General features: G+C 48.5%; 1 protein-coding gene across 3 annotated transcripts; it reads left to right on the forward strand.

Moving 5' to 3' along the window:
- Window positions 1–30,857: 30,857 nt before the first annotated feature.
- On the forward strand, window positions 30,858–45,589 carry PIPOX (pipecolic acid and sarcosine oxidase). Of its 3 annotated transcripts, XM_058163008.1 has the most exons (8): window positions 30,858–31,015; window positions 31,191–31,339; window positions 33,481–33,694; window positions 36,383–36,565; window positions 40,159–40,311; window positions 42,023–42,184; window positions 44,116–44,191; window positions 45,209–45,426. In XM_058163008.1, exons 1-8 carry the CDS (start codon window positions 30,896–30,898, stop codon window positions 45,337–45,339), a joined length of 1,188 nt encoding a protein of 395 aa, XP_058018991.1. In that variant the 5' UTR covers window positions 30,858–30,895; the 3' UTR covers window positions 45,340–45,426. The 3 variants fall into 3 exon arrangements, with proteins under 3 accessions (XP_058018991.1, XP_058018992.1, XP_058018993.1); XM_058163009.1 differs by lacking the exon at window positions 40,159–40,311 and having other exon boundaries at window positions 45,209–45,589; XM_058163010.1 differs by lacking the exon at window positions 36,383–36,565.
- Window positions 45,590–71,114: the final 25,525 nt, after the last annotated feature.

A 71,114-nucleotide genomic window follows, 5' to 3' on the forward strand; every position in this document is an offset into this window, starting at 1 on the left:
TTATTAGAACACAGCAGCCTGCAATTACTGCAGGTTCAAGCCCGGCCCAAGGTTGACTCAGCCTTCCACCCTTTATAAGGTAGGTAAAATGAGGACCCAGATTGTTGGGGGGGCAATAAGTTGACTTTGTAAAAATATACAAATAGAATGAGACTATTGCCTTATACACTGTAAGCTGCCCTGAGTCTTCGGAGAAAGGCGGGATATAAATGTAAACAAACAAACAAAAAAAGCCAAGCTAGATATTTGCTGTGGGCCCTCCTGCCCTCTCCTCCTTCGGCTGAATTCTCTGGGCTCAAAGGAAGCTGCTTGTTTTGTTTTCCCAGTTCTGTTTGCAGGGCTAAGCTCTGCCAGCCGTGATGCTTTGCCAGTCAAATGGGCATCCAGCCTCACTCTCTCTCTCTCCCACTTCTCTCTCTTCTTTCCCTCTCTTCTCTTTCTCTCCCACTCTCTCGCTTTCTTTCTCTTTCTCTCTCTTTCACTTTCTCTTTCTCTATCTCTCCCTCCCTCCCTTTCTCTCTCACTCTCTCTCTCCCTTCTACCTCCTTCAGAGGAAGACAGTGGGGGGGCTTCTTCCCCCCTGCTGTGAAGCCCCCCCTCCAACCAGGATCTGGGGGGGGTCCTTTTACTCTCAGAAAAAAGAGAGGGATTAAACAGAGGCCAGCATTTGCTGAGGGTCTCCCCCCCACCAAGAAAGATCTGGGGAGAGCCAGGGGGGTCCCTGTGCAAAGGAGGAGGAGGGGTCTCCTTATTTCTTTGGGGGCTGGAGGTCTCTGTCTTACAAGTGGCTGGATCATCCCGTTTGACATGGATGGCCTTCTGGAGGGAGAGTGGGGGGGCTCCCTCCTGCCTCGAAGAGCTCATTATATTTAATATGGATGAAACGGAGACAGGCCTTCTTCCTGGAGGTAGAGTGGTAATGAAATAAAGGAAGGAGACTGGGAAGGAAAGGAGGAGGAGGAGGCAAAGTGGAAAGAAAGGAGGAAGGAGGAAGATGAGGAAAGGAAGGAAGGAGGGAAGGGAGGCAGGAGGAGGGAGAGAGAGGGAGGGAGGGAGGAAGGAAGGAAGGAAGGAAGGAAGGAGGAGGAGGAGGGAGGAAATGAGGAAAGGGAGGAAGATGGGAAGGAAGGAAGGAAAGATGAGGAGGGGAGGGAAGGAGGAAGATGAGGAAAGGAAGGAAGGAGGGAAGGGAGGAAGGAAGGAAGATGGGAAGGAAGGAAAGAAGGAAGCAAGGAAGGAAATGGGAGAGAGGGCAGGAAGGAAAGAAGATCTAGAGGGGAGGAAGAAGGCAGGGAAGAAGGAAGGAAGCCTTTGGAAGCTCTTCCTTGTGTTTGTCAGCCACCCACTTCCTCGAACCCGGCCTGCCCTCCTTCCCCCTGGCAGAGCTTCCGACCCCTTCAGATCCTCCCTCTCCCTTCGGGGTCAGGATGGCGCAGGCTATCCAGACGGGGCCATTTGCCAGCTTTGCCCACTGGAGCTGCAGGAGCTGGCACCCAAAGTCAGCCGGCTTTGCCAAGCTAGTTTGCCCAATCTGGTACCTGAAAGGATGAAAATATATATTGCTAGGATACCAGCACTCGGGGGAAGGGACGGGAAGTGCGAACATATAATGGCACTGTACCAACCCATTAATATTTCATGCAGGTCTCCTTGCGTCCTCGGGAAGGAAAGAACCAGAGAAGGTCCAGGGAAGGACAGATAAATATAGAATAACAAGAGCTGGAAGGGACCTTGAAGGTCATCTAGTCCAACCCCCTACTCAAGCAGGAGACCCTACGCCACTTCTGACAGATGGCAGTCCGGTCTCTTCTTGAAAGCCTCCAGTGATGAAGCTCCCACAACTTCTGAAGGCAACTTCTGTTCCATTGGTTGATTGTTCTCACTGGCAGAAAATTCCTCCTTATTTCCAGGTTCTCTCCTTGTTCAGTTTAGAATAGAATAGGATAGGATAGGATAGGATAGGATAGGATAGGATAGGATAGGATAGGATAGGATAGGATAGGATAGGATAGGATAGGATAGAATAGAATAGAATAGAATTTTATTGGCCAAGTGTGATTGGACACACAAGGAATTTGTCTTGGTGCAGATGCTCTCAGTGTACATAAAAGAAAAGATACCTTCATCAAGGTACAACATTTACAACACAAATGATGGTCAATATATCAATATAAATCATAAGGATTGCCAGCAACAAAGTTACAGTCATACAGTCATAAGTGGAAAGAGATTGGTGATGGGAACTATGAGAAGATTAATAGTAGTGCAGATTCAGTAAATAGTCTGACAGTGTTGAGGGAATTATTTGTTTAGCAGAGTGATGGCCTTCGGGAAAAAACTGTTCTTGTGTCTAGTTGTTCTGGTGTGCAGTGCTCTATAGCGTCGTTTTGAGGGTAGGAGTTGAAACAGTTTATGTCCAGGATGCGAGGGATCTGCAAATATTTTTAGGATACTAATCAAGGATACTAATCAAGAAGAGAAGCAACCTGGAACTAAGGAGAAACTTCCTAAACGTGAGGACAATTAATCAGTGGAACTGCTTGCCACTAGAACTTATGGGTTTTCCATCATTTGAGGTTTTTAAGAAGAGACTGGACAGCCACTTGTCTGAAATGGTCTGGGGTCTCCTGGCTGAACAGAGGGTTGGACTAGAAGACCTCCAGGGTCCCTTCCAACTGTGTTATTCAAATTCTAAGCGGGGAGACATGTCCCAGGGAGCCCCAAACTTTTGTTCAAACCCCCCCCCCGAGAATTGCACTCATCAACTTGGTGATGCCTTTGTGTGCCACTGGATTCACCCTCAACGCCTGGCCTGGCATTGGCGGACATGATTTCAGGACATCCTCCACTTAACTAAGCTAAACCAGCTACAGGTACCTGAACAGGCTTGTAAGTGGATCACAAGCTTCCTAACAAACAGGAAGCAGCAGGTGAAGCTAAGCAAGATCACATCAAATACCTGTACAATTAGCACAGGGGCCCCCCAAGGCTGTGTGCTCTCCCCACTTCTCTTCTCTCTGTATACCAATGACTGCATCTCCAATGATCCATCAGTTAAGCTACTGAAGTTCGCAGATGACACAACAGTGATTGGTCTCATTCGAGACAATGACGAATCTGCATATAGACGAGAGGTCGAACGACTAGCCCTGTGGTGCAACCAAAACAATCTGGAACTGAACACACACAAAACCGTAGAAATGGTGGTAGATTTTAGGAAAAACCCTTCCATACTTCCACCTCTCACAATACTTGACAACACAGTATCAACAGTAGAAACCTTCAAATTTCTGGGCTCTATCATATCGCAAGATCTCAAAAACATCAAAAACATCATTAAAAAAGGACAACAAAGAATGTTCTTTCTGCGCCAACTCAGTAAGCTCAAACTGCCCAAGGAGCTGCTGATCCAATTCTACAGAGGAATTATTGAGTCTGTCATTTGCACCTCTATAACTGTCTGGTTCGGTTCTGCAACCCAACAAGAAAAACACAGACTTCAGAGGATAATTAGAACTGCAGAAAAAATAATGGCTACCAACTTGCCTTCCATTGAGGACCTGTATACTGCACGAATCAAGAAGAGGGCCGTGAAAATATTTGCAGATCCCTCGCATCCTGGACATAAACTGTTTCAACTCCTACCCTCAAAACGACGCTATAGAGCACTGCACACCAGAACAACTAGACACAAGAACAGTTTTTTCCCGAAGGCCATCACTCTGCTAAACAAATAATTCCCTCAACACTGTCAGACTATTTACTGAATCTGCACTACTAATAATCGTTTCATAGTTCCCATCACCAATCTCTTTCCACTTATGACTGTATGACTATAACTTGTTGCTGGCAATCCTTATGATTTATATTGATATATTGATCATCAATTGTGTTGTAAATGTTGTACCTTGATGAAGGTATCTTTTCTTTTATGTACACTGAGAGCATATGCACCAAGACAAATTCCTTGTGTGTCCAATCACACTTGGCCAATAAAAATTCTATTCTATTCTATTCTATTCTATTATAACCATTCGTTTCGTGACTATTCGAAGTTACAACGGCATTGAAAATACAGAGCGGTCCTCAAACTTGCAACGGTTTGCTTAGTAACCAAAATGATCAAAATTCTTAACCCCCTCCCCCCCATCTCCCCCATAGAGGGGGTTTGTGCAGTGAGAATCCTTCAACTCCCAGGACTCCCCAGCTGTTAACCGGTGGTAGAGGTGCCCAGCTTTGGAGAATCTTTAACTTTCTAGTCCTTAAGAAGGGTAGAGAGAGTTGGCCTCTGGAGTAGGCTTGACTCCGGCGGTCTGTTTGAGGACTTCCAGGTGGTTGGGGGGGAAATGACAAGAGCTTTTTCTAGCCTCTGCAAGATGCAAGGAGTCAAAAACACCCTTAAAAAGAATTTCTGGAAAAAAAATATCTCCAAAATTCTTTGCCAGGAGCCTTCCACTCTTGGCAGGAAAAACAGGATAAAAGCAGGATTAATTCTGTTCTTCCTACAACCTTTCTCTCTTTCTCTTTTGGTCTTTCTTTTTCTGTCTTTCTCTGTCTTTTTATTTCTCTCTCTCTTTCAGTCTTTCTCTTTCTCTCTCCATGCCTCTCTCTCATTCTCTCTCTCTGTCTGTCTTTCTTTCCTTTTCTCTCTCTCTCTCTGTCTCTCTATGTCACTATCTTTTTCTCTTTCTCTATTTTCTCTCTCTTTTTCTCTCACTCTTCCTCTTCCTCTCGCTCTTTCTCTCTCTCTCTCTTTATTTTTTCTCTTTGTTTCTCTTTCAGTCCTTCTCTTTCTCACCACATCTCTCTTTCTCATTCTCTCTCTATGCCTCTCTCTGTCTTTCTTCTCTCTCTTTCTGTCACTATCTTTCTCTCTCTCCCTTTCTCTGTTTCTTTCTCTCTCCCTCTCTCTCTCTCTCTCTCTCTGTCTTTCTCTCTCTCCTTTTCTCTGCTTTCTCTCTCTGTTTCTCGTTCTCACTTTCTCTTTGTCTCTCTCTCTCTCTCTCTTTCACACATATTTTTGGTCCTTTCCAATCTTTCTCCAAAACCAATTTGTACTTGGCAGGCAGAGGGAGAAAGGAGCTCCCCCCCCCGGCAAGAATTCTTCCCCAGAACTGGGATGTTTCATCATTTATGGCATCCTTCCCCCCTCCCCCCCCTCCCATCTCCCACTCCCCCATTGGCATTTAAAAAAATTGTACGTGCTGCGCCAACGGAATTGAAAACTTCCCTCTGATGGATCTATCTCCCCCTCACACCTTGGTCTTTTCAAGAAGGGAGAGCCGGCTCTGCGTGTGTGTCTTAGTGGTTTCCTTCCACGTGCCCCTCCCCATCCATTTCCTCCCCCAAACGGTCCCTCCTTCGCTCTTCAATTAGGTTGGGAGCCCATTTGCCCCCCCCCTCGGAGACCCATTAAAACACTGAAGTGTAAACACCGCACCAATTGTTCTTCTGCGCCAGCCTCTTCCTGACAATTAAATTGCAGCATTGGTAGAAAGGCAGAAGAGGCGCAAACAATTAAAACACAAGTCGCACAATTTACTAGCGCTGCCTCTCCCGGCACCCTGAAGTCCTGGCAAAGGAGAGGGAGGGCAAAAAAGTCAAGATGGCGGCCGGGGCAGTCCATTTTGGGTCACGGCTACAGTTTTGACTTCACGGTGGGGCTGAGCTGGGGGCTTCCGAAGTCACATCAGCTGTCTTCTGACTGTGTTGAGTCCTAGGCCTGGAAGGGATGTTGGAGCTCATCTAGTCCAGGGGTCTCCAACCTTGGTCCCTTTAAGACTTGTGGACTTCAACTCCCAGAGTCCCTCAGCCAGCTTTGGGAGCTGAAGTCCACAAGTCTTAAAGGGACCAAGGTTGGAGACCCCAGATCTAGTCCAAAGGACAAGAAGCAACAGATGGAAACTAACCAAGGAGAGAAGCAACCTGGAATTAAGGCGAAACTTCCTAACAGTGAGGACAATTAACCAGGGGAACGTCTTGGACTAGAAGACCTCTAAGGGCCCTTCCAGCTCTACGGGGCACCCACAGCTCTGGGAGGGAAGCAGTCCCATCCATTAATCCTTCTCATGGTCTGTGCTTTGAGTATGTGTGGGATCTGCTCTACAGGGCTGTTGAGGACGGTGGCTGTAAGAAGGCATTTTTCTGCGGGATGTGGAAAGCAGAGATCTAATTTGGGAGAAGTTTCACTTATCTCCTGCTTTAGAAGAGAATAATTGTAGCTGAGGGTGGAACTGTGGGGTCCTTGGTACTCTCTGAGCTTGGTTGCTTTCTTGCAGACATTTCATGACCCAACAAGGTACTATCATCAGTGTAAGAAGGGAGGAGGAGGAGGAGGAGGAGAGGGAGGGAGGGAAGTCCTTAATGCTCTCTGAGCTTGGTTGTTTTCTTGCAGATATTTCATGACCCAACAAGGTACTATCATCAGTGCTGGAAGGAAGTGGGGTTGGAGGAGGAGGACTCCAATATCCTTGGTTATTGTAAACACACATCTCTTAGCACTGATGATGTTACTTAGCTGGGTCATGGGACGTCTGCAAGAAAACAACAAGGCTTAGAGAACATCAAAGAAACCCACATCTCTTCCTCCTCCTCCTCCTCCTCCTCCTCCTCCTCTCTTCTAACACTGATGGTGTTACCTAGTGTGGTTAAGAAACATCTGCAAGAAAACAACTGTTGTGTCTGCGCCCCCCCGAGCCGGGGCCCCCTGCCAGAAAGTGACTCGGAAAGTGAGGGGGAAGGGCCATCAGGACTTACCTCGGGAGCACCGGCTTCCCTGGCTCAGCTCCAGGAGCCAGAGGGAGGCCAGGTGGAGGAGATAACGAGGCCTCCGTCCCCTGTCTCTTTCCCCCCCCAGGCCACACCTCCAGACCCAGCTGATGGCAATCAGGCCTGGCTGGACCCTAGGTTTCGTAGGCAGGAGAGGCGGGAACAAGAGAAGCAGGGGTGGGGCAGGCCTAGGAAGTGCTGAGTCATGGAGCCACGCCCCATAGGATATAAAACCCACGTAGCAGGCAAATCAACTGCTTAACTAAGAGCTGAAGTACTGTTTGTTCCTGGGTGACTCATCGGCATCGAGGGAGATAACAGAGACACTTGGCAGACGCTCGCTAGTTTGTGGCCAGAGCTGATAGTTGCCGGCTAATTAAATCATCGCTCAGGACTGAGGCGAGGGGGACAGAACAAAGGACCCCACAGTCTCTTCCTCATCTTCCTCCTCCTCCTCCTTCCTTCTAGCACTGATAATGTTGCCCAGTTGGTTCATGAAACAGCTACAAGAAAACCAGTAAGCTCAGAGAGCACCCAGGACCCACACAGCTCTCTTAATACTACTTTTCCTCCTCCTCCTCCTCCTGTCCACACACTCCTTCTACCATTGATAACAATGATGGTAATGAAACCTCTGCCAGAAAACCACCAAGCCCAGAGCCCCCCAAGGACCCCTCAGTTCCACCCTGAGCTACAAAGATTCTCCTGTATCGGAACTGGGGCCGTGCCCCCAAGGCAGAGGGGCAGCCTGAGCCTTCCCACCAGGCATTACCAGATCCTGCTGGCAAAGGCCGGCCCCTGATGCCCACCTCTCTCTCTTCTGGCTCCTGCGGCTGTTGGCAGCCTGGGCGAAAGAGAGGAGCTGGAACCGCAGTGAGTCAGAAATGCTTTTAAGAGGATTTTAAAATGCAGGCGGGTGGAACTGCCTCTCCGGAATTGGAATCGGCAGCCCTGCGAAAAGCACAGCCCACGGCAGAAAGGCCGCCCGGCTTTTAGGACGCTCCCTGGGCTTGACGTAGCCAAGATCTCTTCAGCTTTTAGAGGCTTCCCAGGGCAGATGGACCGGGCTGGGGAGGGGGAGTCAGAATTACAGACTAGAATACAGAATCACAGAGGTGGATGGGACCTTGGAGGAGGTCTAATCCAACCCTCTGTTCAGGCAGGAGACCCTCGACCATTCCATACAAGTGGCTGTCCAGTCTCTTCCTAAAAACCTCCAGTAATGGAGCACCCACAGCTTCTGGTGGCAGGCTGTTCCGCTGGTTCATTGTCCTCACTGTCAGGAAGTTTCTCCTTAGTTCCAGGTTGCTTCTCTCCATGATTAGTTTCCATCCGTTGCTTCTTGTCCTGCCTTCAAGGGCTTTGGAGAATAGGCGGACCTCTCTTCTTATAACAGAATAACAGAGTTTGAAGGGACCTCGGAGGTCTTCTAGTCCAACCCCCTGCTCGAGCAGGCAATCCTGCGCACTTCAGACAAATGGCTGTCCATTGTCTTCTTAAAAGCCTCCTGTATTGGAGCACCCACAGTTTCTGAAGGCAAGCCGTTCCAATGGTTGATTGTTCTCACTGTCAGGAAATTCCTCCTTAATTCTAGGTTGCTCAGTTTTTACACCCACACACAACCTTAATTCCTGTACGCAAGGCTTTCTAGAATTTTATCCTAACGCCCTCACATTTCAGACTAACAGAATCACAAGAGTCGGAAAGGACCTTGGAGGTCGTCTAGTCCAACCCCCTCCCCGCCCAAGCAGGAGACCTTACATCATTTCTGACCGGTGGCAGTCCGTTCTGTTCTTGAAAGCCTCCAGTGATGAAGCTCCCACAACTTCCGAAGGCAACTTCTGTTCCATTGGTTGATTGTTCTCACTGTCAGAAAATTCCTCCTCATTTCCAGGTTGAATCTCTCCTTGGTCAGTTTCCATCCATTGTTCCTTGTCTGGCCTTCAGGTGCCTTGGAAAATAGCTTTACCACTTCCTCCTCTCTGTGGCAGCCCCTCAAATATTGGAAGATGCTCTCATGTCTCCCCTGGTCCTTCTCTTCACTAGACTAGCCATGATGCCCAGTTCCTGCAACCGTCCTTCATATGTTTTATAGCCTCCAGTCCCCTCATCATCCTGGTTGCTCTTCTCTGCACTCTTTCCAGAGTCTCAACCTCTTTTTTATAGTGTGGGGACCAAAACTGGATGCAGGACTCTAGGGGTGGCCTTACTAAGATTTTACAGAGTATATCTGGGCCAAGGCCAGGAGATCGAAAGGGAATTTTCACCCCTGACTTTGGAATCACCTCTCAAAAAGGTTGCTTCCTTTACTTCTTTCTCTGGGTTTTTTTTTCCTTTCTCCCCCCCACCCCAAAAAAAGGCAGAATTCAGCAACTTCACAGCAGTTCTGCTTTTGCTGGCGAGGTTCACAAACGAGTCGTAGTGTGTTGTGTTGCCATATATTGATTCATCCTACATTAAACCCTCTCCAGCAACTCACAACATTGTATAAGCTTGAGTTGAGCGCATGACCCAAGGGGACCAAGAAGTTTCCTCTTTCTACCCGCCAGGCTCCAACAGACTCTGCACCCCCCCCTCCTATATCACCCACCACGGGGGAGGAGGGGGCCATGCCTGTCTTCCCCCCTCCCCATGGACTCCACCGTCTCCAGATTGGCAAACAGCAACAGGTTTGTTCAAGTGACAACTTAGAACTTGTGAAAGCAAGCACGGCAGGGAAGGAGCAGGGCTGGTGTGTGGGGGTGTGAGTTGAAGCCCCTTCAACTCACACCCTGCAGCTCTTGCAATTTCCCCCAGCTCTTAAAACCTATGGACTGCCCAGCCACGTCAGGCAGGCCGCTCTCAGGCAGGGCCAGGGCCATGCCACATCTGCCCAGCTGCGGGTACAGCAAATATGTCCTGTCCTGTTCATTTCCTGATGGCGAGAATGGTTAGCCGGTGGAACGGTTTGCCACCAGAAATTGTGGCTGCTGCAACAATACTGGAGGTTTTTAAAAAGAGATTGAACAAGCATTGGTCTGAAATAGCGTGGCACAGAGGTTTCTAACTTTGAGAATTTTAAGACTTGTGAACTCCCAGAATTCCCCAGTCTGCAGAGCTGGGAGTTGAAGTCCAAAAGTCTTAAAGTTCCAAGGTTGGACCCTCATGGTGTAGAGTCTCCTACTCCGGCAGGGGGTTAAACTAGAAGTCCTCCAAGGTCCCCTTACGACTCTGTTATTCTCTTATTCATCAATTGTGTTGTAAATGTTGTACCTTGATGAACGTATCTTTTCTTTTATGTACACTGAGAGCAGATGCACCAAGACAAATTCCTTGTGTGTCCAATCACACTTGGCCAATAAAAATTCTATTCTATTCTATTCTATTATTGTTAACGTTGTAAGCCACCTGTGTGTGAATTGGGCAGCCATATGTGTTTATTTAATAAATATCATCTTTTCCTCTGTAGCTTTTTGCCCCAATATTTCTCTATCCCATCAGCTGCTTTGGAGTGGCAGGGGAGTTGAGGTAGAGGGAGGGGGCGGCTGGAAAAGAAACTACGCTCTTTCCTTCTCTTTCTTTGGCTCTTTCCCCGTTTCCTTCACCCATCCTTCCCTTCCTCCATCTGCAACTGAGTCCGGAGAGCAGGTTTTGGGGAGGGGTGGATAGGTAACTAGATGAGAAAGAAGGGGGGATAGATAGATAGATAGCTATGGATGATAGATAATAATAATAATAATAATAATAATAATAATAATAATAATAATAATAATAATAATAATAATAATAATAATAATACGGCGGCAGAGGACTTTTGCAAGTGAAGCAGACAGTCGCAGAAGAGAAACATGCTCTGGTAGATTATGTGAAAGACAGTGTTGAACCAGCTTTGATGGAGGTCAACAAGAGGAAGCTGCTAAATGTAGAGCAAACCAAGTATCAAGTAGCAAGCTCGAGCTGACAGCTGGTATAACAAAGCACTGCATGGACAGTTCCTTGAAAAGATCCAAGGAAAAGTAGATAAGGAAAAGACCTGGTTATGGCTGACCAATGGAACATTGAAGAAAGAAACAGAAGGCCTAATTCTTGCGGCCCAAGAACAAGCCATTAGAACAAATGTAATCAAAGCCAGAATAGAAAAATCTGCTGATGATCCCAAATGCAGACTCTGCAAAGAAGCGGATGAAACCATTGATCACATACTGAGCTGTTGTAAGACAATAGCTCAGACCGACTACAAACAACGTCACAACACAGTCGCTCAGATGGTCCACTGGAACTTGTGTCACAACTACCATCTGCCTGTAGCAAAGAACTGGTGGGATCAGAAGCCTGAAAAAGTGATTGAAAATGAGCATGCAAAACTACTGTGGGATTTCCAAATACAGACTGATAAAAGTTTTGGAACACAGTACCCCGGATATCACGATTGTGGAAAAGAAAAAAGTGTGGAGAGTCGACATTGCTATACCTGGTGACAGCAGAATCGATGAGAAACAACTTGAAAAAATTACCAGATATCGAGATTTGAGAATCAAATTGCAGAGACTCTGGCATAAACCAGTGCAGGTGATTCCAGTGGTACTCGGCACACTAGGGGCTGTGCCTAAAGACCTAGGCAAGCACTTAAAAGCAATTGGCGCTGACAGGATCACCATTGGTCAGCTGCAGAAGGCCACCTTACTGGGATCTGCTCGCATAATTCGCCGATACATTACGTGGTCCTAAATGCTTGGGAAGTGTTTGACTTGTGATCTGTGATACGAAATCCAGCATAATTATCTTGTTTGCTGTGTATACTGTCATTTTGTGTAAATAATAATGATAATAATTGGATAGACAAACAGACAGTCAGACGATGATAGATAGATGATAGATGATAGATGATAGATGATGATAATAATAATAATAATAATAATAATAATAATAATAATAATAATAATAATAATAATAATAATAGGATAGACAGACATTCAGATGATGATAGATGATAGATGAGGAGGAGGAGGAGGAGGAGGAGGATAATAGTTCACATTTAATATGTGAATGTAGCAAAATCGCACAAACTGATTACAAAGCTAGACACGACTGAGTTGCTAAATTAATCCACTGGTCATTATGTAAAAAATATGACTTGCCTGTATCCAAAAAGTCATGGGAACATAAAGTAGAAAAAGTTATAGAAAATGAGAAGGTGAAGATCTTGTGGGATTTTCGAATACAGACGGATTGTCACTTGGAACACAACACACCAGATATCACAGTTGTGGAAAACCGAAACGTACAATTTATTGACATGGCGGTATCAGGAGATGCCAGAGTCGAAGAAAAAGAACTGGAAAAAATCATGAAATATCGCGACCTGGCCATTGAAACTACATGGCTATGGATGAAACATGTAACAGTGATACCCACTGTCATCGGGGCACTTGGTACCATGTCCAAGAATTTTATAAGATACATCAATGAATTGCAGCTTCCTGCAATAACACCAGCAGAACTGCAAAAAACTGCACTACTCGGAACATCGTACATCTTAAGAAGGTACTTGGTCGATACCTAGGACGCTGGCAGCAACCCGTATCAACCATTAGCACCAGTCAATGGTATTTGTGATGTATTTTTGAATGTTCGGTTGACTGAGTTTCATGTTTAATGAATAAAGATGATAATAATAATAATTGGATAGACAGATAGATAGATAAACAGACAGACAGACAGATGATAGATACATGATAACTAGGTAACTACTGTAGATGATAGATAGATAGATAGATGATAGATAGATAGATAGATAGATAGATAGATAGATAGATAGATAGATAGATAGATGATAGATAGATAGATGTAAAAAAAGAGATAGAGGGATGAATGGATGAAAAGTGTGGGGCATGGTTGGTTGCCTCATCTCAAGAAACCTGTGGGAGGGTGGGGTGGGGGGGTTGCAGGACCAAAGTTGGCTCCCCCCTCCCCACTTGCTGGAGGGGGGGGCTGAATTGCCAGGGCCTGAGGTGCAAATGCCCCCCACCAACTGCCAGTTGCTCCAACGGCCTCTTGCAGCCAAAGAGGCCCCCCCCTCGCCCTCCTAAACTGGGGCGGACCCTACCCAGAAACCCAGAGCGTCCCTCCAAGCCCCCCTCTCTTCTTCTCCCCCCCCCTTCTCCCCAACTCCAGAGCTCTCGGGCCCTCCGCCCTCGCTTGCCAGAGATTATATATAGCCTTCGTTTTAATATCGCCGCCACGTCGCTTCCATAAATCACTCCGCTCTCCCCGGGCTGCGGGGGCTGCGGGGGGGGGAAGGGCTGTTTTTAATTTCTCCTGCTCATTTCCCTTCTCTCCTTTGGACACTTTTCTTAACACTCGATCTTATCGGACCCCCATAAATCACGCGCGGCTGACGGGCCAGCGGAGCTTTCCTCGGCGCGGCTCGCGAGCGGACGGATCTCCGCGGCCGGCAGTGGGGAGACCGGCTGAACCCCCGCCCCAGCCCCCTCCCCACCCTCCGTCTTGACTTTTATGAATGTGGCCGGGAGTATCGCAGGATCTCAATAAATCAAAGGCTTTCCGAGCGGCTGCTGACGCCCGTGCTGAGCTGAGCAGCTTCAGAGACTGTCTTTGGTTTCCCTTCTTCCTTCCTTCCTTCCTTCCTTCCATTGATCCTTACTCTTTCTCTCCTCCCTCTCTCCTTTCCTGCCTGCCTGTTTGCCTTCCTCCCTCCCTCCCTCCCTCCCTCTCTCTCTCTGCTTTCTTCCTCTCTCCATCCCTCCCTTCCTTCCAACCATATTTAGAAGTAACTCTAAATATAGACTAATTCTCTTCTCTTCTCTTCTCCCCTCCCCTCCCCTCCTCTTATTATTCTTTCTTTATTCTATTCTGTCCTGTCCTGTCCTATCCCCTATTCTATTCTATTCTATTCTATTCTATTCTATTCTATTCTATTCCCTATTCTATTCTATTCTATTCTATTCTATTCCATTCCATTCCATTCCATTCTATTCCGTATTCTGTTCTGTTCTGTTCTGTTCTGTTCTGCTCTATTCTATCCTATCCTATCCTATCCTATCCTATCCTATCCTATCCTATCCTATCCTATCCTATCCCCTATTCTATTCTATTCTATTCTATTCCATTCTATTCCATTCCATTCCATTCCATTCCATTCTATTCCCTATTCTGTTTTGTTCTGTTCTGCTCTATTCTATTCTATTCTATTCCATTCCATTCCATTCCATTCCATTCCATTCCATTCCATTCCATTCCATTCCTTATTCTATTCTATTCTATTCTATTCTTGTTACATATGCCAGGAGGATGGGGAAGCAAGGAATAAATGCAAGGGGTGCTTGATAAGGACCCACACAGTGCCCCACCATGCCTTAACACGGTCTTTTGGATGGGGCTGTCTTTCTGCCTTGAAGCCCCCAAGGAGAGAGACAAATGGCTATGGACATTTTAAAGCCGATTCCAGCCGTAACAGAAAATCTGGGGTTAAGCCAGAAGCTTTGCTGTAAAAATAGCCAGGGGAGGAAAGATTTAAGAAAGGGGAGACGGGTGAGGGGCGGTTTGGGAAACAAACCCTCCCTGAATGCAAAATGGCCTCTCTCTCTCTCTCTTTTTTTTTTTGGCCCCCACAGCCCCCTTTAAGCCCCCCCCCCCGATCTGCAGTAGGGATGGTGAGCCAAATGGAAATCCAACAGGTTCTGCTCCCCTCTCCTCCTCCTCTCCCCTTGGAAAATAAATGCATTTTTGTGCAATTTCTGCCAGCCCTGCAGATGTTAGAGGTACAGAGCACGGGGGGGGGTGTGGGGGGAGGGAATCAGATGCCATCATTATACAGTCAACCCAGAAATATTGCTGGGGGCTGCCGGAGGTGTATTTTTAAGATTCCCCCCCTCCCCATGGAAGAGCGGCCAATTAATCCTAATCATAGTATCATAGAAATGTGGAATTGTGATAAATCTGGGTGTGTGTTTTTTGTTTGTTTTTGCAGCAATAGGTAAGAAGGTTTTGTGGGTTGGTTTTGCAAGTGTGTGGTGGGTGGGGGGACAGGCAGGAGGAGGCAGAGGCCACAAAGCTATTCTTACTGATGAGAAATGTGGGTGGCTGCATTGGGTAAAGAGAAATCCAAAAGAAACACAAGTGTGTGTGTGTGCTTGTGTGGTTTGTGTGGTTTGTGTGGGTCTGTGTGTGGCTTGTGCGTGTGGTTTGTGTGTCTCTGTGTGTGTTTCTGTTCCCCAAGAGAAGAAGCTGTACTTCCTTCCTTCCTCATAGGCCATCCTTGGCAGGCCACCCAACCGGGTCTCCTCTGGTTGCAGAGCTCCTGACCCAGAACCTTTGGCAGGACAGTCCAGCAAGAGAGCCAAGGGCTTCATTGGGCAACATTTAGCCAAGGGTTACCGCCATATTTGAATGCTGGCACAGCTCAGACCCAGATGCCTTCCACCGGCTGGAATATCGGCCCTGTGGCTTGGTGCTCTCTGAGCTTGCTTGTTTTCTTGCAGATGTTTCATGACCCAACGACCCTAGGTAACAGTGCTAAAAGAATGCTAGAAGAGACTGGGGATTACAGAGAAGAGAGGAGGAGGAGGAGGAGGAGGAGTGGGAGATGACAACTATGGGGTCCTTGGTGCTCTCTGAGCTGGGTTGCTACTCGCAGACCTTTCATGATCCAAGTAGGGGATGTTATCAGTGCTAGAAGGGAGGGGGTTTGAAGAAAGGAAGAGGGGGAGGGGAGGGGGAAGAGGAGGAAGAAGAAGAGCAAAGAACAATGTGTCTAAGCTTGGTTCTTGTCTTGCAGATGTTTCATTGCCCAACCAGATAACATCATCAGGCGAAAGAAGGGAGTGTGTGGTTTGTGGAGAAAGAGAAGGAGGAGGAAGAGGAAGAGGTCATTTTTAAATGCTCTTTGATCTTATTTGTTTTCTTGAAGACCTTTCATTACCCAACTAGGTAACGTCATCAGGGCTAGAAGAGGAAAGGGTTTGCTCTCTGTTTATATATACAGTTGCTTGTCCTGTCAGTGTCGGTGGGAGTGTCGTTTATTTCTTCTCAGTTCCTCAATTGGGGAATTGTTTACTGCTTGATTGTCAAGGAGCCATCAAAAACACTCCTCACCATTCATGCCTAAAGTGGGACTAGAACTCACCGTCTCCTGGTGATTGGGCCAAAGTCACCCAGTTGACTTTCATGCCTCAGACGGGACTAGAATTCACTTTCCCAGTTTCTAGCCGGGGGCCTTCCCCACTAGACCAAACTAGCTCTTTTTAAATATCTCTTTTTTTTTCCTTTTTCTTTACTTTTCCTTTCTTCCCCCATTTTCGCTTCTATGAACTTTTAATATATTTTTTTAAACTTTTCACATTGTTCCCATATTCTATGAGCTCTTTTAAACTTTAATAAAAGCTCTTGTCATTAAAGAGAGCACAAGCGTTGTCCACCCCCCACCCCCGCAGTCTTCAGCTCTGGCTTCTCTTCTTCTCCCCTCTTGCTCCGTCTCCATGGCTTAGGGGTCAGAGTCCCCCAGCCCAGCTTCAATTCCCAAAAGCCAAACCTCACGCCCAGGTTGATGGTAATGTGTCCAACCAGGTGGCGGCCACGTGTTCAGCACCACGGACAGCGGCCCTGTTACTTTTGCAGGCAGAGGTCACAGAATAGAATGCCAGAGTGGGAAGGGACCTCAGAGGTCATCTAGTCCAACCCACCCACCCCCGCCCAAGTAGGAGACCCTACACCAGTGGTTCCCAACCAGTGTGCCGCGGCACTAAGGGGTGCCGTGAGATCTTTTGAGGGTGCCGGGAACTTTTGAGCTACGGAGATTTTAAATATCTATTTCCTTATAAGGGTGCCGGGAACTTTTGAAAGGCTTTCCAAGGGTGCCTCAAACAAGAAAAGGTTGTGCCTCAAACAAGAAAAGGTTGGGAACCACTGCCCTACACCATTCTGACCGATGATGGTCCGGTCTCTTCTTGAAAGCTTCCAGGGATTTATTTATTTTATTTATTTATTTATTATTTAAATTTGTATACCGCCCTTCTCCCGAAGGACTCAGGGCGGTTCACAGCCAAGTAAAATGCACAATACATACAATTAAAATACTAATAAAAAACTTATTTAAATTGGCCATAATTAAAATTTGGAAGTAAAACCCATTTAAAAACCCATAACTTAAAAAACTAACCCAGTCCAGCGCAGATAAATAAGTAAGTTTTGAGCTCGCGGCGAAAGGTTCGGAGGTCCGGAAGTTGACGAAGTCCTGGGGGGAGTTCGTTCCAGAGGGCGGGGGCCCCCACAGAGAAGGCCCTTCCCCTGGGTGTCGCCAGACGACACTGTCGCCCCGACGGCCCCCTGAGGAGTCCCTCTCTGTGAGAGCGCACGGTCGGTGAGAGGTATTTGGTAGCAGCAGGCGGTCCCGTAAGTAACCCGGCCCTATGCCATGGAGCGCTTTAAAGACGTTCACCAACACCTTGAAGCGCACCCGGAAGGCCACAGGTAGCCAGTGCAGCCTGCGCAGGATAGGTGTCACTCGGGAGCCACGAGGGGCTCCCTCTATCACCCGCAAGAGCTGCATTCTGGACCAGCTGCAGCCTCCGGATGCCCTTCAGGGGAGCCCCATGTAGAGAGCATTGCAGTAGTCCAGACGAGACGTCACAAGGGCGTGAGTGACTGTGCACAAGGCATCCCGGTCTAGAAAGGGGCGCAACTGGCGCACCAGGCGAACCTGGTGGAAAGCTCTCCTGGAGACGGCCGTCAAATGATCTTCAAAAGACAGCCGTGCATCCAGGAGAACGCCCAAATTACGCACCCTCTCCATCGGGGCCAATGACTCGCTCCCGACAGTCAGCCGCGGACTCAGCTGACTGTACCGGGATGCCGGCATCCACAGCCACTCCGTCTTGGAGGGATTGAGCTTGAGCCTGTTTCTCCCCATCCAGACCCGTACGGCTTCCAAACACCGGGACAGCACTTCGATAGCTTCATTGGGGTGGCCCGGTGTGGAAAAGTACAGCTGGGTGTCATCAGCGTACAGCTGGTACCTCACACCAAAGCCACTGATGATCTCACCCAGCGGCTTCATATAGATGTTGAACAGAAGGGGCGAGAGAATCGACCCCTGCGGCACCCCACAAGTGAGGCGCCGGGGGGCCCACCTCTGCCCCCCCGTCAACACCGTCTGCGACCGGTCGGAGAGATAGGAGGAGAACCACCGATAAACGGTGCCTCCCACTCCCAACCCCCCCAACCGGCGCAGCAGGATACCATGGTCGATGGTATCAAAAGCCGCTGAGAGGTCTAATAGGACCAGGGCAGAGGAATAACCCCTATCCCTGGCCCTCCAGAGATCATCCACCAACGCGACCAAAGCCGTCTCAGTGCTGTAACCGGGTCGGAAGCCGGACTGGAACGGGTCCAGATAGACAGTTTCCTCCAGGTGCAGGGGAAACTGATATGCCACCATACTCTCTACAACCTTCGCCGCGGAGCGAAGGTTGGAGACCGGACGATAATTACCTAAAACAGCCGGGTCCAGGGAAGGCTTCTTGAGGAGGGGCCTCACCACCGCCTCTTTCAAGGCGGCCGGAAAGACTCCCTCCAACAATAAAGCGCTCGTAATCGCCTGGAGCCAGCCTCGTGTCACCTCCTGAGTGGCCAGCACCAGCCAGGAGGGGCACGGGTCCAGTAAACACGTGGTGGCATTCAATCTACCCAGCAACCTGTCCATGTCCTCGGGAGTCACAGGGTCAAACTCATCCCAAACAACATCACCAAGACCGCCCTCAGATACCCCGTCTGAATTGCCACAATTTTGGTCCAGACCATCCCTAAGCTGAACGATTTTATCGTATAGATAACCGTTAAACTCCTCAGCACGTCCCATCGGGTCATCCCGCTCCCCTGGTGAAGGAGGGAGCGGGTCACCAAACAGGGCAGCTGGGCGGTTATCTGTCGACGCAATGAGGGAGGAGGCGAGAACGCCGCTTCCCTCAGTGCCACTAGGTAGATCCTAGTAAAGGATCTAACTAGTGTCCGATCAGCCTCTGAACGGCTGGACCTCCAGGAACTCTCTAGGCGTCTTCTCCGGCGTTTCATCCCCCTCAGCTCCTCGGAGAACCAAGGAGCCGGTTGGGATCTGCGCCGGGTCAGAGGCCGCAAAGGCACGACACGGTCTAAAGCCCCAGCCGCAGCCCGGTCCCAGGGTGGAGCCAGTTCCTCTGCCGTGCCGCGGGGCAGACCTCAGGAAGTGGCCCAAGCTCCGTCCGAAACCTCTCTGGGTCCATCAGGCGCCTGGGACGGTACCACCGTAATGGTTCCGCCTCCCTGCGGTGTTGGGTAGCGGTCAGAAAGTCCAGGCGAAGGAGAGAGTGATCTGACCATGACAAAGGTTCAATGACTATTTCCTTTAAGTCCAGATCTCTCAACCACTGACCAGAGACAAAAATCAGGTCCAGTGTGCCTCCCCCGATGTGAGTGGGGCCATCCACTACTTGAGTCAGGTCCAAGGCCGTCATGGAGGCCAAGAACTCCCGAGCTACCGTCGATGACGAGCCGGCAGATGGCAAGTTAAAGTCCCCCATGACTAAAAGTCTGGGGGTCTCCACTGCCACCCCGGCAAGCACCTCCAGGAGCTCGGGCAGGGCAGCTGTCACGCAGCAAGGAGCCAGGTATGCGACCAGCAAGCCCATCTGACATCTATGACCCCACCTCACAAAGAGGGATTCACACCCGGCAATCTGAGGTACAGTGGTCTCCCTCGGCTCTAGACTCTCTTTAATAGCAACCGCCACCCCTCCACCCCTACCCTGGGCCCTCGGCTGATGGAATGCACGGAAACCCGGTGGGCACATCTCGACCAGGGGCACACCCCCTTCAGTGCCCAACCAGGTCTCCGTAACGCCTATAATATCCGCTGCACCCCTGAATCAGATCATGTGTTAGGGGGGCCTTATTGGCCACGGACCGTGCGTTGCATAACATCAGACGAAGGCCCAGGCTCTGAGGGTCTTGGCCATCCGGGAACGGAGAAGTCAGATCGGGCACGCGATCGCCTGCAAACATCGAACGCGTGACCCCTATGTCGATACGATCCCCTTCCGCCATATCTGCCCCTCCCACTTACCGTGCAAATAGACTCACCTCACACAAAGGAACACACTCCCCATAACCTCCGAACCCATTTGATAGTCGCCACGAGCATGCGCTGGAACTGGTTTCCTCCCGACGGGCTACCCCTCACCCACCCTAACCCTCCACCCACCCAACACTACCTCCCCTCCAACCCAGACCCGTCAGTTCCCACCTCCCTTAAAAGTCCCATTAAAATTCCCTTAAAACCCTATTAAAATAATTAATTAAAAATCCCCTGAGTCTCCTATTTTTGGCATGCCATCTCTCGGGGTTCCAAAACCCGTCCTCAAGATGGGCCCTCGATAATGTGGGGGGCCAGACCCGCGAGAGAGGGGAGTCTCGCAGGGCAAGAAGGTCAGCCGCTGTAAATGTCCGCATGATAAAAGTCCGGCGAACAGACCCATCCTGGACCTGTGAAGCTCCCACAACTTCCGAAGGCAACTTCTGTTCCACTGGTTGATGGTTTTCTCCTTCTTTCCAGGTTGAATCTCTCCTGGATCAATTTCCATCCATTCTTCCTTGTCTGGCCTTTTTAAGTGCTTTGGAGAATAGCTGGACCCCCTTCCTCCTCTCTGTGGCAGCCCCTCAAATATTGGAAGATGCTCTCCTGTCTCCCCTGGTCCTTCTCTTCATTAAACTACAGATTAACAGAGCTGGAAGAGACCTTGTAGGTCATCTAGTCCAACCCCCCACCCACCCAAGCAGGAGACCCTACACCTACACCATTTCTGACAAATGGCAGTCCAATCTCTTCTTGAAAGCCTCCGGTGATGAAGCTCCCACAACTTCCAAATGCAAGCTATTGAATCTCTCCTTGACCAGTTTCCATCCATTATTCCTTGTCTGGCCTTCGGGTGCTTTGGAGAATAGTTTGACCCCCTTCCTCCTCTCTGGGGCAGCCCCTCAAATACTGGAAGATGCTGTCCTGTCTCCCCTGGTCCTTCTCTTCCTTAGACTAGCCAGGCCCAGTTCCTGCAACCGTTCATCGTATGTTTTAGCCTCCAATCATCCCCTAATCATCCTGGTTGCTCTTCTCTGCCTTCTTTCCAGAGTCTCAACATCTTTTTTATTGTGTGGTGACCAGAACTGGATGCAGCATTCTAGATGTGGCCTTACTAAGGCTTTGTAGAGTGGTAGTAGTACCTCCCGTGATCTTGATTGTATCCTTCTGTTCATGCAGCTTAGGACGGCAGTTTCTCACTGGCAAACTTGGCACCGTTCTGGACTGCCAGTCTTCAGCAGGTTGCAGGAGCCAGCAAAACATTCTTCATTATTACCTTGACTTTTTAAAAGATTCATCAGAGAGGGTTGGATAAGCTCAAGGAGGCGGGATCAAAGGATTTTGCAAGGTGGGGTGGGGGGAGATGGAAAGGCCAAAAGCTTTCAGAGTTGTATGTGTGTGTCTGTGTGAGGGACGGAATAAACTGTTTGGGTAGTCCCCAACTTACAACAGTTCATTTAGTGACCGTTCAAAGTTACCACAGCACTGAAAAAAGTGACTTATGACCGTTTTTCACACTTACGACCGTTACAGCCATCCCTATGCCCACATGATCAACATTCAGAAACTTAGCTACCGTCTCACATTTATGGCAGTTGCATGTCCTGGGGGGGGGGGTCACGTGATCCTCCTTTGCCACTTTCTGACAAGCAAAGTCAATGGGGGAAGCCGGGTTCACTTGACAACTGGGTTACTTATTTAACAACTGCAGTGATCCACTTAACAACGGTGGCAAGAATGGTCGTAAAACGAGGCAAATTAATTATGAATTTATTTGATTTTTGTTTTAATGCGGCCTTTCTTATTTCATAAGCAACTCGAAGCATTGAACATTCACAATAGTTATTCCTCCTCCTATTTTCCCCTTAACCATCACTCTATGAGGTGGGTTGGGCTGAGAGAGACAAATAGAATAGAATAGAATTTTTTTATTGGCCAAGTGTGATTGGACACACAAGGAATTTGTCTTGGTGCAGATGCTCTCAGTGTACATAAAAGAAAAGATATGATCCTAAATCACCCAAACAGCTTTCATCACTAAGGCAGAACTAGAACTCACCGTCTCCTGGTGATTGGCCCAAAGTCACTCCATCGACTGTCATCACTTTTTTTTTTTAAATTTACATTTATATCCCTCCCTTCTCCGAAGACTCAGGGCGGCTTACAGTGTATAAGGCAATAGTCTCATCCTATTTGTATATTTATATACAAAGTCAACTTATTGCCCCCCAACAATCTGGGTCCTCATTTTACCTACCTTATAAAGGATGGAAGGCTGAGTCAACCTTGGGCCTGGTGGGACTCGAGCCTGCAGTAATTGCAGGCAGCTGTGTTTAATAACAGGCTGTCTTACAGCCTGAGCCACACCGCGGCCCACTTGTCTCTTGGACACTGCAACGGTCATAAATATGAGTCAATAGGGCCGTGGGTGGCTCAGGCTGTAAGATAGCCTGTTATTAAACACAACTGCTTGCAATTATTGCAGGTTCAAGTCCCACCAGGCCCAAGGTTGACTCAGCCTTCCATCCTTTATAAGGTAGGTAAAATGAGGACCCAGATTGTTGGGGGGGCAATAAGTTGACTTTGTAAATATACAAATAGAATGAGACTATTGCCTTACACACTGTAAGCCGTCCTGAGTCTTCGGAGAAGGGCGGGATATAAATGTAAATAAATAAATAAAAAAAAAAGTTGCCCAGCACCTGAATTTTGATCACGTGACCATGGGGATGCTGTAATGGTCATAAGTGTGAAAAACGGTCATAAGTGACTTGCTTCAGTGCCGTTGTAACGTGAACAATCACTCGATGAATGGTTGTAAGTTGAGAACTAACTGCATTGTCACTAGATGCTGAGTTCCAGAAAATACACCCAGAATTCTGTCGAAATCAACAATGCAAAGACACCAAGTTGTCACTGTCAAAACGAAAAGAGATTTATTTAGGAAAATAATAGAAATCAAGGAACCGTTTATGCAAATGTGCGCACAATAAAAGGCAGCAGGCAAAGATTGCGGGAGGAAGGCGATACAGACAAAGGAATCACAAAAGACACGGAGGGACAGCAGGAAAACATCTCAAAACCCGATGCCTGAACGAAGGTTTTTAATCACCGAACGAGGGCGAGACATTCTCAAAAGTGACGTTAAATGAGCCCTGGAAAATAGGGTGAACGATGAAGCTATGGGAACGGATAAAATGCCAGCAGAAGGCAGAGGAAGAGACAGATGCACCAGGAACCCATCTGCCAACATCTGATGCAGTATAGCAGAAGAACAGAGTTGGAAGGGACCTTGGAGGTCTTCTAGTCCAGCCTCCTGCTCAAACAGGAAACCCTATAATATTTCAGACGAATGGCTGTCCAATCTCTTCTTGAAAACCTCCAGTGTTGGAACATTCACAACTCCAGGAGGTAATTTGTTCCCTAGTTAATTGTTCCCACTGTCAAAAAATTCCTCCTTAGTTCTAGGTTGCTTCTCTCCTTGGTTAGTTTCCATCCGTTGCCCTCCCTCCCTCCCTCTCTTCCTCCCTTCCTCCCTTCCTTCCATAGAATACCAGAATATCAGAGTTGGAAGAGACCTTGGAGGTCTTCTAGTCCAACCCTCTGCCCAGGCAGGAGATCTTATATCATTCAAGACAAATGGCTGTCAAATTTCTTCTTAAAAACCTCCAGTGATGGAGCACCTACAATTTCTGGTGGCCAGCTGTTCCACTGGTTAATTGTTCTCCCTGTCAGGAATTTTCTCCTTACTTCCAGGTTGCTTCTCTCCTTGAGGAGTTTCCGTCTGTTGCTTCTTGTCCCGCCTTCTGGTGCTTTGGAGAAGAGGTTGACCCCCCTCCTCTTTGTGGAAGATGCTACCATGTCCCCCCTACTCCTTCTTTTCACTAAAGTGGACCTACCCAATTCCAGCAACTGTTCTTCGTATGTTGGGGAAAGAGACATCTGCCCCCATTGTACAGATCGCCTGAAGGTTTCTGACGTCGGAGAACAAAACTTTGTGGACAGCCCTCAAAACGGGGAGGTGGGTCAAGGCCACCCCACCCGTGAACTGAAGAACAGTGTGACAGCCAACCCCTCTTTGCATATTGGAAGACTGGTATCGTGTCGCTCCTGGTCCTTCTTTTCACCAAACTAGACATACCCAGAAGAACCCCAAAGTATCCTACAAATAATTAAAACAGAATAACAGAGTTGGAAAGGATGTTGGAGGTCTTCTAACCCAAATGTGAATGAATGAATGAATGAACAAATGAATGAATGAATGTTCAATGAATGGATGAATGAATCAATGGATGGATGGATATTGAATGAATGAATGGATGGATGGATGAATATTCAATAAATGGATGAATGAATCAATGGATGGATGGATATTGAATGAATGAATGAATGAATGAATATTCAATGAATGAATATTCAATGAATGAATGAATGTTCAATGAATGAATGAATGAATATTCAATGAATGAATAAATAAATATTCAATAAATGGATGAATGAATGAATCAATGGATGGATGGATGAATGAATATTCAATGAATGAATGGATGGATGGATGAATATTCAATGAATGAATGGATGGATGAATGAATGATCAAGAATGAATGAATGATCAAGAATGGATGAATGAATGGATGGATGGATGAATATTCAATAAATGGATGAATGAATCAATGGATGGATGGATATTGAATGAATGAATGATCAAGAATGGATGAATGAATGAATGAATATTCAATGAATGAATGAATGAATAAATAAATAAATAAATAAATATTCAATGAATGGATGGATGGATGGATGGATGGATGGATGGATGGATGGATGGATATTGAATGAATGAATGATCAAGAATGGATGGATGGATGGATGAATGAATGAATCAATGGATGGATGGATATTGAATGAATGAATAATCAAGAATGGATGGATGAATGAATGAATATTCAATGAATGAATGAATACATGAATAAATAAATATTCAATGAATGAATGAATCGATGGATGGATGGATGGATATTGAATGAATGAATGATCAAGAATGGATGGATGGATGGATGGATGGATGGATGGATGAATAAATGAACAAATGAATATTCAATGAATGGATGAATGAATCAATGGATGGATGGATATTGAATGAATGAATGATCAAGAATGGATGAATGGATCAATCAATCAATCAATCAATCAATCACTCAATCAATCAATCAACAGCTTGCCTCCAGAAGCTGTGGGTGCTTCATCACTGGAAATTTTCAAGAAGTGACTGGACAGCCATTTATCTGGACTGGTATAGATTAGAATAAGGGTCTTCGACCTTGTGAACTTTAAGACTTGTGGATTTCAACTCCCAGAATTCCCCAGCTAGCATGGCTGGCTGAGGAATTCTGGGAATTGAAGCCCACAAATCATAAAGTGCCCAAGGACACCTCTGGAATAGGATCTCCTGCTCAAGCAGGGGGTTGGACTAGAAGACCTCCGAGGTCCCTTTCAACTCTGTTATTCTGTTCCGTTCTGAATGAACAAATGATCCTGCTGTCCTTTATGGATGTCACGGCATGCATGAGAAATGGTGAACTAAACAAAACAGAATTTGGAATTAAAGTGACCTCCATCACCTCAAAAAGGCCAAGTGACTGCTGCAAATTGTATAGTTCGTGCCATTTAAGCTTAGAATATCAGGAAGAGAATGAGGTTATTTCTCTTCTCTGCCAATTTCCTGGATCAAAAGTTGCTTGGCCAACTCCGTATTGCAAAGATTCTTGGATGAAGGAAGTTCGAGTTAGAAGTGACCAAGGCGGTATTTGTCAACCTCAGCACCTTTGAGATAGGTGGACCTCAACGTCTGGAATTCCCCAGCCGGAATCCTGGGAATGGAAGTCCACCCCTCTTAAAGCATGGCTGGCTGGGGAATTCTGGGAGTTGAAGTCCATTCATCTTGAAGCATACCAGCTGGGGATTGTGGGAGTGGAAGTCCACCCCTCTTAAAGTTGCTGGGGTTGAGAAACTCTGCGTCCAGGACTTGGGAGACATGGTCAGCAGCAGTTCCCAGGACTCCTGGCCCTGCCAGCCTCCTGTCTCTCTATCCTCAGGACCAGGGAGCCCTTTGTGCGGCGGTATATCATGGAACAACAACGCAACCAACTTTGGCAGACCCGAAATTCATCCTCAGCAGTCCTTGGGTGATCTATTACCGGCTTTAATTCTCTCCTCCGAATTTGATCTGCAATCAGAACGGGTGAGTTTTTCTCCCCTCCATCTCGAGTGGGCTCGGTAATTGCTACCTTGAAATCTTCTCCTGAAATAATTCCTCCTTCAGCAAAACGCAGCACTTTGAAAAGAAAAAAAAAGGGGGGAAAAAGAAAAGATAAAGAGTACCATTGACCTGTTCTGTGATTGGGGTTATTTGCGGCCAACTTAGGTGAGAGTTCCAGAAATTTAATCATCCTTAATCCACATTTTTTTCCCCCTCCATCAAGAGCGATTCCACAGTCAAATTGACCCCTCTCTTGTTCCAGAAATCTATCCGTTGCTTACATTTAAACCGATTGAGTAACGAGAATTAATCTTTTATCCTCCAGCAAATCAAATTTCCTATTTTCCTCTCCCAAGAACTGGCCCCGTTCCCTGTTCTTTCTCTTCTTTTAGCGAAGCGACTAAACTATTTACATTTCATTTAGGGTGCTGGGGCTTATTCGCTGTTTCTTAAGCAACAGAGTAAGATATACAATGGTGCAAATTATGCGGTTCTCTGGGATTTAAGACCCCATAAATCACAAAAATGGATGCCCTTTTACTTCTCTGCCTGCGGTTCGTCTGGTTCTTCCAGATCGTCTCATTATGCAGATTGTCATCAAATTCCTCCACGTTGACAGCCGGTGGATCAAGATATGTTGATGGGGGGGGGGAGGGAGGGAGGGAGAGAAGGAGAAGGTGGGGGTGTAATCTGTGTGTTTCAGCCATTACTCTGAGTAAGCAGCCGTTCTCCTTCCCCTCTAATGGTTCTCCTACTTGGGAATTTTGAATTGCACAAGAGAGCCCCTTTGCTGGGATTTGCCCCTCTGAAAATCTGCCTCCCTATCCAAACTCTGTCTGAGGGGGGCTAGTGTGGGGTCAGGTCATTGTATGGGGCCAGGAGACAGGAAACCCTGGGCTATGCTTGGGCAGAAGTTCATTTCTATACCTATCTATATCTGTCTGTCTGTCTGTCTATCATCTCTCTCTCTCTCTCTCATCTATCCAGCTACCTAGCTATCTCTATCAATCAATCAATATCAAACTATGTGTCTACCATTATCTATCTGTCTGTCTGTCTGTCTGTCTGTCTGTCCGTCTATCTATCTATCTATATTATCTATCTATCATCTATCTGTATCTATCTGTCTGTCTATCTTTATCTATGATCTAGCTATCAGTGTCTGTCTGTCTGACTGTCTGTCTATCTATCTACATTATCTATCTATCATCTATCTGTATCTATCTATCTATCTATCTATCTATCTATCTATCTCTATCTATCTTTATCTATGATCTAGCTATCTGTGTCTGTCTGTCTTTCTATCTTTATCTATGATCTAGCTATCTGTATATTTCTGTCATCTGTATCTTTATTTATCTCTAGCTATCAATCAATATCAATGTATGTATCATTATTATCTATCATTATCATCTATTATCATCTATGTATGGATGTATCTATATCATCCACCTTTATCAGTTTTATAAATAACTCAAGGCAGCAATCATACCCAATCCTTCTTCCTCCTCCTCTTTTTCCCCACAACAACAACCCTGTGAGGTGGCTTGGGCTGGGGGAGAAGGACTGGCTTTCATGGCTAAGGCAGAGCCTTCTGGTTTCTAGGGCAGCCCCCAAAAGACGACTCCAAGTTGTTTTGGGGTTGAAGCCAGGTGAGGCTCATTCTAGTTTATGTTGCAGGGTGCAAAACTGGAGACTGGGACACCATAGAAGCTTATTTGCTAAAATTAACCTCAAGTTTTGCTCCTTAATCCTCTGAGGGGAAAACTTGACTTTAATTCTAGCAAATAAATAAAACATCTCAAGAAAATGTCTTGAAATCCACTTTAGCACTTTCATTTTAGGCTGCATCAAATTTACCAAAAGTCCACAGTTTTTCCCTGCCTTGCTGCGCAAGGAGATTTCTGAAGGCTCCTCCCTGAGAAATATGGGTGTCAAACGGGCTCCCCAGATCCCTCCAGTTCCTCCAACTGCATGAAAAGGAATTTTTATTAAGGCTTTCATGATTATTCTGAGAAATTTCTTATGAAAAGTCTGGATTATTTGTTGGGAGGGAAAAAACTCATTATGCCGTCATCAAAGACTCGGGGCCATGAATCATTGTCGGTTTGTATTAAGTGTATTGCCTGGAGTGGTAATTGGCCCCTTGGCCCCCATCCTAGGCCTGGGGGGGGGGAGGAGGAGGAGGAGGAGGGGAATAATAATCATGATGACGGAGTCAGTTTGGAGATGAAGAAAAGAAGGAAGAGGAGGAGGAGGGGTGGGATAATAATAAAGATGGCGGTGTCAATTTGGAGAAGAAAAGGAAGAAGAAAGAAGGAGGAGGAGGAGGAGGAGAAGAAGGACTAGGGGAGACATGATAGCAGTCTTCCAATATCTCAGGGGCTGCCACAAAGAAGAGGGAGTCGGGCTGTTCTCCAAAGCACCTGAGAGTAGAACAAGAAGCAATGGGTGGAAACTAATCAAGGAGAGAAGCAACTTAGAACTAAGGAGAAATTTCCTGATAGTGGGAACAATTAATCAGTGGAACAACTTGCCTGCAGAAGTTGTAAATGCTCCACACACTAGAAGTTTTTAAGAAGATGTTGGATAGCCATTTGTCTGAAATGGTGTAGGGTTTCCTGCCTGGGCAGGGGGTTGGACTAGAAGACCTCCAAGGTCCCTTCCAACAAGGTCCCTTCCATGATGACTGTGGGGTCCTTGGAACTATCTGAACTCGGTGGGTTTTTATAGACGTTTCATGACCCAACTAGGTAACATCATCAGAGGTAGAAGGGAGAGGGGATTGCAGGGAGGAGGAGGAGGAGGAGGAGGAGTAGGAGAAGGAGGAGAAGAAGAAGAAGAAGAAGAAGAAGAAGAAGAAGAAGAAGAAGAAGAAGAGGAAGAGGAAGAGGAAGAGGAAGAGGAAGAAGAAGAAGAAGAAGAAGAAGACATAATAATGAGAAATAACCAGGCTGCCAATGTAACTTGAGGATGGTGAAAAGGCGGGCATGCTTTGCAGAGGGCATAGCTGTGCCACGTTTCACACACATGTGAAAACAGCCCCCCCCAGCCCCCCTGGAATTATTCACTGCCGCAAAGGCAGCCAGAGAGAATGCAAACCCCGAAACAGGATTAGGCTTCTGAGAGAGAGTGCGTGGGAAGGGGCTTGTAGAATTGTGATGGGAGGGGGGACGAAGGGTGTGAGAGAAGGAGGGGGGGCTGGGAAGCACGCTGGTCTTTTATGCCAGGGTGTGTGTGCGCGAGTGTGTGTTGTGGGGGGGGGACTCAAACTGGATTTTGCTCTTCAGTGGGTCACTAGAAAAAGAGGGGGAAATGGTTTATTTGCGTGTTGGTTGCTTTTAGAAAAAAGCACACAGGCAGTTCTCAAATTACAGCCACTCATTTAGTGACGGGGCCCTGCACAAAGAGACTTATGAGCAGCCCCAACGGGCTGAGGTTTAGCTGAAGCATCCCAGGGTCAGCTGGTCCCCATTTCTGGCCTTCCAGCCAGATTCCCTCAAGCAACGTCAGGGTTAGGGTTAGGGCCACGCTGGGTTAAGCAAATCACCCGAGTCGTTAAGCGAATCATGTGGTCCTTAAGTAAGTCTGGCTTCCCTTACTGACAAAGAAGGGGTCACGGTGGTAACAGGGGACGTCACGTGACTCACTGAAGAGCTGCCTCGCTTAGCGAGGGGAATTTCACCGGTCCTTGCAAGACTGGGATTTTATGCAGGGGGGAGGGCAACATTCAACACCCCCTCCCCCCTCTCTTCTTTGCCATCAGGACATTTCTTCTTAACTGTGGGTTGGTCCTCTCCTTGATTAGATTCCATCCATTGCCCTTCCTTCCTTCCTTCTTCCTCCCTCCTCCCTTCCCTTCCCTCCTTCCTTCCTTCCTTCTTCCTTCCTCCTCCCTTCCTCCTTCCCTTCCTCTCCTCCCTCTCCTTCCTTCCTTCCTTCTTCCTCCCTTCCTTCCATCCTCTGTCTCCTTCCTTCCTCCATCTCCTTCCTTCCCTTCGTCTCCTCCTTCCTCTCACTTCCTTCTTCCTCCTTCCTCCCTCCTCCTTCCTTCTTCCTCCCTCCTCCTTCCCTTCCCTCCTTCCTTCCTTCCTCCTTCCCTTCCTCCTTCCCTTCCTTTCCTCCCTCTCCTTCTTCCTCCCTTCCTTCCCTCCTCCATCTCCTTCCTTCCTCCATCTCCTTCCTTCCCTTCGTCTCCTCCTTCCTCTCACTTCCTTTTCCTCCCTTCCCTCCCTCCTTCCTTCCTTCCTCCTTCCCTTCCTCTCCTCCCTCCCTCCCTCCCTCCTTCCCTCCCTTAATCATAGCATCCTAGGGCTCCAAGGGACCTCCTAGTCCAGCCCCCTGCTCAAGCAGGAGACCCTGTGCCATTCCAGAAGGGTGGCTGTCCAGTCTTTTCTTGAAATCCTCCAATGACGGAGACCCACAGCTTCTGGAGGGAAGCCCTTCCACGGCCTAATCGTTCCCACTGTCAGGACGTTCCTCCTTCATCCCAGATTGCTTCTCTCCCTGGAGCTGAGCTGCTGCTGAGTTTTGCCGGAGGAATTGCCAAAGTCCTGCGTCCCCTGCGCCCCCCGCCCCAACCAAATCCCACTTTGTGGAGCCCCCGGGCTCCTTCCAGGCTCTGGCTTCGGCCAGTCCCGGGAGGGCGAGGGAGCTGCCCTGCTGCCACCCCGACGGCGCCCCTCCTGCCAAAGAGAGGAGCCGGGCCGGCGGCCAAGCCAGCTGGACTTTGCCTTCCCCTCCGCTGGAAAGAGGGTCGCGGAGCCATGGCCGCCGGGGGGGACGGCGGGCTCTTCGATGCCCTGGTGCTGGGCGCCGGGATCCAGGGCTCCTGCGCTGCCTACCACCTGGCCCGCCGCCGGCTCAAGACGCTCTTGCTGGACCAGGTAGCGGCGCCGCTGCCCGGATGAACTTCTGCCCGCAGCAACGAGGCGAGGGAGGGAGGGCGAGGGGGCCGGAGCCTGGGTTTGCAAGCTGAAGGGGGCTACGGGGCAAGGGAAGCCACCTCTACCTTCCCCCCCGAAAGTCCCCCGGGTCGACCCTCCCTCTTTGTCCCCGCAGTTCCCGCTGCCCCACACGCGAGGAAGCTCCCACGGCCAGAGCCGCATCTCCCGCAGCGCTTACCCGCAAGATCGCTACCTGGCTCTGATGGCCGAAGCGAAGCGGCTCTGGGCCCAGCTGGAGGCCGAGTCGGGCACTCAGCTGCACAGGTGAATCTCCCAGCGGGGACCTGAAGAGGGGGTTGGACTGGATGATCTCCAGGGTCCCTCCACTTCCTCGCGCCAGACTCTGCCTGTTCCCGCACAGCGCTGGAAATTCCAAAGAAGGCGCAGGATCCAGAGAGACGACGTGTAGCTGGAAGAGGGGAAGGGGCTTCAGGATAAGGCGCTGGCTCCCAAACAGGCCGGAGCCTGGGAGGGTCGGCATTCCCTCCGTGGCAGGAGATCAGCCCTCTGCACGTGCCCAGAGCTGTCAATCAATAAAGGAGAATCTTTGTAACTCAGGGTTGGAATGAAGGGGTCCTGGGTGCTCTCTGAGCTGGCTTGTTTTCTTGCAGACCTTTCATGACCCAACTAGGTAACATCATCAGTGCCAGGAGGAGGAGGACTGGGGGGGTCCTTGATGCCCTCCGAGTTTTGTGGTTTTCTTGCAGGCGTTTCACGACCGTAGGTAGCATCATCGGTGCTACAAGTGAGGGGCGATCAGAAAGGTCGGCAGTTCAAGACAGTTCGAATCCCTAGTACAGGTCTCCTGCGTGAGCAGGGGGTTGGACTAGATGACCCCCAAGGTCCCTTCCAACTCTGTGACTGACTGTAAAGGTTTGTGAGGGGCAGGAGGGGGAGGGGGACTGTTGGGGTCCTTGGTGCTCTCTGAGTTTGGTTTTTTTTCTTGCAGACAATTCATTACCTGATTAGGGAACATATATAGCCACAAGCTCAGGGTTGCCTCTTTGTTAGGATACCGTTTCGGGCCATTAGCACCAGTGTGGTGTACTAGCCCCCACTACCTCCCCACTCCCGCCCCGCCCCGACACACACACCCACACAAACACACTGGAGGCAAAAAAACTTTATTTATTATTTCGAATTTGGCCGATTCTGTGCAGCTATCAATCCGTTACTAAAAAAAAACCCAGATCAAATCGGTTTAAAAATTAAAACACACAACCTGTTAAAAGCATAAAATGCAAAGGCGGCAACCGAAACCTGGTTCCAATCTGTGGGAAGGGGGCCACTGGGTCCCAGCTCTGGGGATGGGATGGGCAAAAGGCTTGCGTGTGAATGGGTGGATTCAGGGACCCGTGTGTGTGTGTGTGTGCGCGCACAGATGTGCCAAAACAAGCAGGTTGTGGCAGCACCCCCTCCCAGCCTTGCCCAGCGCACAAAGTGTAACTGAGTAGGGGAGGGGGTGTGTGCCAAAGGTGGGCACGGGGCCTCCACCTGACCTGGTTATGCAAGTCACAGGAACCTCCCCCATCCCCAATGACTGCTGACATGGGTTGGTGTCATGTTGCAAGCATGAACAAATCGTGCCAGGATTTTTATTTCTAGATCAGCGGTTAATGTGTTCCCTAGTCAGGTAACAAGACGTTTGCAAGAAAACCTCCAAGCTTAGAAACCACCACAGACCCCACAGTTTTCCTCCTCCTCCTCCTCCTCCCCCCCCCCCCGCAAACCTAGTTACCTAGTTGGGTCATGAAACGTCTGCAAGGAAGCCACTAGGCTCTCAGAGAGCTCCAAGGATCCCACAGTCTTCCTCCCCCTCCTCTTCTTCTTCTTCCTCTTCCTTCTCTTCCTCCTCCTCCTCCCCCTCCCCCTCCCTCCTCCTCCTGGTCTTTGCAACCCCCCTCTCTTGTAGCACTGATAGTGTTCCCTAGTTGGGTCACAGAACATCTGCAAGGAAACAGCCAAACTCAGGCAGCACCAAAGGACCTTACAGTCTTTCTCCTCCTCCTCCTCCTCCTCCTCCTCCCCCGAATCCCCCCTCCCTTCTAGCACTGCCAAATTTGCTGGTCTCCCCCTGCTTTCCTTGTGTGCCCCACCCCCACCCCGTTGGTCCTGCCAGCAGCCAGACAGGTTCTCTGGGTAATTTATGCAATTCCCTAAAAGCCATGAAGAAAAGGGGCATCCGCATGGCTTTTCATCCGGCAGGTGGGGTCAGAGGCAGGCAGCCATCCGTCTGGTTAGCCAGGAGACCATCCAAAGTGTCCTGCTGGCCTTACCACTTCGGCTGGCCTTGGGCTTGTCCAAGCCCTCTGCTGCCCCTCTGCCCCTCGGGCCTTCTTCCCCACCCTGCTGTCCCCGGGGCACCAGAGCAGGTCCCTGCCATAACCGCCTTCCCTCTGCCACAGGCCAATGCTCGCCCTGGTGGTGGGACGCCAGGAGAACCCCGAGTTCCAGAGCTACAGGCGGACCATGGAGCGCCACCGGTTGCCATGTGAAATCCTGACCCCCCAGGAGTTGGCCAACCGGTTCCCGGGGATCCAGCCCTACGGCGGAGAGATGGCCGTGACCGACCCCACGGCAGGCGTCTTGTATGCCAACAAGGCCCTCAGGGCTGTGCAGGTAGCAACTGGGTTCATTTGGGGGGGAGGTAAATGCCCCCCACCCTTCCCTTCTTCTCCAGTAAACCCTTTGGACAAAAGAGGCCCCTCGTCTGCGGGTCAGACTGGCTACCCTGGCAATGCATAAACGAATGCTAAAATAATAAAGATGGGAGATGGACAGATGGATGGATGGAGATAGAGAGAGAGAGAGACAGACAGACAGACAGAAAGAAAGATAGAGAGAGAGAGAGAGAGAAAGATAGATAGATAGATAGATAGATAGATAGATAGATAGATAGATAGATAGACAGACAGACAGACAGAAAGAGAGACAGAGAGAGAGAGAGAAAGAGAGAGAGAGAGAGAGAGAAAGAGAGAGAGACAGACAGAAAAAGAGAGAGAGAAAGAGAGAGACAGATGGAAAGAGAGAGAGAGAGAAAGATAGATAGATAAAGAGAGAGACAGACAGACAGACAGACAGACAGACAGAAAGAGAGAGAGATAGAGAGAGAAAGATAGATAGATGATAGATAGATAGAAAAAGAGAGAGAGAGACAGACAGACAGACAGACAGATAGATGGGCAGACAGGCAGGCAGACAGGCAGGCAGATGGATGGATGGACAGATGGATGGACAGATGGACAGCTAGATGGAGAGATTGACAGGCAGAGAGGCAGGCAAACGGATGGAGGAAAGGATGGATGGACCAACAGAAAAACATACAGGCAGACCGACAGACAGTCCCAGGTAGGAAGGGGTCTCCCCCCCTCATTCCCAAAGGCCAGCCTGCCCCTTTGAAATCAATATTTTCCCAGCCTCCAGGGAGGCTCCTGCCTCCACGCCCCCCCTTCCCTTCCCCCCCTCCAGGAGAGGGGAGGGCTGCTGCCTTTTATTCAGCTTTATTATCTGGGTATCGGAGAGCTTCTTTTGTGCCCGGAGGGCTTCCGGAGGCCCCGGCAGAATGAAAACAAGCCCAAATCAAAACACCACAATAAAAACAGCGCAGGGCCATTTAAAAAGGAGAAGGAAGAGGAAAGAAATGAAAAGCCTTTCAGTCGACAGGCAGGCCCATAAAACCAACAAGTAAATGTCACTGGGAGGTGAAATAAAAGCATCTTTACAGCTTTGGAGAGCCTGCGAGGAGGAGGAGGAGGAGGAGGAGGAGGAGGAGGAGGAGGAGGAGGAGGTGGTGACTCAAGGGCCCCCCTCCCACACAGCAGGGATTCCCCAGTGCCTTTGTGCCCTCCAAAGGGGAAGGATTCCAACTCCCATAATCCCCATGTGGGTGGCTCTTCTGGGGGCAGGGGTTGAGCTCTAACCAGGGTTGGTAAAGTGGTCTGAAGGGGAACTGCCCAGGTGAAGGGGAACTGCTCACCTCAAGTCATAAAATGGGGAAGAAAGGAAGGAAGGAAGGAAGGAAGGAAGGAAGGAAGGAAGGAAGGAAGGAAGGAAGGAAGGAAGGAAGGAGAGAGGGAGGGAGGGAGGAGAGCAAGAGGAGGAAGAAGGTAGGAAATGAAAGATAAGAAAGAAAGAAAATAAAGATAAGAATGAAATGAAAGAAAGAAAGAAACAAAGATGAAATAAAATATAAAAAGAAAGAAAGAAAAGGAAAGATGGAGGAGGAAGGAGGAAGGAAGGAAGGAAGAGAGAGAGAGGAGGAGGGAGGAAGGAAGGAAGGAAGGAAGGAAGGAAGGAAGGAAGGAAGGAAGGAAGGAGAGAGGGAGGGAGGGAGGAGAGCAAGAGGAGGAAGGAAGGTAGGAATTAAAAGATAAGAAAGAAAGAAAAATAAAGATAAGAATGAAATGAAAGAGAAAGATAAGAAAGAAACAAAGATGAAATAAAATATAAAAAAGAAAGAAAAGGAAAGATGGAGGAGGAAGGAGGAAGGAAGGAAGGAAGAAAGGAGAGAGAGAGAGAGGGAGGAGAGCAAGAGGAGGAAGAAGGTAGGAAATGAAAGATAAGAAAGAAAGAAAAAAAAAAGATAAGAATGAAATGAAAGCGAAAGATAAGAAAGAAACAAAGATGAAATAAAATATAAAAAAGAAAGAAAAGAAAAAAGAAAGATGGAGGAAGGAAGGAAGGAAAGAGGAAGGGAAGGAAGGAAATAAAAGATAAAAAAAGATAAAAGATAAAAAAGAAAGGGAAGATAGGAGAAAGAAAAGAAAAAGGAAGAAGGAAGGAAGGAAAGAAAAAGAGGAAGGAAATGAAAGATAAGGAAGAAAGAAAAAGAAAGATAGGAAAAAGAAAAGGAAGAAAAGAAAGAGATAGAGAAAGAAAAGGAAGCAAGCAAGCTGCCCGGGGAATTCTGGGACTTGAAGTCCACCCCTCTCCAAGCAGCCAAGGTTGGGGACGGCTGCTCTAATCTATCAGGATCATTTAAATTCAATTTTTACCTTCTAGGCCTTCACTCCCCTTCACCCCAATAATCTCCTTGCACCTTCAAAACCGATCAGCAAATCTCCCAACTTTTGAACACCCCCCACCCCCCACCCCCCACCCCAGGAAAGCTGCATCCGCTCTTTTTTTGGAGAGGGGGGGGGCAGATGGGACAATATTCTGCAGGTGCATTTAACCACTGACCCCCACACCTGCCCCATGGATCCTGCAGACTTCCACTGGGGATGTGGGTCGAAACAAAAACTAAAAGTGGGTTTTGGTGGGCTGAGCTCTTTTTGGCTTCCCCCCCCCCACTCCCGTCCCACCCAGGACCTCTTTCAGAGGCACAGGGGGGTCTTGAGGGACGGAGAGAAGGTTCTCCAAATCCTGCCGGGATCAGTGGTCACAGTTACCACCAGCCGAGGGAAGTACCAGGCGAAGCGCCTAGTGGTCACAGCCGGTGCGTGGACGAATCAACTCCTGGCTCCCTTGGGGCTGCAGCTGCCTCTTCAGGTAAGCAGGGGAGACCCCCACCCCAAAAAAGAGGACGGGGATCAAAGGACCAGCAATATTTGGGGGTGCAAGACCACCCATATGGAGGGTTGGTGGTTGGTGGTGTTGTATCTGCGCCCCCCCCCGAGCCGGGCCCCCTGCCAGAAAGTGACTTGGAAAGTGAGGGGGAAGGGCCATCAGGACTTACCTCGGGAGCACCGGCTTCCCTGGCTCAGCTCCAGGAGCCAGAGGCAGAGGCAGGCTAGGTGGAGGAGATAACGAGGCCTCCATCCCCTGACTTTCCCCCCACCCCCAGGCCACACCTCCAGAGCCAGCTGATGGCAATCAGGCCTGGCTGGACCCTAGATTTCATAGGCAGGAGAGGCAGGAACAACAGAAGCAGGGGTGGGGCAGGCCTAGGAAGTGCTGCGTCATGGAGCCACACCCCACAGGATATAAAAGCAGCAAGGGCTGCTATGCCTCTTCGTGGCAAGCAAATCAACTGCTTAACTAAGAGCTGATGTACTGTTTGTTCCTGGGTGACTCATTGGCATCAAGGGAGATAACACGAGTCACTTGGCAGACGCTCGCTAGTTTGCTGCCAGAGCTGATAGTGCCGGCTAATTAAGCCATCGCTCAGACGGAGGCGAGGGGGGACAGAACAGGCGGTGGGGAGAACCCTGCAGGTAGTCCTCGACTTACGACTGCCATCGAGCCCAAAATTTCATTGCTAAGCGAGACAGTTACATAGTCCTCAACATACGACTGCAGTTGAGCCCGGAATTTCATTGCTAAACGAGATGGTTACGTAGTCTTTGACTTAGGACCCCAATTGAGCCTGAAATTCCTAAGCAGTTACACGCTAGGAAGTTATTAAGTGAGTTTTGCTCCATTTTTCGACCTTTCTCCCTGCAGTTGTTAAGTGAGTCACTGCAGTGGTTAGTTTAGTCACACAGTCGTTAAGTGAATCTGGCTCCCCCCATGGACTTTGGCTTGTCGGAAGGTCGCCAAAGGGGATCACGTGACCCCGGAACACTGCGACCGTCATAAATATGAATCGGTTGCCAAGCATCTGAATTTTGATCACATGGCTGTGGGGATATTAGCACCGTTGTAAGTGCGAGGACTGATCAGATGTCATGGCTTCCAGTGCCTTTGTAACTTCGAACAGTTGCTAAACAAAGTCAGGTAGTCCTCAAGTTACAACGGTTCGTTTAAGGACGGTGCCATATTACAACATCACTGGAAAAAGTGACTTATGTCCATTTTTCACACTTACGACCATTGCAGCATTTCAATGGTCACATGATCAAAATTTAAACGCTTCCCAACTGACTCATACTTACGACGGCCACGGCGTCCCAAGGTCCCATGACCCCTTTTGAGAAGTGAAGTCCATGGGTAAACCAGACTCACTTAACATCCGTCTTTCTGACTTAACAACTGCAGTGAATCACTTAACGACGGTGGCAAGGAAGGTCATAAAATGGGGCAAAACTCCATTCGTCAAACGTCTCCCGTGGCAAACATAAAATTCTGGGCTCCATTGGGGGTCGAAAGTCGGAAATGGTGTAGGGTCTCCTGCTTGGGTGGGGGAAGGAGGGGCGGGGGTGGGCTAGATGACCTACAAGGTCCCTTCCAATTCTGTCAATCTGTTAATCTAATTCCCTGTACTGTCATTTTATTTCACTCGCCTCCAACATGGCTAATGATAGCTTTTTTTCTCCAGGCCAGAGTTTAATGCCCACCCCGCAGTCAGAAGTCTCCCGAGGGTCCCAGGCAGCCCGGGGAGGGGGGGGGGGCTGAGGGGTGGGTTGGAGGTCTCCAATTCTGGGATCTGGAAGTCACAGAAGAGTTGACATCTGCCATTTATGTCCCAGCTGCCTGGCCCACCCTCTGAGACTTTGAATGACATCCTTATTTAACTAATGGCAGATTGATTGATTAATTGATGCGGTTGTCGGACGAGCCCTGCCTTAACCACTCTGGCCAATGTACAACAAGGTCAGAACAAACCAGAGATAACACAAGCCGTAAATAAGCACCAGAGCCGAGAACAACAACGCAGGTGGGAAGGGTGGGGGGAGAGAGATGGGGCGGGGAGGGAGGGAGGCTGGCTTGCCTTGCTGAATGGCAGATTGACAGCCAAAGAGTGGGAAGGGACCCTGGAGGTCTTCTAGGCCAACCTCCTATTCAACACTGCAAGTTTTGAAGAAGAGATGGGACAACCATTTGTCTGAAATGGTATATAGGGCTTCCTGCCTGAGCAGGGGGCTGGACTAGAAGACCTCCAAGGTCCCTTCCAACTCTGTTACGCTGTTTTCCTTCCTTCCTTCCTTCCTTCCTTAGTATTATTAAAGGCCATGAGAGAAGGAGGGAAGCTCCATTTTGCTGTCTTTCTTTCTTTCTTTCTTTCTTTCTTTCTTTCTTTCTTCCTTCCTTCCTTCCTTTTCTTTTTCTTTCTTTTTCTTTCTTTCTCTCTCACTCTTTCTTTTCTCTCCCTCTCTTTCGCTTCTTCCCTCCCTCCATCCCTCCTCCTCCATTTCCTTCATCCCTCTCTTCCGTCCTTCCTTCCCTAGTATTATAAAAGGCCATGTGGGAAGGACGGAAGCTCAATTTTCTTTCTTTCTTCCTTTCTTTCTTTCTTTCTTTCTTTCATTCTTTTCTTTCTTCCTTTTTCTCCTCCATCCTCCTCCTCCATTTCTTTCTTTCTTTCTTTTTCTTTCTTTCTCTCTCACTCTTTCTTTCCTCTCCCTCTCTTTCGCTTCTTCCCTCCCTCCATCCCTCCTCCTCCATTTCCTTCATCCCTCTCTCCCGTCCTTCCTTCCATAGTATTATTGAAGGCCATGTGGGAAGGACGGAAGCTCAATTTTCTTTCTTTCTTTCTTTCTTTCTTTCTTTCTTTCTTTCATTCTTTCTCTCTTTTTTTTCCCCTTCCTTCCTTTTTTCTCCCTCCATCCCTCCCTCCCTCCTTCCTTCCTTCCTTCCTTCCTTCCTTCCTTCCTTCCTTCTTTCCTTCCTTCCTTCTATGTCACTGGACGTTTTAAAGAACAGCCATCTGTCTGAATTAATATAGGTCTTCCTGTCTGAGGAGGGGCTGGGCTAGAGGACCTTACCATTGCTAAGTGAGATAGCTGTTAAGGGAGTTTTGCCCCGTTTTACGACCTGTCTTGCCACAGTCGTTAAGCAGATCACTTAAGTCCGGAACATGGTTGTTAAGTGAACCTGGCTTCCCCATTTGTTCATCAGAAGGTCGCAAAAGCAAATCACATGATCCCGGGACGCTGCGACCATCATAAACATGAACCAGTTGCCAAGCTTGTGATGGTCGTAAGTGTGAAAAACGACCATAAGTCACTTTTTTCAGTGCCGTTGTTAACTTTGAACGGTTGCTAAACGAACCATTGAAAGTCCGAGGACGAATCTGTGCCAGTTTGCAGGAGAATTGTAGAATTTCAACCCCCTCCTTCTGCCTGCCAGGGAGCGAAGTGGCAGACTTGAGCTGGCCTTGCCAAGGTACATTCCCTTCGGGGCCAGGTCTGCCTTGCTCCAAGCACCCGCGAAGGGGATGCCAGGGTGTTGCCCACCTTCCTCAGCCCCATTTCCTCTTTCAGCCGTTGCGCATCCGAGTTTGCTACCTGCGGGCGAAGGTGCCAGGCGCCCGGGGTCTCCTTGGGCATCCTCCGTGTTTCCTGGGCATCGGCCTCAACCAAGACGACCAGCACTTCTACGGCTTGCAGTCCGGGGAGTATCCGGATCTGATGAAGGTGAGAAGGAAGGGGCTGGAGCAGATCAGGGAATTGGGGAGGGGTCTTCATTTTGCGGGCAAGTGGCTCCACATGGGGGGGGATCTTTTGCCCCCAGATGGAAGATGCCAGGCTCAACGGATCAGCACCGGGCAAGAACCTCCGTCAATTCAAGTGCTACGCAGGTAGTCCTCGACTTACGACCCCAATTGAGCCCCTAATTTCTTTCTTTCTCTGAGTGAGAAAGTTGTTCGGTGAGTTTTGCCCCCATTTTTACGACCGTTCTTGCCTCTGTTGTTAAGTGAACCCTGCAGTTGTTAAGTGAGTCACATGGTTGTTAAGTGAATCCGGCTTCCCCTTGACAGGAGGTCGGTCACAAAAGGAGACCAGGGGACCCTCATAAATATGAGTCAGTTGCCAAGTACCTGAATTTTGATCACGTGACCACGGAGATGCTGCAACGGTCGTAAATGTGAAACCTGGTCCTAAGTCACTTTTCTTCAGTGCTGTTGTAACTTTGAAGGGTCGCTGAATGAATGGTTGTAACTCGAGGACTCTCTGTACTTAACTGGCATCAGGGAAGTGCCAATAGAATTCCAGAAGGTTTATATTTAGATCCTTTGTGGCAATGTAAGAATTCTAAGCTGATGACCCACTTCACTCCCTCCCCAGTTCTGCCTGCTCTGCTCCCACAGAAAAAGAGCTACCGGATCTCCTCTCAGCCACAGTCAGGGTGGATCATGGGAATCTGGGCCTGGTCAGCCAGGGCCTCATGCTCTGTCCTGGCACTGCGGGCCCTTTGCTGACCGTCAGACCTTGGGCCGAATCCTCGGCTCTTCAGTTTGGGTCATGAAACGCCTGCAAGAAAACAACCAAGCTCAGAGAGGAACCCACAATCCTCCTCCTCTTCCTCCTTCTGCACAGTACACTCCCTTCTAACACTGATGATGTTACCTAGTTTGGTCATGAAACGTCTGCAAGAAAACGACCAAGCACTGTTGTGGCTCCCGCCCCCGAACCTGGCCCCATGCCCAAAAGTGCCTTGGAGCCGTGATTTGGACAGTGATTTGGACAGTGAGGGGGAAGGGCCGTCAGGACTTACCTCGGAAGCACCGGCCTCCCTGGCTCAGCTCCAGGATCCAGAGGCAGGCCAGGTGGAGGAGATAACGAGGCCTCCGTCCCCTGACTCTTCCCCCCCCCCAGGCCATGCCTCCAGGCCCGACTGATGACAATCAGGCCTGGCTGGACCCTAGGTTTCGTAGGCAGGAGAGGCGGAAACAACAGAAGCAGGAGAGGGGCAGGCCTAGGAAGTGCTGAGTCATGGAGCCACACCCCACAGGATATAAAAGGCAGCAAGAGCTGCTGTGTCTCTTTGTATCAGGCAAATCCACGGATTGACTAGAGCTGAAGGTTGTGACTCACCAGCGTCTTGGCAGCCAACGAGGGCTCTTGGCAGACGCTGGCTCTTTTGCTGCCAGAGCTGATAAGAGCCGGCTAATTAAGCCATCGTTCAGACAGAGGCAAGGAGGACACAACAAGCACAGAGAGCATTAACGAACCCACAGTCCTCCTCCTCTTCCTCCTCCTCCTGCTCCTCCTCCTTTTTGCACACTGCACTCCCTTGTAACACTGATGATGTTACCTACTTCGGTCATGAAACGTCTGCTGGAAAACAGCCAAGCTCAGAGAACACCCGGGACCCCTCCTTGACTGCCTGTCTGTCTCCTGCCAGGTCTGCTACCACCACGGCTCCCCCACGGACCCTGACAAGCCCAACCAGAAGGGTGGGGTCTCTCCTCCAGTGCCCGACCTCCAGCGCCTGCAGGATTTTGTGAGCAAGTATCTGCCGGGACTCGATCCGGAGCCTGCAGTCCAGGAATGGTGCTTATACACGGTAAGGAGGGGGCAGCCTGGGAGGGGGGGGGCCACACGCCCCAGACCCCCCTTGTCTTCCCCTCAAATCCAGGAGTCCCTCCGAAGCCCCTCTTACTTTCACACCCCCGAGCCTGCACAGCGGCATAGAAATCTGTTGTTTGTTAACAGGAAAAGTTGCCAATTTGCAAACCATGAAAACTTTTTCAATATATGCAGTCCTCGACGTACAACCGTTCATTTAGTGACCATTCAAAATTATAACAGCACTAGGAAAAGTGACAGAACCATTTTTCACACTTACGACCATTGCAGCCTCCCAGTGGTCATATGATAAAAATTCAGATCCTTGGCAGCTGACTCACACTTATGACGGCCGCAGCAAAGTCAACAGGGAAGGCAGATTCGTTTAACAACCATGTGACTAACTTAACACCCGCTGGGATTCACTTAACAACTGTGGCAGGAAAAGTTGTAAAATGGGGCTCATTTAACAACTGTCTCGCTCAGCAAATATGAGAAATATGGGGCTCAATTCTGGTCGTTAGTTGAGGATCACTTGTATTTTGTACTTTTTAAAATTATTGCTTGCATTTGCCCTTCTTATGCTGGTCTGTGACCATAGATAAAGAGAGAGATGATAGATAGATAGATAGATAGATAGATAGAAAGAAAGAAATAGAGGGAGAGAGACAGAGACAGAGAGAGATGATAGCAATAGCGATATAGAGATAAAGATAGAGAAAGAGAGATAGATAGATAGATAGATAGAGATAGATAGATAGATGATAGATGGAAGATATAAGTATATATAGAGATAGATAGATATAGATAGATAGACAGACAGATAGATAGATATAGATAGAGAGAGATAGAGATAGATGATAGATAGATAAATAGATAGATAGATAGATAGATAGATAGATAGATAGATGATAGATGATAGATAGATGAGATAGATAGAGATAGATAGATAGATAGATAGATAGAAGATAGATAGATAGATAGATAGATGAATGAATAGATAGAGAGAGATAGAGATAGAGATAGAGAGAGATAGATAGAGATAGATAGATAGATAGATAGATAGATAGATAGATAGATAGATAGATGATAGATAGATAGATGATAGATGAATGATAGATAGATAGATAGAGATAGATAGATGGAGAGATGATAGATAGATAGACAGACAGATAGATAGATATATATAGAGAGATAGAGATAGATGGATAGATAGATAAATAGATAGATAAATAGATAGATAGATGGAAGAGATGATAGATAGATAGATAGATGGAAGATAGATAGATAGATAGATAGATAGATAGATAGATAGATAGATAGATAGATAGAAAGAAATAGAGGGGGAGAGAGACAGAGACAGAGAGAGATGATAGCAAGAGCGATATAGAGATAAAGATAGAGATAGAGAAAGAGAGATAGATAGATAGATAGATGATAGAGAAAGAGATAGAGATAGAGATAGATAGATAGATAGATAGATAGATAGATAGATAGATAGATAGATAGATAGATGGAAGATATAAGTATACAGTATAAAGTCGGACATGACTTCGCAACTAACTGCAACAATAAATATATATATATAGAGAGAGATAATGGATAGAGATAGAGATAGATGGAGAGATGGAGAGATAAATAGATAGATAAATAGATAGATGGAAGAGATGATGATAGATAGATAGACAGATAGACAGACAGATATGGATGGATGGATATAAATACATAGATTTATTGTCCATTTTGCTCATCCAGCCCAAAATCTGTCTGTCTCAGGAATTCTGGGAGTTGTAGTCCGCAGGTCTTAAGTTGCCCACCCTTGATCTATGTGGTACCAAGTGTCATCCAAGCCACCCAGAAGCTGACCCCCACCTCCCCCCAAAAAATCTGAACCTGAATTTCGGCTGACATTTCTTTTTTCCCCTCCAGAACACTCCAGACAGGGACTTCATTCTGGACCGACACCCCCGTTTTGAAAACATTGTCATCGGAGCCGGGTTTTCAGGTAAAGGGGGCGGGGGGGGGGGGCTGGGAGGGTTGGAGAAGAGAGGAAGAAAGGTAATCCCTCACTAAAAAGGGGATTCTTTTATCCCGGTCTTATCTTCGGGAGCTATTTGCCAGGAAAAGCCTCCCTGTTCAAGCACAGTCTATCTTTTTTTTTTGTTTACATTTATATCCCGCCCTTCTCCGAAGACTCAGGGCTGCTTACAGTGTGTAAGGCAATAGTCTCATTCTATTTGTATATTTACAAAGTCAACTTATTGCTCCCCCACAATCTGGGTCCTCATTTTACCTACCTTATAAAGGATGGAAGGCTGAGTCAACCTTGGACCTGGTGGGACTCGAGCCTGCAGTAATTGCAGGCAGCTGTGTTTTAATAACAGGCTTCTCACAGCCTGAGCCACACCGCGGCCCTTCTTTCTGCAAGAGCTTGCAATTAAGGGGAAACTTCCCAGCAGTGAGGGGCAATTAACCAGTGGAACAGCTTGCCACCAGAAGGTATGGGTGCTCCCTCACTGGAGGTTTTTAAGCAGAGTCTAGACAGTCGTTTATCTGAAATGCTATAGAGCAGGGGGCTGGACTAGAGGATCTCCAAGGTCCCTTCCAGTTCTATTCTATTCTATTCTATTCAAGTGAGTTATGCCTCATTCTACGACCTTGCTTGCAACATCTGCTAAGTGAATCACTTCAGTTGTTAAGTGAATAACAGAGCTGTAAAGGGAATCGGGCTTCCTGATTGTCCGAAAGGACCCAAAAGGGGATCCCAATGACTCCGGGGACACTGCGACCGTCATAAATATGAGTCAGTTGCCAAGTGCCTGAATTTTAATCACGTGACCACGGGGAGGCCGCAACGGTCATAAGTGTGAAAAACGGTCGTAAGTCACTTTTTTCCTGTGCCGTTGTAACTTTGAACGGTCATTAAACGAATGGTTGCAAGTCGAGGACTACAAGAAAATGCAGGGAAAGGAAGTGAAGGGGGGAATTATGCATCCGTTTCTCCCCTTTGTCTCTTCTGCAGGCCACGGGTTCAAGTTTGCACCGGTCGTGGGAAAGATCCTGTGTGAACTGAGTCTGGGGGAGCAGCCCACCTACGACCTCACCCCCTTTCGGCTCAGCCGCTTCCAGGAGCCCCCCAAAGCCAACTTGTGATCTCCATTTGGGAGGGGAGAAAAGGTTTCCCGCAGCAGCCTCACCACAATCCATCTTTTTTCCCCCAGTAGTTTTTTTTAATGTAATAATAATAATAATAATAATAATAATAATAATAATAATAATAATAATAATAATAATAATAATAATAATAATAATAATAATAATAATAATAATAATAATAATAATAATAATATTTTAATTTTTATACCACCCTTCTCCCGAAGGACTCAGGGCGGTGAACAGCCAGATAAAAACAGTACAATACACTACAATAAAATCATTATTTAAAAACAAACAAATATACAATACATCAATCAATCATTAATTATATCATCCGAGTACATCTTTTGTATCTTACTCCTCCAATATTTATCATTTCTTAATATTATCATTTCATTTATTGTAACATTTCTCCTACATTTCTTGCTTTACTATTAATACATTTCACCACAATCCATCTTAATAGCAGGAACTGGGAGAGGGATCTTGGCGTCTTAGTGGACAACCAGCTAAATACGAGCCAGCCATGTGCAACAGCAGCCAAAAAACCCAATGCAATCCTAAATTGCATTAACAGAGATACACAATCAAGATCAAGGGAGGTACTAAGACCACTCTATAAAGCCTTAGTCAGATCACACCTAGAATACGACATCCAGTTTTGGTCCCCACACTATAAAAAAGAATAGAAAGAATGCAGAGAAGAGCAACCAGGATGATGGGGGGATGATTGGAGGCTAAAACATACGATGGACGGTTGCAGGAACTGGGCCTGGCTAGTCTAGGGAAGAGAAGGACCAGGGGAGACAGGAGAGCATCTTCCAATATTTGAGGGGCTGCCCCAGAGAGGAGGAAGGGGGTCAAACTATTCTCCAAAGCACCTGAAGGCCAGACAAGGAATGATGGATGATGGAAGCTGACCAAGGAGAGATTCAAACTAGAAATAAAGAGGAATTTTTTGATAGTGAAAACAATCAAACGATGGAACAGAAGTTGCCTTTGGAAGTTGTGGGAGCTTCATCCCTGGAAGCTTTCAAGAAGCTTCATCTGTCATCTGTCATAAATGGTGTAGGGTCTCCTGCTTGGGTGGGGGGTTAGACTGGATGACCTACAAGGTCCCTTCCAACTCTGTTAATCTGTAACCTGTAATCTGAGCTGGCTCCATGACTTGATCTCCGCATTTTGCCAAGATCTTAAGAGGCGCTGGGAGAGAGAGCAACACTTTCTGGGGCTTGGAGATGAAGGGCTCCTTTGCGGTTGAGGAAGTGCAACGTGCCCACCCCTCGAATGCTGTGCCCAGAGAGGGTCTCCCACCCCAATGGTGTGCTTTTCTATTAAATGCCTCCGTTAAACTGCTGGCTGCCTTTACCTGTCCATCAGTGTCAACCTCGAATAGAATTACAGGTAGTTCTCGACTTACAACAAATGGTGCTGAAAAAAGCGATTTATGACAATTTTTCATACTTACGACCCTTGCAGTCACACGATCGAAATTCAGAGGCTTGGCAACTGGCATGTACTTACGACGGTTTCAGCATCCCGGGTTCACGTGGCCCTTTTTTTGTGACCTTCTGACAAGCAAAGTCAATGGGGGAAGCCGGATTCACTTAACAACCCCGTGATTTGCTTAACGACTGCAGGGATTCACTCAACGGCCGTGGCAGGAAAGGTTGTAAAATGGGGCAAAGGTCACTCGACAACCGTCTCACTTAGCAGTGGAAATGTCGGGCCCAATTTTGGTCGTAAGTCGAGGACGGTCAAAAGGAGCCAAAATGCTTTGCGATCCTGGCAAGAGGCCGAGACAAATTTTGTGGGGAAAACCAAGACAGGAAATAAAAGAGACATCTGAAGGAGCTTCCCAGGCTCGGATCGCGGCCATTCATGATACCCTCCTTGGAAGACATTCGGTGCCGTCGTCCGTATGGTCTCCTTTTCACATTGGTCGATCTCCTGCATCTCCACACTCATTTTAAGCCTCTCCAGGAAAATGCAGGAGAACTTTACGGGCTCTTTAGATTGTGGCATCTTAAAACAGCATCCCCCACCCCACACCCACCCACCTCCCGGTAAGCACCATAAATTGTCGTTATGCAGGACTAAGCACCCTTCTTTCTTTCCCCAAAGAAAGGGGAAATTGCAGAGGGAGGGTTCCGTCTGCGAGTCGGGGGGGGCTGTGATGGCTAAACGGAAGCTCCGTCTTTAGAGACCATCTTCCACTGCCTTCCGGCAGGGTTAGGGGAAATGCAAGGAGGTGGGGAGTCCTTGGTGCTCTCTGAGCTGGGTAGTTTCCTTGCAGACGTTTCATGACCCATCTAGGGAACATCATCAGTGCCAGAAGAAAGAGGGGCTTGCTCTCTATTTGGATACAACTAGACGGATTAGAAGATAATCTTTGTAGTTCAGGGTTGAACTGAAAGGTCCTTGGTGCTCTCTGAGCTGGGGGGCTTCCTTGCAGACGTTTCATGACCCAACTAGGGAACACTATCAGTGCTAAAAGGGTTTGGGAGGTGGTGGTGGTGGTAGTAGAGGAGGAGGAGGGGGGGCTTCATTGCCAAACTAGGAAACATCATCAGTGCCAGGGAACGTGGGGTTTTGCTCTCTGTTTATAAACAGCGACTTGTCCTGCCAGTGTTGATGGAGCGAGGTTTCTTCCTTGATAGTTCCTTGATTAGGCTGGTACTTTCTGCTGGGTCGTTTGTCTGGTGTGAATCCCTGCTTATCTGGGTGTTTGGCTGCTGGAGAGGAGGTGTTAAAACTAGAATATCCAGCAGAGATTCACACCACAAAAACAATCCTTTTTTTAATGACTCTTTGGAATGGTCTGTAAATGTGCTTATTATCTCTATGGGTTTAATGATGGCTGATAATCTGTTTATCTATTGACAAACTCCACACACACACACACACACACACACCGAACATTGGCAAGGCAAGAGACTGCAGATAAATGGGGAGCAAACCACTCACTGCTTTGCACTGATGAGGTTACCTAGTTGGGTCATGAAATGTTTGCAAGGAAACAGCCAAGCTCAGAGAGAACCAAGGACCCCACAGTCTTCCTCCTCCTCCTCCTCTTCCTCTCTGCAAACCCCCTTCCCTTCTGCCACTAATGACGTTACCTAGTTGGTAATGAAACATCTGAAGGCAACCGACTAAACTCCGAGAACTAGAATCCTCAACACTGAGCTACAAATATTCTCTTCTCTTTTTGCAAGGATGCTAACCAAACTGACTGAGCAGGACATCGAATAGGGGCCCAGGGACCGAGGGGGCCCCCACAACTCCGTCGCCTTCGACAAGACCTAAGTTTAACTCACAGAATCATCTATTGTAATGTCCTTCCTGTCAAAGACTACTTCAGCTTTAATTGCAATAATACAAGGGCAACCAATAGATTTAAACTTAATGTCAACCGCTTTAATCTAGATTGCAGAAAATATGACTTCTGTAACAGAATCATCAGTGCTTGGAATACTTTACCTGACTCTGTGGTCTCTTCTCATAATCCTAAAAGCTTTAACCAAAAACTTTCCACTATTCACCTCACCCCATTCCTAAGAGGACCATAAGGGGCGTGCATAAGCGCACAAATGTGCCTACCGTTCCTGTCCTATTGTTTTTCTTTCTTCTTCTTCTTATATATATATATATATATATGCTTATACCTCCTAATATTTCCTCATATATATGTTTATATACTATATAATCTTTTTGTGTGATGCTTATATATATTGTTGTGACTAAATAAATAAATAAATAAATAAATAAAATAGAAAGAAGGAAGGAAGGAAAGGAAGGAAAAGGAAGGAAGGATGGAGAGAGGGAGGGAGGGAGGGAGGGAGGGAGGAAGGAAGGAAGGAAGACAGAAAACTTGGAACTCCGTCGCCTTCGACAAGACCTAAGTTTAATAGAATCATCTATTGTAATGTCCTTCCTGTCAAAGACTACTTCAGCTTTAATTGCAATAATACTAGAGCAACTAATAGATTTAAACTTAATGTCAACCGCTTCAATCTAGATTGCAGAAAATATGACTTCTGTAACAGAATCATCAGTGCTTGGAATACTTTACCTGACTCTGTGGTCTCTTCCCATAATCCTAAAAGCTTTAACCAAAAACTTTCTACTATTGACCTCACCCCATTCCTAAGAGGACCATAAGGGGCGTGCATAAGCGCACAAACGTGCCTACCGTTCCTGTCCTATTGTTTTTCTTTTCTTCTTCCTATATATATATATATATATATATATATATGCTTATACCTCCTATATTTACTCATATATGTGTTTATATACTATATAATCTTTTTGTATGATACCTACATATATTGTTGTGACAAAATAAATAAATAAAAATAAATAACCCTCCCCTCATTAGGGGAGGGGACCGGCCTCCTGGCCACGCCGAAGGCATTTCGGGAGTCAAGTCGATTCCAGGCTAGACTCAAGATTGTAAACTCTGCTGCACTGTTCTTTGTTTTGGAAAGAGGTGTGAAACTTCTGCAATGTTGTGTTTTTTTTTTAACACATCAGCACACAACCACGTCTTCCGGGCTACATCCAATTATTCCTCTTTTATTCCTCTTTCATCTCCACAGTGAAACAGCAGTTAAAGGAAAAAGCTGGTACGGCCGTAAGAAAATCCCGTAACATGTTTTTTTGTTGTTGTTTTTTTAGTTGATAGAATTCTTTATGGTGTTAAATCGAGATCAGCCCACAGAAGAAGTGCGGCAGGGGAAAAAACTGTAGGAGTGGAGTGTAGAAATCTGTGTGACTCAGAAAGAGAGGGAGGGGGGGAGGGAGAGACAAACAAACAAAGAGACAGACAGACAGACAGATGTTTTTGGACTCTTATTTCTGCTGTGGCCAATAATTGAAGCAGTAATTCTCAACCATGGCAATTTTAAGACCTGTGGACTTCAACTCCCAGAGACTGGTTGGGGGATTCTGGGAGTGGAAGTCCTCCCCTCTTAAAACAAGCTGGCTGGGGGATTCTGGGAGTGGAAGTCCTCCCCTCTTAAAACAAGCTGGCTGGGGGATTCTGGGAGTGGAAGTCCTCCCCTCTTAAAACAAGCTGGCTGGGGGATTCTGGGGTGAAGTCCTCCTCTTAAAGCATGGCTGGCTGATTCTGGGGTGAAGTCCTCCTCTTAAAGCAGGCTGGCTGGGGATTCTGGGGTGAAGTCCATCCTCTTAAAGCAGGCTGGCTGATTCTGGGAGTTGAGTCCACCTCTTAAAGCAGGCTGGCTGGGGGATTCTGGGAGTGGAAGTCCTCCCCTCTTAAAGCAGGCTGGCTGGGGGATTCTGGGAGTGGAAGTCCTCCCCTCTTAAAGCAGGCTGGCTGGGACATTCTGGGAGTGGAAGTCCACCCCTCTTAAATCATGCCGGCTTGGGAATTCTGGGAGTGGAAGTCCACCCCTCTTAAAGCAAGCTGGCTGGGGGATTCTGGGAGTGGAAGTCCACCCCTCTTAAAGCAGGCTGGCTGGGGGATTCTGGGAGTGGAAGTCCATCCCTCTTAAAGCAGGCTGACTGGGGGATTCTGGGTATGGAAGTCCATCCCTCTTAAAGCAGGCTGGCTGGGGGATTCTGGGTGTGGAAGTCCATCCCTCTTAAAGCAGGCTGGCTGGGGGATTCTGGGAGTGGAAGTCCACCCCTCTTAAAGCAGGCTGGCTGGGGGATTCTGGGAGTGGAAGTCCATCCCTCTTAAAGCAGGCTGGCTGGGGGATTCTGGGTGTGGAAGTCCATCCCTCTTAAAGCAGGCTGGCTGGGGGATTCTGGGAGTGGAAGTCCACCCCTCTTAAAGCAGGCTGGCTGGGGATTCTGGGAGTGAAGTCCACCTCTTAAAGCAGGCTGGCTGGGGATTCTGGGAGTGGAAGTCCACCTCTTAAAGCAGGCTGACTGGGGATTCTGGGATGGAAGTCCACCTCTTAAAGCAGGCTGGCTGGGGAATTCTGGGTGGAAGTCCACCTCTTAAAGCAGGCTGGCTGGGGATTCTGGGAGTGGAAGTCCACCTCTAAAGCAGGCTGGCTGGGGATTCTGGGGTGAAGTCCATCCTCTTAAAGCAGGCTGGCTGATTCTGGGGTGAAGTCCATCCTCTTAAAGCAGGCTGGCTGGGGGATTCTGGGAGTGGAAGTCCATCCCTCTTAAAGCAGGCTGGCTGGGGGATTCTGGGAGTGGAAGTCCACCCCTCTTAAAGCAGGCTGGCTGGGGGATTCTGGGAGTGGAAGTCCACCCCTCTTAAAGCATGGCTGGCTAGGGGATTCTGGGAGTGGAAGTCCTCCCCTCATAAAGCAGGCTGGCAGGGGCATTCTGGGAGTTGGAGTCCACCCGTCTTAAATCATGCCGGCTTGGGAATTCTGGGAGTGGAAGTCCTCCCGTCTTGAAGCCTGCTGGCTGGGGGATTCTGGGAGTGGAAGTACATCCCTCTTAAAGCAGGCTGGCTGGGGGATTCTGGGAGTGGAAGTACATCCCTCTTAAAGCAGACTGGCTGGGGAATTCTGGGTGTGGAAGTCCATCCCTCTTAAAGCAGGCTGGCTGGAGGATTCTGGGAGTAGAAGTCCACTCCTCTTAAAGCAGGCTGGCTGGGGGATTCTGGGTATGGAAGTCCACCCCTCTTAAAGCAGGCTGGCTGGGGGATTCTGGGAGTGGAAGTCCTCCCCTCTTAAAGCAGGCTGGCTGGGGAATTCTGGGAGTGGAAGTCCACCCCTCTTAAAGCAGGCTGGCTGGGGGATTCTGGGAGTGGAAGTCCATCCCTCTTAAAGCAGGCTGGCTGGGGAATTCTGGGTATGGAAGTCCATCCCTCTTAAAGCAGGCTGGCTGGGGGATTCTGGGAGTGGAAGTCCACCCCTCTTAAAGCAGGCTGGCTGGGGGATTCTGGGAGTGGAAGTCCATCCCTCTTAAAGCATGGCTGGCTAGGGGATTCTGGGAGTGGAAGTCCTCCCCTCATAAAGCAGGCTGGCAGGGGCATTCTGGGAGTTGGAGTCCACCCGTCTTAAATCATGCTGGCTGGGACATTCTGGGAGTGGAAGTCCACCCCTCTTAAATCATGCCGGCTTGGGAATTCTGGGAGTGGAAGTCCTCCCCTCTTGAAGCCTGCTGGCTGGGGGATTCTGGGAGTGGAAGTCCAGGTCTTAAAATTGCCAAGAGTGAAAAACCCTGGATTGAAATGACAGATTGAACCCAACCAAAACTGAGTGAGACTTTTATTATTTGCCATCATGCAGGCACTCCCTTATCATGGAATCAAAGAGGCTGCAGGCCTTTAAACTAAGTTCTCCATCCAATCTTTGGCCTAGCTTAAAAAAACTAAGCCAGATCCAATTGGATGGGTGACCACCGGGAGATCTCAGAGCTGTGGCCTGCCAAAAAGCAATGCACTCCTAGAAGAAGAAGACAAGGCCAAACCACCTCTGTGAAATATCTTCAAGGAAATTAATTTGGCCCTGCCGGTTGACCTCTCAAGGTCCCTCAAGGGCTTGCCAAGATACAGAAGCAAAACATTGCAGATTTTATTCCCAAAAGAAATGAATTTTTAACACAACAAGATGAAAAGCTTCATTTATTCACGGAATTCTGTGCCCAGATGTTCACTCGCCTCCCACCAGTTCCTAGTTTCCTTCCTCCCACCCCTTGCAAAAGAATATTTCAGGAAGGAAAAAACGGTGGAATGATTGCCACAAGTTTCTTGGTGCATTAGTTGCCACATTTCTAGAAGTCCTCCCCAACTTCAAGATCTGAATTTGGCCCATGAAACACCCCCCAAAAATTAATGCCCCTTTTCTGCTCCACAACAAAAGTGCCATCATCTCTGGAGAGATGACTCCAGAGAGATGACTCTGGAAGTCATTTTGCATTCAGCTTCATTAAAGAGAGAAAAAAAAGGGGGGTGGGAGGAAAAATGATGAGCCCTCCACCCACACGGCACACTTCACAGAGTCAAGCCAAATGTTTTAAAGTTAAATGTGCCATTTTATTATCATTAGATCGTTTAGCTTAATGGAGACGCATTACCGGCAGGCTAGTTTTATGGCTACAGGACAGAGTGGAGGAAGGGGCTGCTGCCCACCAGCCAGGCTCTTGTGTGGAATGATAAGAGTCAGGGGGAGAAGGGGACCTGCGCATGGCCAGCCACCCCATCCGTGGGGGGGTTCCTTGCGCCACTGGCTGAGTTGTGCCAAGGGCAGCATCTGAAGAAGTGAGGGGTTTTGCAGATGTTTGCAACCATTGAGGATGGCTGCTTCCAACTTCTCGAATAAAGAAGAGGGCCATGAAAATATTTACAGATCCCTCACATCCTGGACATAAACTGTTTCAACTCCTACCCTCAAAATGACGCTATAGAGCACTGCGCACCAGAACAACTAGACACAAGGACAGTTTTTTCCCGAAGGCCATCACTCTGCTAAACAAATAATTCCCTCAACACTGTCAGACTATTTACTGAATCTGCACTACTATTAATCGTTTCATAGTTCCCATCGCCCATCTCTTTCCACTTATGACTGTATGACTATAACTTTGTTGCTGGCAATCCTTATGATTTATATTGATATTGATTGTTTCCTGATTGCTTATTTGTACCCTATGATTATCATTAAGTGTTGTATCATTAAGTATTAAATTTGTACCTTATGACCATCACTAAGTGTTGTAATTGTTGTACTTTGATGAAGGTATCTTTTCTTTTATGTACACTGAGAGCAAATGCACCAAGACAAATTCCTTGTGCATCCAATCACACTTGGCCAATAAAAAAATTATTCTATTCTATTCTATTCAATGTAAAGCTGGGTGAGTTAATTCATGGACGGAAACAACCTCAGGAGATGACAAGATCCAGAGGAGGAGGAGGAGGAGGAGGAGGAGGAGGAGGAGGAGGAGGAGGAGGAGGAGGAGAAGGAGAAGAAGAAGGAGGAGGAGGAAGAGGAGGAGGAGGAGGAGGAGGAGGAGGAGGAGGAGGAGGAGGAGGAGGAGAAGAAGAAGAAGAAGAAGAAGAAGAAGAAGAAGAAGAAGAAGAAGAAGAAGAAGAAGAAGAAGAAGAAGAAGAAGAAGAAGAAGAAGAAGAAGAAGAAGAAGAAGATGAAGATCCACATTTTCAGATTCTGCACTACCTCTTTGAGTTTTCCTATGCTCTGGTTGGTGTCAGTTTTGATGGTGTCCAGCCACCGTGTTCTTCGGTTGCCTGGTTTCATTTTTACCATTAACTTTTCCCAACCTAATTGGTTTCTCCAGTGAATTTCCCCTCAAGACGTAGCCAAAGCTGGCGAGACACAGCTTTGTGATGTTGCCTTCCAGAACCTGCTCGATGGTCCCCTTTGCTGTCCAAGCAGGTTCACACTCTAGCAAGCTATAAAAACACAGTGTACGGCATAACACACAACAACACATGAAGATGGGATCTGTGGACTGTGTACAAAAAACGCCGGAGCATCTCCCAGAAGAAGCTCCACCCATCTCCGTTCACAGAGCCAGAAGAACAAGATCTCCTGGAATGCCAAGAAGGTCCGCGTGACATCACTTTGTTTAATGTTCCTTCCCTCCCTCCCATCCATTATTTCCCAACACGCACAAATCCTGAAACCACTAAGCTTAATGAACCGATCCCTGATCTACAACTGTGCTTCCTTGAGTGGTCCTGGGTGACTTCACCGCCATGAGTTATGGAGCTGCTGGCTTCCACCCAACGTCATCTCATTGCTGAGCAGAAGCTCTGCCCCCTCCCCTCCAGGCGGTGGGAGGCAGCTTCCTGCCAACCCCCTCAGTGCCCGAGGGTAAAGGAAGAGTGAGGTCACCCTAGACCAGTGATGGGTAGACTTTTCCGGTCCATGACCACGAATGCGTGCGTCTAAACCCCCAAAATACAATGCGTGCATGGCCCACGCCACATGGTCCCTGCCCCCCGCGCATGCACATGAATGCGTGTGTCTAAACCCCCAAAAAACAATGCGCGCATGGCCCCCCCACATGGCCCCTGCCCCCCCGTCTGTTGCATGCGCAACAGAGACCCAAAGACCAGCTGGCAGCAGGAGGCACTTGTGCATCAGTGATGGGTTTCAAATTTTTTTATTACCAGTTCTGTGGGTGTGGCTTGGTGGGCGTGGCATGGCTTGGTGGGCGTGGCAGGGGAAGGATACTGTAAAATCTCCATTCCGTCCCTAATCCAGGGGGAGGTTACTGCAAAATCCCCATTTCCTCCCGATCAGCCGGGACGTGGGAAGCAGAGAATAGCTACCAGTTCTCCAGAACTGGTCAGAACCTGCTGAAACCCACCTCTGGGGTCCTTGCGTGGTGGAGGTGAACCGGGCGACGGCTTGCATGCCCACGGAGAGAGCGTTGCTTGCCATCTCTGGCATACGTGACATAGGTTCGCCATTGCAGCCCACGATTGAGCAACCAGAAAGGAAGATGGCTTGCATGGCTCCATAGTTGGAGAAAGAGAAGACATGTAGGTGACCTGATATTCCGAGGTATTAAGGTTTGGTGTCCAGGCCCCTAAGTCTTGAAGCAATGAAGACATATCAGTAGAACCATAGGGCCAGAAGGGATCATGCCCAAGGCAAGAGTCCTTAATCCCATACGAGACAAAGAATTGTCCAAACTCTTCTTAGAAACGTCCAAAGATGGAGTACCCACAATTCCAGCTGTTTCATTGATTAATTGATTAATTAATTAGTTGGACTAGAAGACCTCCAAGGTCCCTTCCAACTCTGTTGTTATATTATATTATATTATAATAAATCCTTTTCACGGTCAGGGAATTTCTCCTAGGTTGCTTCTCTCCTTGATGAGTTTCCATCCGTTGCTTCTTGTCCTGCCTTCTGGTGCTTTGGAGAATAGCTTGACCCTCAAATCTTCTTTGGGGCAGCCCCTCAAATATTGGAAGACGGCCATCATGTCGCCCCCCCCCCCCAGTCCTTCTTTTCATGCAACTAGACAGACCCAATTCCAGCAACCTTCTTTATGTGTTTTAACTCCAGCCCGCTACTCATCTTTGTTCTAAGCACATTTTCTAGATGTCTCAACATCTTTTTTGTATTGTGGGGACCAGAACTGGACGCGGGATTCCTCAACACCATGAACGGCAAAGAAAAAATGTGTGAGAAAGAAACTCCAAAATAAGAAAATTACACCATCTTGATTTTGTTTGCTACAAGGTAGAGAGAGACACTCACAGGTTCTAGTCCAGGGGTCTCCAACCTTGGCAACTTTAAGCCTGAAGGACTTCAACTCCCAGAAAGCCCCAGCCAGCAAAGCTGGCTGGGGCATTCTGGGAGTTGAAGTCCTCCAGGCTTAAAGTTGCCAAGGTTGGAGACCCCTCTTCTAGTCCAACCCCTGCTCAAGCAAGAGACCCGAGACCATTTCAGATAAATGGCTACCTAATCTCTTCTTCAAAACCTCCAGTGATGGAGCACCCACAACTTCTAGTGGCAAGCAGTTCCGCTGGTTAATTGTCCTCACTGTTAGGAAGTGTCTCCTTAATTCCTGGTTGCTTCTTTCCTTGATGAGTTTCCATCCGTTGTTGCCGCTTCTCCTGCCTTCTGGTGCTCTGGAGTTTACCCCCCCCACACACACACACACCCTCTCCTTTGGGGCAGCCTCTGAAACTATGGAGAAAAGAGTGGGCGCAAAGCACAAAGGGACCCACCTTGGCTCGCTGTCTCATCTGGCCTGCTTAACGTCCAGCTGTGCAGTCTTGCACAGACTGATGGGGCTCTTCAGGATGAGTGGGGGGTGGGGGTGGTAGAGGGGTGGCAGAGTGGACTCTGGAGAGCAGCCCGTGAATTGATCAACCGCTTAAACGACCAATCCTGGTGCACTTATTCCCGTCTCCGGGGAAGCTGGTAAGATGAGAAAAGGCTGGGCAGCGAACCAAGAGAGGATTTCCATGTGGCCAGTGTGGAGGTACCTGAGGGCATCCGACAGTTTAACAGAGTTTAGCAGGAAGGGACCTTGGAGGTCTTCTAGACCAACTCTCTGCTCAAGCAGGAGCCCCAAGACCATTCCAGAGAGGGAGGGAGGGAGGGAGGGAAGGAAGGAAGGAAGAAAGGAAGGAAGGAAGGAAGGAAGGAAGGAAGGAAGGAAGGAAGGAAGGAAGGAAGGAAGGAAGGAAGGAAGGATAGCAGAAAATAGAGGTGGAAGGGACCTTGGAGGTCTTCTAGACCAACCCCCTGCTCAAGCAGGAGCCCCAAGACCATTCCAGAGAGGGAGGGAGGGAGGGAGGGAAGGAAGGAAGGAAGGAAGGATAGCATAATAGGAAGGGACCTTGGAGGTCTTCTAGACCAACCCTCTGCTCAAGCAGGAGCCCCAAGACCATTCCAGAGAGGGAGGGAGGGAGGGAGGGAGGGAGGGAAGGAAGGAAGGAAGGATAGCATAATAGGAAGGGACCTTGGAGGTCTTCTAGACCAACCCTCTGCTCAAGCAGGAGCCCCAAGACCATTCCAGAGAGGGAGGGAGGGAGGGAGGGAAGGAAGGAAGGAAGGAAGGAAGGAAGGAAGGATAGCATAATAGGAAGGGACCTTGGAGGTCTTCTAGACCAACCCTCTGCTCAAGCAAGAGACCCAAGACCATTCCAGAGAGGGAGGGAGGGAGGGAGGGAAGGAAGGAAGGAAGGAAGGAAGGAAGGAAGGAAGGAAGGAAGGAAGGAAGGAAGGAAGGAAGGAAGGAAGGAAGGAAGGATAGCAGAATAATAGAGGTGGAAGGGACCTTGGAGGTCTTCTAGTCCAACCCCATGCTTAGATATTGGAACATTGCTATCAGGTCTCCCCTAATCTTTCCTTTCATTAAACTAGACCTACCCAATTCTACATACAATAATACAGAATATTGTCCCTAGCCCTGTCTCTCCATTCCCTTGACCTGGTCGGCCTCCAATGGCTGACAGTGGGGCTGATGGTTGATGGATGCGATTTACATTTGTGGGTGGCTGTTCTGCCAGCCAAGAAAACTGTCACCAACAACTGTGCTCCTAAAGTCACACAGCCACCAGGTGGATGGATATTTGAGGAAACACACTTGAGATGTTGTTATATCTCAAGGCCAACATTGAGATATTGGCAACTAAGGGTCCTTGAGTGGCTCAGACTGCTAAGACAGTCTGTTATTAACAGCAGCTGCCTGCAATTACTGCAGGTTCAAGCCCCACCAGGCCCAAGGTCGACTCAGCCTTCCATCCTTTATAAGGTAGGTAAAATGAGGACCCAGATTTGTTGGGGACAATAAAAGTTGACTTTGTATATAATATACAAATGGATGAAGACTATTGCTTAACACAGTGTAAGCCGCCCTGAGTCTTCGGAGAAGGGCGGGATATAAATTCAAATTAAAAACAAAACAAAACCTAGATCATCTACTATCTAAGCCAGGAAGGGCTGATCGGGGACCTAACTATGGTTGTATCAGTTGTGTCCAACCTTGATAAGTTTAAGACTTGTGGATTTCAGCTCCCAGAATTCCCCAGCCGGCCAGAAAACATACGAAGAACGATTGCAGGAATTGGGTCTGTCTAGTCTAATGAAGAGAAGGACGAGGGGGGACATGATAGCAGTCTTCCAATATCTAAGAGGAAGGTGGGGGTCAACTTATTTTCCAAAGCAGGAAAAAGACAGGAGAAGTAGCAACAGATGCAACCTAAGTAAGGAGGGAAGCAACCTGGAACTAAGGAGAAACTTTCTGAAAGTGAGGACAATTAACCGGTGGAACAGCTTGCCACCAGAAGTTGTGGGTGCTCCAACACTGGAGGTTTTTAAGAAGAGATTGGATGGTCACATCTATGAAATGGTATAGGGTTTTTGGCTTGGAGGTCTTTAGCTAGGGGGTTGGACTAGAAGACCTCCAAGGTCCCCTCCATCTCTGTTATTCTGTTATCCATCCATCCTTCCTTCCTTCCTTCCTTCCTTCCTTCTCTCCCTCCCTCCCTCTCTGGAATGGTCTTGGGTCTCTTGCTTGAGCAGGGGGTTGGACTAGAAGACCTCCAAGGGCCCTTCCAACTCTATTCTGATTATTGTTGCTGTTGTTAGTTGCGAAATCATGTCCGATCCATCACAACCCCATGGACAAAGTTTCTCCAGGCCTTCCTGTCCTCTACCATCCTCTGGATGACTTCAGTGACTCCATCCAGCCACCTCCTTCTCTGCCGTCCCTTTCTTCTTTTGCCCTCAATCTTTCCCAGCATTAGGCTCTTCTCCAGTGAGTCCTTCTTTCTCATTAGGTGGCCAAAGTATTTCAGTTTCATCTTCAGGATCTGGCCTTCTAAAGATGAGTCAGAGTTGATCTCCTCTAGGACTGACTTGTTTGTTCGCCTTATTTATTTTATTTATTTATTTAATTTGATTTTTATACCGCCCTTCTCCCGAAGGACTCAGGGCGGTGCACAGGCAAAATAAAAACAACAATACAAATATACACAATTTAAATACCCTTAAAAAACTTATTCAAAATTAGCCTGATATTAAAAATCATCATCAATTAAAACCCCATTAAAATTGGTAAAATTCCCTTTTAAAATCCAATTAAGCCAGCCCGGAATAAAAGATGGGTCTTCAGTTCGCGACGAAATGTCCGAAGGTCAGGTATTTGGCGTAAACCAGGGGAAGCCCGTTCCAGAGAGGGGGAGCCCCAGAGAAGGCCCTTCCCCTGGGGGCCGCCAGCCGACATTGTTTGGCGGACGGCACCCTGAGAAGTCCCTCTCTATGGGAGCGTACGGGTCGGTGGGAGGCATGTGGTAACAGCAGGCGGTCCCGTAAGTACCCAGGTCCTAAGCCATGGAGCGCTTTAAAGGTCGTAACCAACACCTTAAAGTGCACTCGAAGGCCACAGGCAGCCAGTGCAGTCTGCGCGGGAGGCGGTGTTACATGGGAGCTACGGGTAGCTCCTCTATCACCAGCGCAGCTGCATTCTGGACTAACTGAAGCCTCCGAGTGCACTTCAAGGGGAGCCCCATGTAGAGAGCATTACAGTAATCCAAGCGAGAGGTAGCGAGCGCATGAGTGACTGTGCATAAGGCATCCCGATCAAGGAAGGCGCAACTGCGGACCAGGCGAACCTGGTGAAGGCCCTCCTGGAGCGGCCGTCAAATGATCTTCAAGCGACAGCCGATCATCCAGGAGGACGCCTAAGTTGCGCACCCTATCCTTTGGGGCCAATAACTCGCCTCCGACAGCCAGCTGCGGCTGCAGCTGACTGAATCGGGATGCCGGCATCCACAGCCACTCCGTCTTGGAGGATTAAGCTTGAGCCTGTTTCTCCCCATCCAGACCCATACGGCTTCCAAACACGGGACAGCACTTCAACAACTTCATTGGGGTGGCCGGGGTGGAAAAATACAGCTGAGTATCATCAGCGTACTGCTGGTATCTCACCCGAAACCACTGATGATCTCACCCAGCGGCTTCATGTAGATGTTGAACAACAGGCGAGAGAATCGACCCTGCGGGACCCCACAAGTGAGGCCCCTCGCGGTCGACCTCTGCCCCCTGTCAACACCGTCTGCGACCGGTCGGAGAGATAGGAGGAGAACCACCGATATCGGTGCCTCCACTCCCAATCCCCCAGCGGCGCAGCAGATACCATGGTCGATGGTATCGAGCCGCTGAGAGGTCTAATAAGACCAGGGCAGAGGAATAACCCCTGTCCCTGGCCCTCCAGAGATCATCCACCAATGCGACCAAAGCTGTCTCCGTGCTGTATCCGCGTCGGAAGCGGACTGGAGCGGATCTAGATAGACATCTTCATCCAGGTATTGGGGTAGCTGTCGCGCCACGGCACTCTCTACAACCTTCGCAACAAAGCGAAGGTTGGAGACTGGGCGATAATTACCCAAAATAGCTGGGTCCAGGAGGGCTTCTTAAGGAGGGTCTCACCACCGCCTCTTTCAAGGCGGCAGGGAAAACCCCTTCCAATAAAGAAGCGTTGATAATCCTCTGGAGCCAGCCTCGTGTCACCGCCTGAGTGGCCAGTACCAGCCAGGAAGGCACGGGTCCAGTAAACATGTCGTGCCGTGCAGCCTCCCCAACAACCTGTCGGCGTCCTCGGGAGCCACAGGGTCAAACTCATCCCAAATGGACTCAACAAGGCGTGCCTCCTCTCCCTCGCTTGGATCATCCCAATTTCGGTCCAGACCGTCCCTCAGCTGGCGATTTTATCGTATAGATAACCACTAAACTCCTCGGCTCGTCCCTGCAACGGGTCATCCGCACCTCCTGATGTAGGAGGCGGGTCACCCAAACAGGGCGGCCGGGCGGTTATCTGCCGGCGCAATGAGGGTGGGCGTGAACGCCTCGCTTCCCTCATTGCCACTAGGTAGGTCCTAGAATAGGACCTAACTAGTGTCGATCAACCGGGCGACTGGACCTCCAGGTGCTCTCAGGCGTCTTCTCTGGCGTTTCATCTCCCTCAGCCCCTCGGAGTACCAAGGGGCCGGACGAGATCTCCGCGGGTCAGAGGCCGCAAAGGCACGACACGGTCCAAGGCCCGGCCGCGGCCTGTTCCCAGGCCGTGACCAGTTCCTCAGTCGTGCCGTGGGCCAGTTCCTCAGGGAATGGCCCAAGCTCCGTCAGGAACCTCTCGGGGTCCATCAGGCGCCTGGGGCGGGACCCCCGCATAGGGTCCGCCCCCCCGGGGTGGGGAACGGCGGTTCGGGAGTCTAGGCGAAGGAAAATGATCCGACCATGACATAGGTTCTGTTACTAACTCATCTAATACCAGATCATTAAGCTACTGCCCAGAGATATAAATCAGATCCAGCGTGCCTCCCCCCGTGTGCGTAGGGCCATCATTTACTCGAATCAGGTCCAAGGCCGTCATGGAAGCCTGGAACTCCCGAGCTGCCGTTGATGACAAGCCAACTGATGGCAGGTTAAAATCCCCCATGACTATAAGTCTGGGGGTTTCAACCGCCACAGTAGCGAGTACCTCCAACAGCTCAGGCAGGGCTGTGGTCACGCAGCAAGGAGCCAGGTGCGCGATCACCAAGCCCAACTGATTCCTATAGCCCCATCGCACATAGAGGATTCACAGCCGCAATCTGAGGAACAGTGGTCTCCTCGGCTCTAGATCCTCCCTAATGACAACCGCCACCCCACCCCTACCTTGGTCCTCGGCTGATGGAATGCTCGGAAACCTGGCGGGCACATCTCGACAAGGGGACCCCCTCTGGGCCCAACCAGGTTTCCGTAATACCCATAAGGTCCGCGGACTCCCCCTGAATAAGATCACAAATCAGGGGGGCCTTATTTACCACGGACCGAGCATTACATAGCATCAGCCGAAGGTCCAAGCTCTGAGGATCATGGCCACCCGGGGAACGGGTCGGGACTGAGGGGCCGGAGCACGCGATCGCTCTCAAACATCGAACGCGTGCTCCCTCAACACGATACGGCCCCTCCCCCCCGCCATATCTGCCTCTCCCACTTACCGTACAGATTGAGTAACCCTCTAAACCTGGAACGTCCTCCCCCCCTGCCTTCAGACAAGATGGGCCAAGGGGCTCGTAGGAGTCTTCTCCAGCACCAGAGTTCAAAGGCCTCCATTCTTTGGCGCTCAGCCTTCCTTATGGTCCAACCTTCACAGCCATACATTGCAACTGGGAAAATCATAGCCTTGATTATACGCTTTTTAGTATGCTGTCTAGATTTCCTCCCCAGGAGCAAGCATCTTTTAATTTCTTGGCTGCAGTCCCCATCTGCGGTGATCTTGGAGCCCAGGAAAATAAAATCTGTCACTACTTCCATTTCTTCCCCATCTATTTGCCAGGAATTGAGGGTGCCGGGTGCCACGATCTTAGTTTTATTCTGATTATTACCCTTTATAAATTCTCACTCCATTGGAAAATGATTGGCACAGAGAATAGCTTCAGCAAGACTGAGAAAGGCTCCAATGAGGACTGGTGGAGTGCAGGGGCTGAGGGACTTCTTCTCAATTTTCTGAGAAGAAAATTGAGCTTCAGAAGATGGGGCCACCTACACATTTGCTCCGCATAGGAATCGGGCGGTTCTGAAGAAGAACTGAGTGCTCAAATGAACAGAATAGGAAGGGACCTTGGAGGTCTTCTAGACCAACCCTCTGCTCAAGCAGGAGCCCAAGACCATTCCAGAGAGGGAGGGAGGGAGGGAGGGAAGGAAGGAAGGAAGGAAGGATAGCATAATAGGAAGGGACCTTGGAGGTCTTCTAGACCAATCCTCTGCTCAAGCAGGAGCCCCAAGACCATTCCAGAGAGGGAGGGAGGGAGGGAGGGAGGGAGGGAAGGAAGGAAGGAAGGATAGCATAATAGGAAGGGACCTTGGAGGTCTTCTAGACCAATCCTCTGCTCAAGCAGGAGCCCCAAGACCATTCCAGAGAGGGAGGGAGGGAGGGAAGGAAGGAAGGAAGGAAGGAAGGAAGGAAGGAAGGAAGGAAGGAAGGAAGGAAGGAAGGAAGGAAGGAAGGAAGGATAGCATAATAGGAAGGGACCTTGGAGGTCTTCTAGACCAACCCTCTGCTCAAGCAAGAGACCCAAGACCATTCCAGAGAGGGAGGGAAGGAAGGAAGGAAGGAAGGAAGGATAGCAGAATAATAGAGGTGGAAGGGACCTTGGAGGTCTTCTAGACCAACCCTCTGCTCAAGCAGGAGCCCAAGACCATTCCAGAGAGGGAGGAGGAAGGAAGGATAGCATAATAGGAAGGGACCTTGAGGTCTTCTAGACCAATCCTCTGCTCAAGCAGGAGCCCCAAGACCATTCCAGAGAGGGAGGAGGAAGGAAGGATAGCATAATAGGAAGGGACCTTGAGGTCTTCTAGACCAATCCTCTGCTCAAGCAGGAGCCCCAAGACCATTCCAGAGAGGGAGGAGGGAGGAAGGAAGGAAGGATAGCATAATAGGAAGGGACCTTGAGGTCTTCTAGACCAACCTCTGCTCAAGCAGGAGCCCCAAGACCATTCCAGAGAGGGAGGAGGAAGGAAGGATAGCATAATAGGAAGGGACCTTGAGGTCTTCTAGACCAATCCTCTGCTCAAGCAGGAGCCCAAGACCATTCCAGAGAGGGAGGGAGGAAGGAAGGATAGCATAATAGGAAGGGACCTTGAGGTCTTCTAGACCAATCCTCTGCTCAAGCAGGAGCCCCAAGACCATTCCAGAGAGGGAGGAGGAAGGAAGGATAGCATAATAGGAAGGGACCTTGGAGGTCTTCTAGACCAACCTCTGCTCAAGCAGGAGCCCAAGACCATTCCAGAGAGGGAGGAGGAAGGAAGGATAGCATAATAGGAAGGGACCTTGAGGTCTTCTAGACCAACCTCTGCTCAAGCAGGAGCCCAAGACCATTCCAGAGAGGGAGGAGGAAGGAAGGATAGCATAATAGGAAGGGACCTTGAGGTCTTCTAGACCAACCTCTGCTCAAGCAGGAGCCCAAGACCATTCCAGAGAGGGAGGAGGAAGGAAGGATAGCATAATAGGAAGGGACCTTGGAGGTCTTCTAGACCAACCTCTGCTCAAGCAGGAGCCCAAGACCATTCCAGAGAGGGAGGAGGAAGGAAGGAAGGATAGCATAATAGGAAGGGACCTTGAGGTCTTCTAGACCAACCTCTGCTCAAGCAGGAGCCCAAGACCATTCCAGAGAGGGAGGAGGAAGGAAGGATAGCATAATAGGAAGGGACCTTGAGGTCTTCTAGACCAACCTCTGCTCAAGCAGGAGCCCCAAGACCATTCCAGAGGAGGGAGGAAGGAAGGATAGCATAATAGGAAGGTGCCTTGGAGGTCATTTAGTCCAACCTCCTATCCAAGGCAGGAAGCCTTATATACCATCCCAGATAAATGGGTATCCAATCTTATAGGTCCCCTGGATGGGACCAAGAAGAAGGGACTTCTCTGGGTGGCTCCCTCCCTGTGGAACATCATCCCTGTGGAGATTGGAAATAAGATGTTATGGGTCTTCTCTCTTGAGGAGGTCCATGTGGTGGGACCCAGAAGAAGGGCCTTCTCTGTGGTGGCTCCTTCCTGTAGGACATCTTCCCTGAAGAAATAAGATTGGAAATAAGATGTTATGGGTCTTCTCTTAAGGAGGTCCATGTGGTGGGACCCAGAAGGGCCTTCTGTGGTGGCTCCCTCCTGTGGAACATCATTCTGTGGAGACTGGAAGTAAGATGTTACTCTCTCTTAAGGAGGTCTCTTTGGTGAGATCAGGAAGAAGGGCCTTCTGTGGTGGCTCCTTCCTGTAGGACATCTTCCCTGAAGAAATAAGATTGGAAATAAGATGTTATGGGTCTTCTCTCTTGAGGAGGTCCATGTGGTGGGACCAAGAGGAAGAGCCTTCTGTGGTGGCTCCTCCTGTGGAACATCATCCTGTGGAGATTGGAAATAAGAAGTTATGGGTCTTCTCTCTTAAGGAGATCCATGTGGTGGGACCCAGAAGAAGGGCCTTCACCATGATGGCTCCCTCCTGTGGAACATCATTCTGTGGAGACTGGAAGTAAGATGTTACTCTCTCTTAAGGAGGTCCATGTGGTGGGACCCAGAAGGGCCTTCTGTGGTGGCTCCTTCCTGTAGGACATCTTCCTGAAGAAATAAGATTGGAAATAAGAAGTTATGGGTCTTCTCTTAAGGAGGTCCATGTGGTGGGACCAAGAGGAAGAGCCTTCTGTGGTGGCTCCTTCCTGTAGGACATCTTCCTGAAGAAATAAGATTGGAAATAAGAAGTTATGGGTCTTCTCTTAAGGAGATCCATGTGGTGGGACCCAGAAGAAGGGCCTTCTGTGGTGGCTCCCTCCTGATGTTTGAAGGACCATCTTTCCCGGTACATCTACCCAATCCACCAGAGCAGGAGGCAGGGGATGTTATGGGTCTTCTCTTAAGGAGGTCCATCTGGTGGGACCCAGAAGAAGGGCCTTCTCCATGGTGGCTCCTTCCTGTAGGACATCTTCCCTGAAGAAATAAGATTGGAAATAAGAAGTTATGGGTCTTCTCTTAAGGAGATCCATGTGGTGGGACCCAGAAGGGACTTCTCTGGGTGGCTCCCTCCCTGTGGAACATCATTCCTGTGGATACTGGAAGTAAGATGTTATGGGTGCCGTCCCTTAAGGAGGTCTCTTTGGTGAGATCAGGAAGAAGGGCCTTCTCTGTGGTGGCTCCCTCCCTGTAGGACATCTTCCCTGAAGAAACAAGATTGGAAATAAGAAGTTATGGGTCTTCTCTCTTGAGGAGGTCCATCTGGTGGGACCCAGAAGGGCCTTCACCATGATGGCTCCCTCCCTGTGGAACATCATTCTGTGGAGACTGGAAGTAAGATGTTACTCCTCTCTTAAGGAGATCCATGTGGTGGGACCAAGAGGAAGAGCCTTCTCTGTGGTGGCTCCCTCCCTGTGGAACATCATCCCTGTGGAGATTGGAAATAAGATGCTATGGGTGCCGTCCCTGACGGAGGTCTCTTTGGTGAGATCAGGAAGAAGGGCCTTCTCTGTGGTGGCTCCTTCCCTGTAGGACATCTTCCCTGAAGAAATAAGATTGGAAATAAGAAGTTATGGGTCTTCTCTCTTAAGGAGGTCCATGTGGTGGGACCCAGAAGAAGGGCCTTCACTGTGATGGCTCCCTCCCTGATGTTTGAAGGACCATCTTTTCCCGGTACATCTACCCAATCCACCAGAGCAGGAGGCAGGGGATGTTATGGGTCTCCTCTCTTGAGGAGGTCCATCTGGTGGGAGCAAGAGGAAGGGCCTTCTCCATGGTGGCTCCCTCCCTGTGGAACATCCATCCCTGTGGAGATAAGATGGCCTCCCATCTTGACCTCCTTTCAAAGGGGCCTAAAGACCTGGTTCCGCCAGCAGCACCGGGGACCCCAGGGGGATACGGACCCCATCCAGCGGTTGCTTTGATGGTTGTCATCAACGTGGGTGGGCATTCATTGGGTCTTGTCATTAGGGTTGGATTTCTGTAATCCACCCGGAGTCACAGTGAGTTGAGTGGCCATATTATATATGTTCTTAATAAATATAATAAATAGGCTTAAGATACGTGGCCTTCAACACCAAGGCGGTCAGGAGTTGAAGCCCACCTATCTTCAACGTGCCAAGGTTGAGAAGGAAGGGGCTAAGACAAGGGTGTCGAGCACAAAGCCTGGGGCCGGATGTGGCCCAAGATGTGATTGGATGAGGCCTGCTACGCCTGCCCGGCCCTCCGAGGTCAACCACAGCCCTGATGTGGCCCGCAATGAAATTTTGTTTGACAATGTTTCTCAACGTTGATGACTTGAAGATGGGTGGACTTCAACTCCCAGAATTTTGGGAGTTGAAGTCCACCCATCTTCAAGTCCATCCATCTTCAAGTCACCAACGTTGGTCAAAGGTACACATGGAGAAACATCTGGAGCTCAAGTGTTGAGAGATGGCATTGGTTGATTGACAGCTCACCCCTGGAGGGAGACCCAATCCTGTTTCCCCGTCCCTCCCTCCTCAAAATCGGTTGGCCAACCCCCCAACCCAAATTTAAAACCGGAAGACGCCCAAAATATCCCAGTTCTGACGGCGAAGGTTGCGTGGAAGGAAGGAGGCCGTCCGTCGGTATCTGGAGAAATGGGGCGGGGATTTGAATAATTTATAGGCCTTCATAAATATGCAGATGAGGAGAGAGAGGAAACGGGAGCCCTGGAGCTGTTCTCATTCATTATTGAAAGTTATGGTAATACGGAGGCGGCTCATTTGCATACGGCCCCGGCTTGGTTCTCCGTTGCGCTGGGTGCAAAAAAAAGACACAACACTCACAATGTTGTGCATTTGGGGATGTGGGACAGGACGATGGTGGTGGACAGATGGACTTAAGTTCCTCGACTTGCGACTGCAACTGAGCTCCCAAAACTTCTGTCGTTAAGCAAGGCACTTCTGTTCTGTTTTACAACCTTTCCCGTCGTTAAGCGAATCTCTGCAGTGAGTTCCTTGGTTGTGAAGCAGAATCCAGCTTTTTCGATCGACTTGTGCTTGTCCGGAGCCAGCTGGGGAGGTCGCAAAAGGGGATCCCGGGACACACTCCCCCCAGATACTACGACCGTCATAAGTGCGAGTCCGTCATCAAAAGCATCCGAACGTAAATCACGTTGCAACGGTCGTAAGTGTGAAAAAGGATGCTAAGTCCCTTTTTTCGGTGCCATCGTACCTTCAGTGGGAAATCACTACATTAACAGTCGTAAGTGGAGGACCACCGGTATGGATGAAAGAATCGCAGGTAGTCCGAACTTACAGTCATTCATTTAGCAACCATTTCAAAGTTACAACGGTGCCGGGGAAAAAGGGACTCATGCGTGATCCTTATGATTTATGACGAATCATGTAGTCACAATCTGAGCGCTTGGCAGTTCACATACAACCACAAGAGGGTCAAGAATTTCTGTCACTAAGCAAGGCGGTTGTTAAGCGAGTTGCACCCAATTTGCTGACCATTTTTTGCCATGGTTTTGCAAGACGCTGCAACCATTGTAAACGATTGTAAGTGCAAGGACCGCTCATCACTGGCTTTTTTCCAGTGCTGTTGTAGCTTTAAACGGTCACTGAACGAATGGTCGTAAGTGGAGGACCACCGGTATGGATGAAAGAATCGCAGGTAGTCCGAACTTACAGTCATTCATTTAGCGACCATTTCAAAGTTACAACGGTGCAGGGGAAAAAGGGACTCATGCGTGATCCTTATGATTTATGACAAATCATGCAGTCACAATCTGAGCGCTTGGCAGTTCACATACAACCACAAGAGGGTCAAGAATTTCTGTCACTAAGCAAGGCGGTTGTTAAGCAAGTTGCACCCAATTTGCTGACCATTTTTTGCCATGGTTTTGCAAGACGCTGCAACCATTGTAAACGATTGTAAGTGCAAGGACCGCTCATCACTGGCTTTTTTCCAGTGCTGTTGTAGCTTTGAACGGTCACTGAACGAATGGTCGTAAGTGGAGGACTATCTGCATTTTCGATTCTTGCAGTATCCTGATCCTTTCTTTCTTATGATTTATATTGATATATTGAGCATCATTAAGTGTTGTAAATGTTGTACCTTGATGAAGGTATCTTTTCTTTTGTGTACACTGAGAGCATATGCACCAAGACAAATTCCTTGTGTTTCCAATCACACTTGGCCAATAAAAATTCTATTCTATTCTATTCTATTCTATTCTTTCTTTCTTTCCTTTTTCTTTCTTTTCTTCCTTCTTCCTTTCTTCCTTTCTCTCCTTCCTTCTGACTTACTTCCTTGACTTTGTCTCCTTCCTTCCTTTCCTTTCCTTTCTTTCTTTTTCTTTCTTCCCTTCCTTCCTCCTTCCTTCTTCCTTGACTTTCTGTCTCCTTCCTTCCTTCCTTTTGACTTCCTTCCTGTCTGCCTTCCTTCCTTTCTTTTCTTTTTCTTTCTTCTCTTCTTTTTGACTCCCTCCCTCCCTCCCTCCCTTTATTTATTTGTTATTTATTTATTAATTTACTGCCCATCCTACCATAGGGTAACTCTGGGCCGCTTCCAGTTACATCTAAGTTAAATCATTCAAACGTTAAAATCAATCATGGTCATGAATCCAGGACTGCCTCTAATTACATTCCCTAATGACATCTGCAAATCCGCCAGCAAACCCAAATCTTCAGGTCCTTCCTAAGAATTTTCATTTTTTTCTCAAGGTGGGAAACTGGAAAGAAAGCTGGCTACTTCTGGGTTAACTAATTGGGCAGAAAGTATTTATCCTGCCCTCAAAAAAACGTTGCATTTTCCCAATTAAGCCCAGCGCTGAGGTCTCTGGAGCAGCTGTTGATTTTCCTCAAAGTCAAAGGAAAATCCTTGTTAACGGGAGGAGATGTTAAAAAATGTAAGATCGGGAGAAGAGAACATTAAAAAAAAGGAAAGAAAGAAAACAGCCCAGCTAAACAGATTTTCCGGCCTCGCACCAGCTGTCTTTTGGAATGAAAAGGAAACCGGTCCAGCATGCAGAGGCTGGCAAGGTTGGCGTTTTGCATGAAATGTTTATAAAATTAGGTTTATAAAGCCTTAGTAAGGCTACAACTGGAACGTTCTGCATCCAGTTTTGGTCCCCACATCACAAAGAAGATGTTGAGACTTTGGAAAACGTTCAGAGAAGAGCAGCTAAGATGATCAAAGGCCTGGAGATCTAAAACGTACCGAGGATGGCTGCAGGATTTGAGTTTGGCCAGTCTAGAGAAAAGAAGGATTAGGGGGGACATGGTAGCATCTTCCAATTTTTGAGGGGCTGCCACAAAGAAGAGGGAGGGTCAAATTATTCTCCAAAGCCCCTGAAGGCAGGACAAGAAACAACAGGTGGAAACTCATCGATGAGAGAAGCAACCTGGAACTGAGGAGGAACTTCCTAACAGTGAGGACAATTAACCAGTGGAACAGCTTGCCACCAGAAGTTGTGGCCGCTCCATCATTGGAGGTGTTGTAAGAAGAGACTGGACAGTCACTTGTCTGAGATGGTCTAGGGTCTCCTGCTTGAGCAGGGAGGCTGGACTATAACACCTTCAAGGTCCCTTCCAGCCTTAAGATTCTGATAGATAGGAAGGAAGGAAGGAAGGAAGGAAGGAAGGAAGGAAGGAAGGAAGGAAGGAAGGAAGGAAGGAAGGAAGGAAGGAAGGAAGGAAGGAAGGAAGGACAACGGATGAAAACTAATCAACCTGGAATTAAGGAGAAACCTAATTGTCCTGTTAGGGACAATTAAGAGCCATGGTAGTGCAGTGGTTAGAATGCAGTACTGCAGTCTACTTCTGCCTGCAATTTGGCAGATCGAATCTCACCAGGCTCAAGGTTGACTCAGCCTTCCAACCTTCCGAGGTGGGTAA

The sequence above is a fragment of the Ahaetulla prasina genome, chromosome 1 (assembly GCF_028640845.1).
Source record: "Ahaetulla prasina isolate Xishuangbanna chromosome 1, ASM2864084v1, whole genome shotgun sequence".
Classification (NCBI taxonomy): Eukaryota; Metazoa; Chordata; class Lepidosauria; order Squamata; family Colubridae; genus Ahaetulla; species Ahaetulla prasina.

Excerpts from the sequence above, each read along its gene's own strand:
- PIPOX (XM_058163008.1), top strand. The coding sequence starts at position 30,896 with ATGGCCGCCGGGGGGGACGGCGGGCTCTTCGATGCCCTGGTGCTGGGC. Across the intron at positions 31,340-33,480 it reads TCGGGCACTCAGCTGCACAG|GCCAATGCTCGCCCTGGTGG; the intron begins GTGAATCTCCCA and ends CCTCTGCCACAG. Across the intron at positions 44,192-45,208 it reads CATCGGAGCCGGGTTTTCAG|GCCACGGGTTCAAGTTTGCA; the intron begins GTAAAGGGGGCG and ends TCTCTTCTGCAG.